General features: G+C 45.8%; 2 long non-coding RNA genes and 1 pseudogene across 2 annotated transcripts in view; 2 read left to right on the forward strand and 1 right to left on the reverse strand.

Moving 5' to 3' along the window:
* Window positions 1-16604: 16604 nt before the first annotated feature.
* Window positions 16605-16714, reverse strand: LOC116987114 (annotated as a pseudogene).
* A 10337-nt stretch (window positions 16715-27051) lies between these two features.
* On the forward strand, window positions 27052-54401 carry LOC116986593. The gene is made up of 4 exons (XR_004415521.1): window positions 27052-27063; window positions 44763-44799; window positions 46926-46927; window positions 54390-54401. It is a non-coding gene; the product is annotated as an uncharacterized LOC116986593 (long non-coding RNA).
* Window positions 54402-67684: 13283 nt separating this feature from the next.
* LOC116986594 overlaps window positions 67685-72089 on the forward strand; it is a 13922-nt gene continuing 9517 nt past the window's right edge. Inside the window, exons 1-2 of the long non-coding RNA XR_004415522.1 lie at window positions 67685-67723; window positions 68078-68079. This is a non-coding gene — a long non-coding RNA (uncharacterized LOC116986594). The remainder of the gene's footprint in view (window positions 67724-68077; window positions 68080-72089) is intronic.

Below are 72089 nucleotides of genomic sequence, written 5' to 3' on the forward strand. Positions count from 1 at the left end.
CCCGGCGTGACGGGGACCAGTTATGAGTTGGCCACCCGGAGACGGGTGGCGTTGTATATAGCATTGGTTTGTGTGTAAGTAGATGTAGTTAGCGTAATTAGATATAGGGTTTTGTATAGCTACAGGGGAGTACAGGGACAGACAGTACGGGATCGAAGGGATGTACTGTGGAAAAGTAGACCACAACAGACAAAACAAAACCCCAAATGCCATTTTAGGCGGATAGCTTTGTGGAGGCAAGGAGGTGTTTTGCTTTGTTTTCCAGATGGATAACCCCGCCGTATGGATGATGGCAATGATGTGCCTCCGGATGTGCGTGGCGCGTCGCGGGGACACGGAAGAGTCCATCGTATATGGGTGCTCAGGGGACAGAGCACCCCTCGTGTCTACTGGGCAAGGAAACCTGGTAGCGGATAGCCAGGCCGGATACTCCCATGAGGGGAGATGGCCTGGGTGGCTGGGGTCGAACTCGACCAGGTTCTCCAGCCACAGGAGCTTCGCCTACGGTGGAAGCATCCATACCCTGTGCCGAGATACAGATGGCTACCGACCGGGTTAGGGTGACTGAGGGCAGGCGGGTATGTTTAACCTGTAAGAGGGACGTTCCTTTGGGGAGATGGTGGTGGCTCAGGAAGCTGAGCTCGGACATGAGGGATCAATCCTCGGACTGGGAAAGACTGGACAATGATACCTACTGGACCATCACGGGGTCACCGGGAGGGATCACTGTATGTTGGGACAAATGGTGGGCCTATGACCAGGGGCATTATTTATGTCTATGGGGGGTCTGCCAAGGTGTGTCCGGTAGGGGCATCAATCACTTTCGTCAAGTGGTGGCAGAACCCCGGGAACGGGTTAGATTGGGACCGCAGTGGGCAGGCATGTGTGGCCCCCAGGGCTGGGATGACAGTAAAAGCCACCGAATTGCTGGTTCAGGTGAAGAAGCCCCTACACACAGCCCAACCGATCGACCCTCACAACTGTCCAACCACCACCAAAGGGCCGGAGAATGGGTTAGCACTTGTCCCAACCAAAAGGGTGCTGTACCAGGGAGTGCATTACGCTGTGGCCTCAGTAGTATTAAATTTGACTGAAGTGCGGTTACCCACATGGTGCCCCCGCGAGACGGAATTATTATATCAGGCCCTGCTAAAAGACATGTTCCAGAAATTCCACAACCTGGATTTTGGGGACATAGACATAGAAGAGATGTACCGCGGGGGAGGGGATTTCACTTTGGGGTCCGGTAGGCAAAGACGAGGGGTGGTTAACGACGGGTTTACAGCATTTAACACGGGGACGTCTATTATTAATAGCATGGACAACGTAGAACTGGCCTTGCAGATCAATCAGTTGAAGGGCCAGTTACGAAAGGTTCTGGGGGAGGAAAATGCGGTGGTAGGGTCGGGACTGCACGAAGAGGTGGCAATGACTCTACATCTAAAAGAAATCATAGCACAATTGGAGACACATGCAAAAACGATAAACGCTTTGATTAAAGAGGACCGGAATGCGTCCGATCAGGCTGCACAGAATGAGGTGTGTGGGCTGTATGGTGCGTGGTTGTTGGGGGAGGGGAGGAGCAACCTGGAAGACCTGAGGCAAGGTCGGGTCCCCTCCTGGATAAGCAACCAGCACCTAGCAGCGCTACACCCTTATAACAGCACTTTGAGTCCTTGTCAGCTTCGTGTGGCCTCCGAGGCCTACCCGGTACCGGTGGATTGCGGAAAATCCAATCACACCATAATGGGAGTGGTCGTAAGAATCCCGGTGATGGGAACCTCGGCACGACCAGCTCCTCTGTGCCGCGTGGAGAACGTGGGAGTTGTTTGTGGGGGGGTGCATATTCGCTACGGGAAGGTCCCGCCCTATGTCATAGTGAGGGAGCAAGCTGTGACAGGCATTGACCTTTTTGGTTGTCGGAGCCGGGGAGCACAGGTAATCCTGTGTCCCCAGCACATGGGCGCTGAGGCTAGGCCTCAGTGTGGGTTCAGGGCTGTTGGGGCACAGCCTATAAACTGCACCATGGAGGCGATGGCGGCAGACCATGTCCCTCCACAGGTGGCGTATATAGGCAGTGGGACGTACTGTGTCACCACAAGTGCCCAGCGGTATCAGCACGGATCACAGCTGTGGTGCCCGATACCGCACAGCAGCTTCTGCTTTAAACCCAGGGCAGAAGTCCATGTGGCACAGCAGCGAATATTACCCATCCCGGAACCTTCTTCGGTTCACCTCTCGGTACGAGAAAATGTAACTGACTTATTTAACTATGTGGCCCATTTTGGGTATGATATTCCCCCAGTGAATGAAATATTAAAAGAGTTGCTGGTGGCGGTCGAGTTGTCACACAAACACTTCTTCTCCCTGGAACAAAAGACTCTGGATATCGCCAGGGAGATCGAAGGGATCAAGTCTCCAAGTTGGTGGGACCTGGAGTCCTGGATCATAGTTCCAGCATGGGTCCGCATCGTGTCCCATGTTCTGATCATCTGCCTGATGATAATTGTGCTGTATTTGCTATGCATTAATAGCAAATTTGAAAGGCGGAGGCGGATGGCCAAATTACAACACCTGGTAAATCGAGCCGCCCGACGTCACCGTAACGACACCCCATCACTGTAAAATGTCTGTACTCTAGTGCAATAGTTTTTATACATAAATTGTAATCCCTGCATTTTCAGGGAATGGTCGTGAGGTTACTGTATGGTTTGTGGGATTGATGTAAAGTAAAAGGTGTATAGTGTAAGTTAATGTGCTTCGAGGGCCTAGTTTAGAGATTAAGGGGGCTTTCGGGGTACATAATTTCACCTTCTCACCAGGAGTGTTTACAGCTCTTGAGGCTGGAGGATTGCCCACTAACTTTGTCAATCGACACGGTCCATGCAAGCCTGGACGTATCGTAGGGGCATGTAAGTTATTGGGGCAAATCCTCCAAAATAATGGAAGAACTCGGATAAGGACATGGATATTTTAAAAGGACAGATTTGCTGGTTGCAACGGAAACCCCCCCCCAATCCACAGAAAGAATCAGTTTCAAGTTTCAAACCCGTCTGGCCTGTGGACTTGGACATCACACAACGGTGTGAACAGGAAAGGCTGAGACGGAGATAACGAGATTCTCTTGGATACACAAAGGAAGGAACCAAGCCTCAGCAGACGGTGGTAAACAGGCCAGCAGAAGCACAATCACCATTGGGGATGATAACGATCAGGCTGAGGGATCATGACATCAGCAAACCCCTTATCATCGGAAGCCTATTGTTCATGCCAGATCGAAACTGGGAAACATCAAAAGAACCCCTTCTATCCAGAGGACCACCTGGGGGTTTCAAAGGAGGCTCAGGTATAAAAGCCGAAGTCAAGCCAGAACTCTTTCTCTCTTCCTGCTCTTTCTGCTCTGCTGGACAGCCCGTGAGCCTGCATCGACCTAAGCTGTGAGTATTCAAAAGGGAACTGCAGATGCTGGAATATCGAAGGTACACAAAATTGCTGGAGGAACTCAGCGGGTGCAGCAGCATCTATGGAGCGAAGGAAATAGGCGACGTTTCGGGCCGAAACCCTTCTTCAGACTGAGGGGGGGTGGGGAAAGAAAGAAGGAAAAAGGGGAGGAGGAGGAGCCCGAGGGCGGGCGGATGGGAGGGTGGGAGGAGACAGTTAGAGGGTGAAGGAAGGGGAGGGGACAGCACAGGCTAACCAAATTGGGGGAATTCAATGTTGATGCCATAAGGGCGCAAGGACCCCAGACGGAATATGAGGTGCTGTTCCTCCAATTTCCGCTGTTGCTCACTCTGGCAATGGAGGAGACCCAGGACAGAGAGGTCGGATTGGGAATGGGAGGGGGAGTTGAAGTGCTGAGCCACCGGGAGGTCAGGTAGGTTAAGGCGGACTGAGCGGAGGTGTTCGGCGAAACGGTCGCCCAACCTACGCTTGGTCTCACCGATGTAAATTAGCTGACATCTAGAGCAGCGGATGCAGTAGATGAGGTTGGAGGAGATACAGGTGAACCTTTGTCGCACCTGGAACGACTGCTTGGGACCTTGAATGGAGTCGAGGGGGGAGGTGAAGGGACAGGTGTTGCATTTCTTGCGGTTGCAACGGAAAGTGCCCGGGGAGGGGGTGGTGCGGGAGGGAAGGGAAGAATTGACGAGGGAGTTGCGGAGGGAGCGGTCTTTGCGGAAGGCAGACATGGGGGGAGATGGGAAGATGTGGCGAGTGGTGGGGTCACGTTGGAGGTGGCGGAAATGGCGGAGGATTATGTGCTGTATTTGCCGGCTGGTGGGGTGAAAGGTGAGGACCAGGGGGACTCTGCCCTTGTTGCGTGTGCGGGGATGGGGAGAGAGAGCAGTGTTGCGGGGTATGGATGAGACCCTGGTGTGAGCCTCATCTATAGTGGCGGAGGGGAATCCCCGTTCCCTGAAGAACGAGGACATTTCCGATGCCCTGGTATGAAATGTCTCATCCTGGGAACAGATGCGGCGTAGGCGGAGGAATTGGGAGTAGGGGATGGAGTCTTTACAGGGGGCAGGGTGGGAAGACGTGTAGTCCAGATAGCCATGTGAGTCAGTGGGTTTATAATGTATGTCGGTCAGGAGTCTGTCCCCTGCGATGGAGATGGTGAGGTCAAGGAATGGTAGGGAAGTGTCGGAAATCGTCCAGGTGTATTGGAGTGCCGGATGGAAGTTGGTGGTGAAGTGGATGAAGTCAGTCAGTTGTGTGTGGGTGCAGGAGGTGGCACCAAAGCAGTCGTCAATGTAGCGGAGGTAGAGGTCGGGGATGGGGCCCTGGTACGCATCGAACAAGGATTGTTCAACGTACCCGACAAAGAGGCAGGCGTAGCTGGGGCCCATGCGTGTGCCCATAGCTACGCCTTGTGTTTGGAGGAAATGGGAGGAGTCAAATGTAAAGTTATTGAGGGTGAGGACCAACTCCGCTAAGCGGAGGAGAGTGTCAGTGGCTGGGTAAAGGTTGCTCCTCTGGTCGAGGAAGAACCGGAGGGCTTTGAGGCCATCCTGGTGGGGGATGGATGTGTAGAGTGACCGGACATCCATGGTGAAGATGAGGGGGTGAGGGCCCAGAGAGTGGAATGCCCGAAATAGGATAGGAGGTTGAGGGTAAATAAGGTAAAGGGGGAGTATGCTTGCAAGTAAAATTGTGTTAAAGTAAGTTTTGCGACGTGCCCGATAGTTTTCCGTCCATAGTCTTAGTTTAAAGCATAAGTTCAGCCACGTATTGTGTAATGTTGGTGAGATTCGATTTCTCATTGTTTAATAAAGCCTGTAAATTTTAGACTTGCTTTGAGTCCATCTTGGTTTCTGTTTTCTCTCATCGGCACACTCTGGTCAATTCAACCTTTTTATCATATCGCACCAAATTCCGAGGTCTAGAACCTAGGGGAATCCCTTTTGTGGAGTAAAGGGGAATGCAAAACCCCTACAGTATGAAGGGCAATGTTTTTTTACACAAAGAGAGATGAGTGACTGGAATGTGCTGCTGAGGTACTGTAGATGGTTGAAGCTGATAAGATGGTGGCATTTAAAATTTTGGACAGGGATATGGATATGCAAGGAGTGTAGAGATATGGTTTTGTGCAGGTAGATAAGAGATGGTCTTGGCATCATGTTCTCCATGGATATTGTGGGCCAAAGGGCCAGCTCTTGTACTGTACTGTTCTATGTTCTATATTCAGGTCCACATAGAGTGCTAACTTTTCATAGCCATCTTCATCACATCTTGCAACACCTTTAGTGAAGCTGATAATCTAGTTTCCAAAAGTCAGTACATTGCAAGAAGGGTTCCAACCCGAAACATCACCTATTCTTTTTCTACAAAGATGCTGCCTGGCCCGCTGAATTCCTCCAGAATTTTGTGTCTATCTTCTGTACAAGGCAGTGCATTGGTTGAGCATATGGATGTGAAAACTGAAGCCAATGAAATTTTGAACTCTCAGCAAAAAATAACAGAAATATTCTGTTGGTAGACACAAAATGCTGGAGTACCTCAGCGGGACAGGCAACATCTCTTGAGAGAAGGAATGGGCTTCTCTCCAGAGATGCTGCCTGTCCTGCTGAGTTACTCCAGCATTTTGTGTCTACCTTCGATTTAAACCAGCATCTGCAGTTCTTTCCTACACAAAAATATTCTGCTATTCTTCATTGCATTATTATTTCATTATTCTTTCAAAACTGCTTCTTGACATTTAGTTTACTTTTAGTTTAGAGATACAGCGCGATCTTCGGCACACTGAGTCTGCACCGACCAGCGATCCCCGCATATTAATACTATCTACACACACTGGGGACAATGTACATTTAAGGGGTTGTCCCACTGCGGCGACCTAATTCGCGAGTTCAGACGAGTTTTCCCTCGACTCATACTCGCAGCATGGTCGACACAAGGTCCTAGGAGGTCTTTGTAATCCCCCTGTCCCATTAGGAAACCTGAACGGAAACCTCTGGAGACTTTGCGCCCCACCCAAGGTTTCCGTGCGGTTCCCGGAGGTTGCAGGTGGTTGCCGGAGGTTGCAGGTAGTGGAAGCAGGTAGGGAGACTGACAAAAACCTCCGGGAACCTCCGGGAACCGCACGGAAACCTTGGGTGGTGTGCAAAGTCTCCAGAGGTTTCCGTTCAGGTTTCCTAAGTGGGACAGGGGCATAACTCTCCTTCATGCTCGAGAGTAGTCCCCCGCGTACTCGAGGCCTCAGCTAGGTCGCGGCGTATTTTTCAGCATGTTGAAAAATGCCCGCGAGTAAAAAAAAGGTTGCCATGGAAAAAAAAAATCGATATTTTCTTTATTCGTATATTTAGTCGAAGTAGGTCGTAGTAGCTCGGCATGTTATTCGTAGGTCATCGAGGGTAGTCGAAGGTAGTCAAAGGTAGTCATAGATAGTTTTCAACATTGTCGAAGGGAGGTCGGAGGGAGGTCGAAGGAGATCGAAGGAGGTCGTCTTCACTCTCCACTATTCGGTGTCCAATTTTCCCGAAGCTAGTCGTAGCTAGTCTTCGATATAGTCAAAGCAGATCTTCAACATGACATTTTTTCAAACTCTCCTAAACTCCTCTAAACTTGCCAATTAGGTTGCCGCAGTGGGACAGTCCCTTTATACAAAGCCGTATCTTTGTAGTGCGGAGGAAAGCGAAGATCTCTGAGAAAACCGATGCCGTTCATAGGGAGAACGTATAAACTACGTATAGACAAGCACCCGTAGTCAGGATCGAACCTGGGACCCAGGGCTTTGGCGCTGTGAGGCAGCAACTCTACCGCTGTGCCACCGTGCCGCCCAGTTCTTGCTGAATGTCAAGTAACTGAAGAATATCCCAAGTCAATCATAATACCTGTGCACCAGCTTTCCCATGTGTGCTCTCCTATCGTAGTCCTCCTGAGTCCACATGAACAGAAGGGCCTGTCCCACTTGGCCGTCATTCGCGCGCAATTTACACGACCTGCTAGCGTGTGGGTAGCATGTGTGTCTATATTCAAATGACGTCATGCGCTCCCGACGGCTGTGCAGACGCATGATGACGGGCGCAACCGTCACGCATCAGTCACTACCGGCCTGTCGCGTAAATGACGGCCAAGTGGGACAGGCCCAAGAGTGATCTCAGGAGGCTGCCACGGTCCCAGCCCTGACCCTAAAGGGCCTGTCCCACTTGGCCGTCCTTTACTCGACAGGCCGGTGGTGACTGACGCACGACGGTCGCGCGCGTCATCATGCATCCGCACAGCCGTCTGGAGCACGTGACGTCATTTGAACATAGACCCAAAATGCAGGAGTAACTCAGCGGGACCGGCAGCATCTCTGGAGAGAAGGAATGGATGATGTTTCAGGTCGAGACTCTTCTTCAGTCTGTAAAAGGGTCTCGACCCGAAACGTCACCCATTGCTTCTCTCCAGAGATGCTGCCGGTCCTGCTGAGTTACGCCAGCATTTTGTGTCTATCTCCAATTGTCTTGGCCCCGCTCTGGGAGTAGGAGTGGGGGCGGGTCTGGATCCGCAATGGCCGTGAGCCCCAGGCCGAGCTTGGCGATCGTTTGCCTGCTTCTGCTGCCGTTGGAGGTGAGATGTTGCGCCGCACCAGGATCTTGGGCCTGTCCCACTTTGGCCATCAGTTACGCGACAGGCCGGTGGCGGACGAAGATTTCATGCAGGACGAAGTCCACACTCCTCCACACCACTCCATGCGTCTGTCCCGCGCTACCCCCGCGCTACCCACATGCTACCCACACGCTACCCACACGCGTAAATGGCACGCGAACGACGGCCAAGCGGGACAGGCCCTTAAACAACTCACAAGTAATTCCCAAAACTGTGTCATGTTCATGTTTTTCTTAGCAGGGAGCCATTCTGAAAATATAACCTTTACCTCAAACTTCCTTTCTGTCACGCAGCATCCCAGTGTAGACTAAATGTGTTGGAAGGAACTGCAGATGCTGGTATATCTTTATATCACCATCTATATCTCTCGTTTCCCTTTCCCCTGAGTCTATAGTTGGGTCTCAACCTAAAACGTCACCTATTCCTTTTCTCCAGAGATGCTGTCTGACCCGCTAAGTTACTCCAGCTTTTTGTGTCTATCTCCCAGTGTAGACTGGTTGTTTAGTTCCTGGAGATTGAGACTTTCCTCCTCATTAACCTATAAGCCAAATGGTCCCTAACAACACTGGTCCTGGTCACGTGGGCTTTCATGGGCTCAGCCTAACAGAGATATTCCCTTCTTCCAGTCCATCTCTTCCCATCATCTCTGTAACATTGCTTTCTCACTTTCTTTAACCTGAAATGTTAAATTCTGTTTCACTCCCCTCAGATGCTGCCTGACCTCATAGAAATATAAAGTCATAGTCTTGCAGCATGGAAATAGGCCCTTCAGTCCAACTTCCCCACACCACCCAAGATGTCTCAGCTACACTAGTCTCACCTGCCTGCATTTGGCCCATATCCCTCCAAACCTGTCCTTTCCATGTACCTGTTTAAACATTGCGATAGTACGTGCCCCAGCTATCTCCTCCTTCAGCTCATTCCATACACTCACCACCCTTTGTGTGAAAAGGTTACCCATCAGGTTCCTCTTTGATCTGGTATGTTTTCGGTTCACATGCTTGATCAATGGTGTTTTATCATTAATGTCTTATTATTATTAATGTTTAGCGTTTTCTGAGTCATTCGTAACTGTCACTATGTCATGTTGTTACTTGTGGACGGAGCACCAAGGCAAATTCCTTGTATGTGAATACTTGGCCAATAAACCTACTTACTTACTTACTCTTAAATCCTTCCCCCTCACCTTAAACCTATATCCTCTGCTTCTCGATTATCCCTAATCTAGGACCTGCTGAGTGTTTTCAGCATTTTCTGTTGTCTATTTCACTTGGATCTAGATATGAATCTTGGAAGGAGAGTTACAAATTTCACATGGGAATTTGGAAATTCCTTTGAGATATTTTTTTGTTGCCTCAATCTTTCCTTTTCCAAGTACAGTTTGCTTAAAGAGTTATCTGTAGGAAGGAACTGCAGATGCTGGTTTAAACCAAAGATAGACACAAAAATCTGGAGAACTCAGCTGGACAGGCAGAATCTCTGGAGAGAAGGAGTGGGTGACGTTTTGGGTCGAGACCCTTCTTCAGACGGGTTGGTCTTGAGCCTGAACGTCACCCATTCCTTCTCTCCAGAGATGCTGCCTGTCCCGCTGAGTTAGACCAACCTCTTGTGTCTATCTTTCCTAAAGAGTTAATGGGTTCTTGACTACAACGACACATTCATTTTATACCACATTTTTTCTAGAAACATGATATAAATTGTCATTGAACTCTTGAAATCCAATTATCAATGACAAGCTGAATCCTTGTGCTTCAAATGGTTTTAAGCTTTGACAGCTTCGCACTTATCTGTGATTCAAAGCCTACACTTCAACTTCCCTTTCACAAAACGATGCTCTCCTTGCTGAATGTGAGTGTTGGCTCTTTTGCCTTCATTGTAGTGTTACACTAAAAAGAAATGTAATTATTGCAAACTTCTCTTTTTTTCTCTGTTTTATCTTGGCCAGTTGATCTAAGAAAGCAACTTGAATCCAGCTCAAGTAACAGGCTGCCAGAACACCAAGCACTCATCTCTTACACTGCCATCGCGATGGTCCAGCAAGCGTGGAAGCTCCCAGGCTCTACATATTTCACATGGGCATTTGGAAAATCCTTTGACTTCCTGAACAAAAAGTCACATTTCACCATTCCATATAGAAATATAGGAAAATAGAAGAGGGGGAAGTCCATTCAGCCCTTTTAATCTGTTCCATCAGCCATTACAATCAGAACAATCATTCTATTTCTGAGGATGTTGCCCGGATAAGAGGGGCTAAGCTATAGGGAGAGATTGAATAGGCTGGGACTCTATTCCTTGGATTGCAGGGAGATGAGGGGTGATCTTATAGAGGTGTATAAAATCATGAGAGGAATAGATCAGCTAGATGCACAGAATCTCTTGCCCAAAATAGGTGAATCAAGGACCAGAAGACATAGGTTTAAGGTGAAGGGGAAAAGATTTAATACGAATCTGAGAGGTAACTTTAACACACAAAGGGTGGTGGGTGTATGGAACAAGCTGCTAGAGGAGGTAGTTGAGGCTGGGACTATCCCAACGTTCAAGAAACAGTTAGACGGGTACATGGATAGGACAGGTTTGGAGGGATATGGACCAAACGCAGGCAGGTGGGACTAGTGTCGTTGGAAGATGTTGGTCGGTATGGGCAAGTTGGGCCAAAGGACCTGTTTCCACCCTGTATCACTCTATGTCTCTAACTGATCCTCCATATCTATTTCATACCCTTGAGCAGGTTTTAATCCACTGCGGAGGTTACACTGAGTGTGTGCAAGTGGAATGAGCATTTGCCAGCATTTGGCATTGCAATTCACACCGAGCTGAATCAGCTCAGCTGCTCTCCAATTTCTGACAGCACCACGAGCTTACACAATACACAGTTAGCTTTTGGAGAGCTGGATTTTCAGTAAAATCCTACTATTTAGGCTAGGGAAAGTGTTGCACTTCAAAATGAGAACTTTGGCTGTGGCATTTTAATTACCATCACCCTGGCGATGACTGGAGATCTGTCTGGGGAATCAAGAAAGATGGTTTATTTCCTTTGCTTCATTGAAATGATATAGCTGATTGCAGAGATTCCTTCTGCAAGATGGTAAACGTTCTCATTCTTTCACTTGTCTGTTCTCTCTTTCTTCAGCTAGGATGCTTTTAACTCACAGTAAAATAACATGAACTAAACTTGACTGAAAATGTATTTCTCTGCATTCTGTGGGGATCTAAGTGATTTGGTGCTGAACTTTTCAAAAGAGAGTGTGTTCAATCCAGAATGTCATGTTTGTACTAATGGGAAAGGCTCCTTCGGACCAGTGTAATGGATAAATGGTTTATACATCAACATAATATATAGCCAGACAGGCCTGACCTGACTCAAATAGGCTTAAAGCGGTAAACAATGAATCATCTTTAGAAAAAGATAAATGAAGACACTTTCTCTAACAAAGTATTTTGTTGCACTAATGGTCAAAAATAAAACATTTCTGTTCAACAACATACAGCAACCCAACAGAACGAAGATGGTACAACCAAAGTGGGAATTTGCAACAAGAAATGGATGTGTGTTTTTTTTTAAGATTGTAAAGTAAGGCCAAATTAAGGAATTTATGGCCCTAGTTTGCAGATGCTACAAAAATAGGTGGAGGAGCAGGTAGTGTAGAAAAAGCAGGGACTCTGCAGAAGGACTTGGGCAGGTTGGAGAGTATGCAGAGGTGGCAGATGGACTATTGCGCATCAAAGTGTGGAGTCATGCATTTTGGTAGTAGGAATAAAGGCGTAGACTATTTCCTAAATGGGGAGAGAATCCAGAAATCTAAGGTGTAAAGGGACTTGGGAGTGCTAGTGCAGGATTCCCCAAAAGTTAATTTTCAAGTTGAATCAGTAGTAAGGAAGGCAAACGCATTTATTTCCAAGAGGGCTAGAATACAAAAACAGGGATGTAATGCTGAGGCTCTTTAAGGCGCTGGTCAGGCCACATTTGGAGTATTGTGAGCAGTTTTGGGCCCCATATCTGAGGAAGGATGTGCTGGCTCTGGATAGGGTCCAGAGGAGGATTACAAGAATGATCCCAGGAATGAGTGGGTTAACATATGATGGCCATTTGACGGCAATGGGCCTGTACTTACTGGAGTTTAGAAGAATGAGGGGGAACTTCATTGAAACGTACAGAATAGTGAAAGGCTTAAATACAGTGGATGTGGAGAGGATGCTTCTACTTGCGGGAAAGTCTAGGACTAGAGGTCACAGCCTCCGAATTAAAGGGTGATCCTTTGGGAAGGAGTACGGGTGTCAGAGGTTATGTGGAGAAGGCAGGAGAATGGCGTTAGGAGGGAGAGATAGATCAGCCATGATTGAATGGCGGAGTGGACTTGATGGGCCAAATGGCCTCATTCTGCTCCCATCATTTATGATTTTATGAGATGAGGAGGAATTTCTTTAGTCACAGGAGGGTGAGAAAACCCATGCAGTCACGGGGAGAATGTACAAACTCTGTACAGACAACCACCCTTATTCAGGATCGAAACCGGGTCTCTGGTGCTGTAAGGCAGCAGCAACTCTACCGCCACCCAGATTAGCTACACATGAGGTGCAGTTTACACCACTCTCAAGCTACCTGTCTTTGGAACGTGAAAAGAAACCAGAGTACCCCAAGGAAACTCACGTTCTTCATTACCGGAAGAACATGCAACCTTCATCAAGGCAGACAGACAGCACTCAAGGTCAGGATAAAACCCAGGCCGCTGGAACTGTGAGGCAACAGTTTTATTAGCTGCACCACTGTTGCACCAATGGATGCTTTTATTTCCTTTTGGTGTAATATTTCCCGAATTCACGTCTATTAAATAAAATCACACAGAATTATGTCTCGGAGGAACAGATATCTTTTTCTTTTTGCAAAGGAAATGATGAATGAACAATTTTATGAGGTTTATTTAACTAAGCTCAGAGCCAAATCCTAATGTAATCTTGGTCTACAAAGCTGAGAGTCCTTGTGATTTCTTTCCAAATGCCTCTGGAGCTTTTACCGAATCTTGTGAGATTAAGAAAACACAATTATTACATTCCTGCTGTAAACCCAGACGGTAGATTAATGTTCTTGTACTGATCTGGTGAACAAATTAAAACCATTGTTTGAGGTTTCATGTCGGGATAATCCATTGTTCTGGAGTAAACTTTGATCCACTCTTTAAGCTGTACAGGAAAATAATGAAAGAGAATCAACCCAACAACATTTGGACAATATTTGTTGACGAAGGTCTGAACAATATTTATAGGAAGGAACGGCAGATGCTGGTTTAAACCGAAGATAGATGCGAAAAGCTGGAGTAACTCAGCGGGACAGGCAGCATCTCTGGAGAGAAGGAATGCGTGACGTTTCGGGTCGAGACAGTCTGAAGAAGGGTCTCGACCCAAAACGTCACCCATTCCTTCTCTCCAGAGATGCTGCCTGTCCCGCTGAGTTACTCCAGCGTTTTGTGTCTATCTTTGGTGTAAACCAGCATCTGCAGCTTCTTCTTACACATCCCAATTAGGACATTTTATAATCAAGACATTAAGAAGAATGACAACAGCAACAACAACGTAGGACCTTTCCCAGAGAATCAAGTTCCACAGCGCTTCACAGAAATATGTAAAGGCAATGTGTACCACTCAATTACACAAAGGGGCATTGGAGCAGCTGACCAAATGCTTGGTCAGGGATGTAAGTTTAATACAGTAACTTAGAGTGAGGTAGATTGGCTGAGCGGAGGAAACCTACTGCTTAGGATTGAGGCTGTTTAAGACTCAGCCACCAATGTCGAAGGAAGTACATTTTGGGGATTCTCAAGAATATTAAAGTGCAGATATCTCCAAGAGCTGTTGAGTTGTGGGGGAGGTAACTGAAGGCATGTGTTTGAAGATGAATCCAATGAGACATTTACAATGGAGGCTTTGTTGTATTGGGATAACAATATAGGTGAGCAATTATATGGGTGATGGAGCACAGAGTGGTGATGGGCATCAGATAAGCAACAGGATAATAGGAACAGGTGTGGGGGTAAAGAGTGACAGAAGGACAATGGCTAATGCAGGAGTGATAGATGGTAGAGGTACAATGGGTGATGGTGGGTGATAGTTGGCAGAAAGACGATGGTGACCAAATGACAATGAGTGCCAGATAGGCAATGAGTGACCTAAGGGTGATGGGTGGCAGAGGACGATGGGTGATGAGAGGGTGATGGGTGGCAGAAGGACAATAGGAGATGGAAAGACAATGGTGAACAATGGGTGAGAGTGTTATGATGGGCGACAGAGGATGACAGGTGATAAATGGGAAACACATTTGCGCTCCTCGCAAATGTGTGCAAGGAGCGCCATTAGATATTACAACAAAATCTTTCATCGTGGTAAAATATGTCAACATATTGGACAGACTGGAAATTAGATTTGTGGCTTAATTTTCAAGAGCCATGATCAGAGTTGCTTTCCCTGTAGCTGTTAACTCTGGGGCCTTACTCTTGTTGTGTTGTCATTGATTTCAAAAGAGAGGAAAGTTTCACTTGTTTACAGAGGGAATGGTTGTGCTCTCATCCGAACAGCACATTTCCCGTATTCCGTAAACGTCTGTGAAGAGGCCAGCATCTCACATTAATCAAAATAAAAGTAGCAATGTTACAACATTTTGAGATTTTAAAAATCAAGTCTGTAATTTATCCCATCAGATAAAGCATAAAAATAAGTTTAATTTGACCCTAATTCACTTTCATATCTTCAGTATTAAAAAAGTTATGGCCATTTTCATACTCAGAAATTAGCATCTTGTTCCCTATTGCTTTTCCATTGACAACACAAAAGCTGTGATCGAGGACAGTCAAAAGCCCATAACTTTCTTAAAAATTAAGAGAACTGAAATAAATTTTCAGTTATTATAGATTGAAACATTCTGAAACAAATATGAAACAATCTTACTTAGATGAAATTAAAGCATATAATTAGTTAGTTACCTAATTGTAGCTAATTACAAAATTCAATTACTAGATCTAAACACCTATCCATTTCTTAAGAATAGATTAACATTTTTAAATAGCCTAAGTGTCCAAATAACATTCACACAAGAATTCACAATATAACATAATTTTTAAATCTCATTGTCATGGGTTTATAGGCCAAATGGAAGGAATTTAATGTTTAATACCTGTATTTAATTGCCATTAAAATAGTAAGATTAAACGAGAACTTACCAGTTTGAAGTTTGATCTGTATTTTATGAGGAGTTACGATGAGGGATTACGTGAAGAACCCGCTCAGTGCGCAGGCGCGGCATACTTCCAAGCAGCGGTGTGGAATCACAGATAGACACAGTTATTTGAAGTAAACATAGTAAAGATAAGGAGACATCAATTTATTAGTTTGATCCATATAATGAGGGTGGGAGCGGAGGGCACGTAATCCCTCATCGTAACTCCTCATAAAATACAGATCAAACTTCAAACTGGTAAGTTCTCGTTTAATCTTACTATTTTACTTCGGAGTCACGTGAGTGACTACGTGAAGACTTCAAAGCTCTGTGATTTCAAACCGTGTAACAGTTCATACTTCACTCGCTGCCGAAGTCATTCGAGGGAGGAAGTATGTTATCGTAATCAACCATGAATCTGTTTGTAAAAACAATAATGGTGTTATTAACAACAACAAGACCAATTGCTCCCCCGGGCTTAAATTATATATTTTTTGCAGATTCTTTTTCTGCAAACGATACAGGTTCTGTCAGTGGTTTGTTATAAAAGTTTGGAACGTATACTCCCTAGACCACCCTGCAGTAGCCAGGATGTGGTCCATAGGCTCGTCCATCCTCTTAGTTACTGACGTGGAAGCTGTTCTGGTGGAATAAGATTTTATACACGTTAGTATTTACTCCAGCAACTCCCAGTACCTGCTTGAGCCACTAGAGATAGTTTAGCTCGTCACCCGACCATGAGGTTTCCTGTGGCTGACCCATAAGGCTTTTTCCTCTCCCTCGGTATTCCTTATTGTGTCGATCTCTAAGTGGGTCATGACACATAAAACGTGGTTCAGGTGGGTATGCCCGGAATTTCATGACTGGACCTGATGTTCCTGGTCTGTTCTGTTTGGCCAACCCTTGAATGGGCATGTGACACTATCTGGTATTATAACCATGTTGTCCCATCGCAGTAGATGGGAGAGCTGGCTCTTTGTGTTGATGTAAGGCCACCAGCATGTCCATCTTCAGGGTAGGCTGTTCCAGGGTGAGTGACCTGGCTGGTGATCATCCCCTAAGGTATGTCAGGATTTCACTGACATCCCAATTTGGGTGTACCTGTTTCTGGGGAATGGATTGATATACCTCTCCTGTATCTGATCACCAGTGAGCGGTACCCAAGTTGAGTAGGCTAACAGAACATGGCCTTCATTGTGGTGAAGACCTGCCAGGAGCTCCAGTACAGTTTTTTTTTTTTTTTTTTTTTTTTTTTCGGCCCGAAACGTCGCCTATTTCCTTCGCTCCATAGATGCTGCTGCACCCGCTGAGTTCCTCCAGCAATTTTGTGTACCTTCGATATTCCAGCATCTGCAGTTCCCTTTTGAACAAGAACAGATACTACACTTGATCTTAGCCAAAAGGCTGAGAAGCGATGCAGCTAAAGCTGTATCCAAGGATAGTTTGTCGTTAATATATAGACATGCCATGACGGAATGTTTCTAAGTGTCAGGGGTAGTTGATTCTGGATAACTTTGACTTAAATGCCGCAACGCTCATCATGGTTACTCCATCCAGGTAATTGCGGTATATCCGAAACTTATATGAGAAGGTACTGAATAGTGTGCATCTTCAAGGTCGATGTCTACCATAAAGTATCCTTGGATCCATGGTAGTAGTTACAAATCCCATGAATGGGTATACCTGGTGAAATACTCAAGTGGTTTATCAACGATGGTGCGACATTCACCATCGTGGGAGGGTAGACCACTTGGGGTGCTTGCTGAATTGGTGGCAAGATATTAATTCTATTCCCCTTGTATTTATTTTTTGGTATATAACTACCAAGAGTGATAGCTTCCTAACCAGGCGTGATTCATCCACCCCTTGTTAGTACAACCCTTAACCTTTATGTGATGGTAGGAACCATACTTATCTGTCTTCATTGTTGTTTTCTTCGGTTTCTGGTTCCTTGTTCTTGTAGGGACGATGTTTGTTGGGGGGTGGCACATTTTCCCCTGGGGCCTGCTCTGGGCCGTGGCCTAAAATGCTACAGGTTTGGCATGCAGGCCCCGAGCTTTCACCAGTACCATGAGGTAGACGCCCCTGGTGGACACGTAGAGGTACTGCTGTCTGGTTTAGTGTGGTGCTCATTCCAGACTCTGCCCTCTTGTGCCGAATAGTTTGAACACTTCGTCCAGTTTTTTAGGACTGGTTTGGTAAGTGCCAGGTAGCAGGATCTGTGCTTATGAGGTCGGCGTTCTCATAGTCCTGTTAATTTCATAGATTGAGGGCAGGTTTGTGAGTTCATTTCAGAAGTTATGAGGTATACCGTTGAACAGTAGGGTCAGGTGTTTTGCCATACTACCCTGCCCTTCTGGAATGAGCAGGTGGACATGATAGCCGACGTCAGGGTACCAAATGCATTTAAAAAATATTTAGGTTAAACGCGCTGCTCAATGTATCCCCCAATAATGGCGGGCACTTTGAGTAAATGCAATTTAGGGGAGGCGTGATAAAACCAACGCCTCATGGCTACCTGTCTTGGAGAGGTTTTTTGGAAAAGACAGGTAGTAAGCTGGCCATCAGTTGAGACTGAAAAGCCATCTTGCTAGTGGTGGAGCCACATAGCGGCCACACCCAGCAGCTCTTCCTGATCCTGTACCTCAAGCATACTCCCGATATTGTTCAGCCAGTGACCCCTCTTCATGACCAGCCCAGCCACTGGTCACCCCAAAGCTAACCACACTAAGGAGGAAGCGATGGGCAGTGCCTAGGCACTGTGGAGGGTATGCCTGAACCCTCCAGCGAGACTGCCCCTCACGTAGCGTGTCTCGTAGGAGCTCCTGCTCCAGGAGCCGCTCCAGCGGCTCAGGCGGCTGTCTCTCTCCCTGCGGGTGGAGAGACGTCCCCTCCGACAAGTCGGAAGCCACCGGCCGGATGCCTCTTCGGATGGCTGAACATCCAGCCCGCAGTTCAGGCACTAGCGGGACTGGCTTCGGCGCGGTGTGGGGATAGCGGAACGCCCGGTTAAATGTTCCTACCGCCTTCTTCTGGAGCTTTTGTGCCTTGTAGTAGCGAGAGCGCCCCTCAAGCAGCGCGTCTCGCAGGCACCTGCTCCGAGAGCCGCTCCAGCGGCTCAGGCGGCTCTCTCTCCCCCCGTGCGGGTGGAGAGACGTCCCGTCCCAAATCGGGAACACCTGCCGGATGCCTCTTCGGGTGGCTATACATCCAGCCCGCTAGCGGGCTGGGCTCGGCACGGTGTCGGGGAATAGAGGAACACCGGGTCGCTCCTACCGCCTGTTGCTGCCCCCCTTCCCCCCGACGGGAAACGTTCCTCCTCGAACGGGGGACAGTTTTGTTCCAGAGCCTTTTTCTCTGCCTGTAAAACACAAGCAGAAAAAGGGGCTCCCCTGTAAAAGAAACCCGACCTCAGGATACTCACCTGACGGTCCGTTTCATCTGTTGCGGGAGTGCCTAGCTCCCGCTGCCGCTGTTGCACTGCTGGCGTAATGCCGCGCCTGCGCACTGAGCGGGTTCTTCACGTAGTCACTCACGTGACTCCGAAGTAAAATCAGCTTGCGAGTGGGTTTTTCTGGAACGCGATCAATTGGAATGTTGCGGCTGCGGTGGATTTAAACCCGTATCGGCAGCAAAAACACTGCAGGTTCGTTCGGGGGAAAAAAATCACCGTTTCGCAACTTAAAATGTGAATTAAATGCATCTTAAGAAACACTTTTATACATAAAATTAAACTACTTTCTTTTACCAGTCCCCTACGTAAAATCCGGCCCGTTGTCGGCGTTGATGGCTTCAGAAGCTAATTTTAAAATCACTCCAGCGATTAACTTGTCGGGCGAATTCTTCAGCAAAAACTTGCACTCCAACAAAATATAATCCAGGACCAGGTCGGAGAAAACCACGTTTTAACCCCGCCCCCCCCTCAAAAGCGCCAAAATCATGCACACGACCAGTGGCAGAATTGCAGCGCCGCTGAAGGTAAGTATTGTAACTTACCTAATAAAAGAGCTAATAACTATTGTTTTTTTCAATTACGTAATAATGACTCAAGAGCTGTAGATTTACACAAAGGGCCAATTATCAATAATGACTGCATGGGACAGATGTATGGAAAGAGAGGGAGAGAGCTTCATCAAAGAAAGTAAATACTGTACAAATAGCAAGAGCAGATATCCACGCATACTTGGATCGTGTATGTAAAACACTTGCAAGTTTTATGGGAAACATTTGACAGCAAAATATTCTTAAAGGAATTATTCTTTAATTGAGATATGAGCTCTTTACATTATCTTGTTATCTTTACCAAAAAGTGAATTGAATAGATTATTGTAGTCAAGCTTAGACTTAGATGAAGCATCATGAAAGCTCCATTGGCAAATGAAAAATACCTTTTCATTTAAGAAGGTAAAAACAGAAGCAGGAATAGATCTATAGCATCCTGTGCCTGCTGCATCGTTCAATACAATCATGGCTGATCTTTACCTCGGTGTCATTTTCCTGCATAGGCCCCATAATCCTTAGATCCTCTAATATCCAAACTCTGTCTGTCTCTGCTTAAAATGTATAGCAACTGAGCCTTTACAGCTGTCTTGGATAGAGAATTCCAAAGATTCATTACCCGTTGGGACCGTAGATGCTGCCTCACCCACTGAGTTTCTCCAGCATTTTTGTCCAACGTTGGGTTATGGAGGTCGTTTTGTTGTTATCCTGAATGGCTGCTCCTTTATTTTGGTACGATAAATATGTTCTCCTACTCCCTGTGTGTAGAACGATAAACAGTACAGCACAGGAACAGGTCCTTTGGCCTACAATGTCTGTGCCAAACATAATGCCAACATAAACTAATCTCATCTGCCTGCATATGATCCTTATCCCTTCATTCTCTGCATATTCATTTGCCTAGCCAAAAGCATCTTAAACGCCACTATCATATCTGCTTCCACCACTTTGTCAACTTCTGCTTTTAGCTAATAATCTCGGCAGCACTCTGATAAAGATATTTATAAAAATCCTCATCATTAACATTTAGATCATTTACACAACGGTAAAATTCTGTTTCTCTGAGATTGTTGATGCATTAATTTATATTTAAATTTTTGTCAGAAGTACATTTTATTTTTTGTGCAAATTTAACTAATTTATTCAAATTTCCATTCTCTGAAATCTGAAATCATTCTGAGAACTTGTCTTTAGCCAACGTGATGAACACAATGCTGAAACTTGAAAAGCACAAGGGATAAAACTGGATTATCCTTTGTTCATCTTAAATAGAATGTCCCTGACAGATCTTTGGTTTCGGTTTCAGATCAGACTTGGTCCAATTTCAGTCACTGGAATTTGAATTATTTATTTTTCCAACCAGTTTCTGAGAAATGCTTGTCCTCTTCAGAAATAATCAATTCAGCTGGGGATTAATTGTTGAAGTTTTAATTATTTACCCAGCACATTCATGTGAGATTATCCAAAATAAAATGATCCCAGCTGCACTCCTTTGGAATAAGTAATTATTTTCCAGAATGAATAGTGCAAGTAATGATTCTCACACAATTGAGTATCTTGTTTTCACAGGATTGGGGCATGCTTGGTTAGGCCGGCAGTTATTTCCCTTCCCTAAAACCCCTGTGAAGAGGCTGGAATGCCACTTTCCTCAACTTCTTCCATCCTGTTGGTTGAAGACATTCCCCACAATACATTTGGTGGAGCATTCAAAGATATAAACTCATCAGTGATGATGAAGCTGTGATATATTTTCAACTCGGGATGTGTGTGACTTGGAGGTGAGCTTACAAATGGTACCTCTCTCATACAACCATGCCCTTGTCTATTGTCCATTTTTAGTTTAGTTTAGAGATACAGCGCGGAAACAGGCCCTTCAGCCCACCGAGTCCGCACTGACCAGCGATCCCAGCACATTAACATTATCCTGCACTAGAGACAATTTTTACATTTACACCAAGCCAATTAACCTACAAACCTGTTTCAAGTGAGAGTTAGATTTTGCTCTTAGGGCTAAGGGAATCAAGTCATATGGGGAAAAAGCCGGAACGGGGCACTGATTTTGGAAGATCAGCCATGATCATATTGAATGGCGGCGCTGCCTTGAAGGGGCCGTATGGCCTAATCCTGCACCTATTTTCTATGTTTTTATGTTTCTATGTCTTTGGAGTGTTGGAGGAAACCGAAGTTCTCGGAGAAAACCCACGCAGGTCACGGGGAGAACGTACAAACTCCGTACAGACAAACACCCATAGTCAGGATTGATCCCGGGCCTCTGGCGCTATAAGCGCTGTAAGGCAGCAACTCTACCGCTGTGCCACCATGCCACCCTTAAAAATAAAATTCATCAATTTGGGAGGTTGCATTGAAGAAACCTTGGAGAGCTGCTGTGTGCATTTTGTGGTCACTATATGCAGCAACTGGTTGTAGAGGAAAAAATCAATTTTAATTGTTGGATGTGGTGCCAATAGAGTGGACTATTTAGTCTTGGGTTAAATGCTATTGCAAGTGGAGAATATTCCATCATATTGTGTAGGAAGGAACTGCAGATGCTGGTTTAAACCAAAGATAGGCACAAAAAGCTGGAGTAAATCAGCGGGGCAGGCAGCATCTCTAGAGAAAAGGAATAGGTGACGTTTCGAGACTCTTCTTCAGACGATCACCATTGTTGGCTTGTGTTGTGTAAATGATGAAATTATATGCACAAGGAGGGAAGTCACGAATCACAGAGCACCCTAACCCTGGTGTGCTTTTAGACTTGATCTGATGTGCTTTTAGAATTGATTGGTCCAATTAAGTTTCTGGCTTAATGCTGAGCCCAGGGATATCATTAGTGAGCAATAGTTGTTGATGATAATGCCACTAAATGCCAGGGCAAGTTAGCCCTACTCTTATTAAAGATCGTTACTCTTTTGTGCTTTTGCGGGACCCGTGGTGGTCACCATTATCAGTACATGCCTGATTGTTGTCAGGTGAAGCTGCCTACTTCATTATCTGAGGAGTTGTGAATAGAACCTAACATTGTAATGATTAGCAAACATTCCCACAGACCTTATCATGGACAGGAGGTGATCACTGAATATCGTATGGCTCAGCGCTCTTCCTTAGTTGAATGATCTCAAGTAATAACCATTGTGAGTGAGGGAGTCATAGAGTGATACAGTGCAGAAACGGGCCCTTTAGCCTTAATAGTTCATGCTGACCATGATGCCCATCTATGCTGATCACATTTGCTCAGATTTACTCATATCCTTCCAAACTTTTTCTATTCATGTACCTGTCCAAATGTTTATGCTCGAGTGTGAGTGTGAGTTTGAGTTCATTTTATTGTCACGTGTACTCTCTCCTTCGTCTTGCTGACATTGAGAGATGGTCTGAAGATGGTCTCGACCCGAAATCTCACCTATTCCTTTTCTCCAGAGATGCTGTCTGACCCACTGAGTTACTCCAGCTTTTTGTGTCTATCTTGGACAGAAAGTTTGGTGACTCCACACCAAGTCACGAGGTTCTCAATCTCCTTCCTATACTCCGTCTCATCATTATTTGACATCCGACCCAGGTGTCGTCTGCGAATTTGTAAATTGAATTCGATTTGTACATGCCTGCACAGTCGTGGGTGTACATGAGTAAAGAAGGGGGCTGAGAATGCATCCTTGCGAACTCCAGTGTTGAGGATTATCGTAGAGGATGATTTGGCCCCTATCCTCACTGTTTGGGGTCTATTGGTCAGGAAGAAGAGGATCCAGTGGCAGAGATGAGTGCTGACACCAAGTCCCGTGAGTTTGGTGATGAGCTTGGATGGGACAATGGTGTTGAAGGCAGAGCTGTAGTCAATGAATATGAGTCTGACGTAGGCATCTCCCTTATCCAGGTGTTCCAGGGCCAAGTTTAGGGCCAGGGACATGACATAATCTGTGAACCTGTTGTGGCGGTAGGCAAACTGCAGTGGGTCAAGGCTACTTGGTAGAAGGTTGTTCTAGTATCTGCCTCATTTACATCCACTGGCAGCTCATTCCATAGACGTATTGCCCTCTGTGTGAAAAAGGCTGCCTCGCATTCCTATTAAATCTTTCCCTGCTCACCTTAAACCTCAGCCCTCTAGTTCTTGATTCCCTGACCCTGGGAAAAAACCTGAGTGCATTCACCCTATACTTGCTCGTTATGATTGTAAGATCACCCCATAATCGCCTAGGCTTCAAATAATATGTCCCCAGCGAATGTAGTGTTTTTCCATTGATTTCCATTGGCATCAGGCTTACTAGAGCCAGATGCCTTGATCCTAATGACAATCATATGCTGCCTTGATGTCAACAGCAGTCTCCTTTCACCTCACTCTCAATGGCCATTCAGTTCTTGTGGCCCATATTTAAAATTAGTTTTTAATATCAGTGTATAACTCATGAACTGAGCGAACTTGGCAGAATCTGAATCCTGTATCAGTGAGCAGGTTACTAGTAAGTGCCACTAGCTTGAATAGTCCATGACACTTTCTACCACATAGCTGCAAGTTGAGAATAGACAGAGAGAGTAATAATTGTTTGGATTAGATTTGTCCATTGAATTCCATCTCTTCTGTTACTGCTGCTCTTGCCAGTGGAAGCCAGTTATTTCCATATACATTATCAAAGCCTTCATTATCATCGATACGTCTATTAAATTGAATTATAGTTCAACGGTATAGTAGTTCAATAATTACTTTATCTAAATACAGGAAATGCTTGGATTGCGTACAGTTCAGTTAACCCACACTGTACATAAACACAATCATACGTAAGTAATAAAAGGGTGCAACAATTGTAGTGTTATTAAATAGCAGATTTCTTCTGAAGCAGCATACAATGACTCTCCTCGATTCCGACCGCTTCTTATATTCTCAAGTGTAGTATGGATCTTAGAGAAATAAGGCATTAATTAAACCAGGAACCAGGACCATAGTAGGGAAAAGGCAACACTGATTTTAAACCTCCTGTCATTAACGTTTCATGTTAATGTCTCATTTCATTGAAATTAGTGAAATTTGGAAATTTGGCACCAAATTGGGAGGTGGGTGACTTAAACCACAGAGCAGGGAGGAGTAAAATTGAGGTAAAGAACACACATGACCATCAGTTTGTTTGCTCAAATATTTGCTAAGGCTACTTCCCCAAAATTGGAAAAAAAGAAAGTTTCCGAAGATTTTTGCTGTCTTGTAATTGCTTCGTGAGCAGTTGGCTACATGTTGTTATTTTTTAATGTACACATGCAATAGCTATACATTTTAATTATAAACTTAACATTTTATAATGTTAATTTTGTTTTAAATAAACAAAATTAAAACAATTAAATATTTTTTAATTAAAAATTCTTATTTTTTTAAATTAAAAAAGTATATATTTTAAAAATTCTTACTGTTTTAAATTATAAAAATTAAATGTTATATTTTAGTTGATTTAATTATAAAATTATAAAATTTAACAGGATTTAATAGCTATAAATGTAGCCATCAGTGGGATCAGAGTGAGAAAGGAGATAGGCTTTAAAGTTTAAGGCGCTAAGTCAAGTTTATTTGTCACATATGCATACGAGATGTGCAGTGAAATGAAAAGTGGCAATGCTTGCGGATTGTGCAAACCCCCCCCCCCCAAAAAAACCCTACAAAACAGAATAGAACAGAATCAGTATTTACATATTTGTGAGAAAAAACAGCAATATACATGGGAGGAGATGGGAATGCAACTGAAGTAAATTGGATGTTTAAGGTAGGTGGCAGATTGGTTGAGACTATTTGGCTGGCAAAATGGCCGCCTTCGATGCTGTGACATCTTTGTGATTCGGTCAGTCAGTCGGCGGTGGTGAAGCCTCGTGGCGGAGGCGATGCCTCGCGGGTCGACCCACGGTCAACGATCGATGAGAGCGTGGAGGACCACTATGAGGAAGGAGGGGAAGGACTGGAGGACCCGGCGTGGGGTGACTGCTGTGAGGGAGGTGGAAGAGCAATGGACAATTGGGGAGGGTGGGGGAACAAAGGACAATTGGGGAGGGTGGGGGAACAAAGGACAATGGGGGCCCAATGTGGGGGAACTGTTGTGGGTGGGGAGGGAAAAACAAAAGGAGGAGCCGGCGAGCTTTGTAACTTTGTCAGCACCGTACGTGGCTGTTATTTGTATACATTGGGGATGCAGCAAAGAATTTCACCGTGCCTAGTCACATGTGACAATAAAGTATTCGATTCCAATTTACTGGAAGATAGAGTGGGCATACCTTGAAAGAAATGTTGGGAGTTGGGATGAGAGATCTGGAGTTCTCTTTGCCATTACTGTAACTGTGTTACTGTCATTAATGATCCCTATGAAGGCAACCCCTATGCCTTCTAAGGACATCCTGGGTTAGATTCGCTTGCAGTGTTAGAGTGCAGTTACAGGGCATCAGATTGTAGCACCCTGTTGGTCAACTCCGATAGTAACCCGAGCTGACTATTTCTATCTAATCTATCCATGACCAGAATAAAATGTCACACTCGTTTCATTTAGAAAACCATTCAGACAGAAACAAAACACTTTTTGTTCAATCTTTCACAAGTCATGGGTTGAATTTTGTTTTGGCTTAGAACCAGAATTGAACAAAAAGGTTGAGGATTGGTCAAAATGGTACACATCATATTCCCAAATGACAGAGAACACCTGTTAGAAGATATCCTTACCAAGATATTTGCCAAAAGATAACATTTGTCAGAAAATATTAAGTTTGCCAATTGCCATGAAAGCCTTCAGAGAGAGGTGACTTTTCACAGCCTATTAAAGCTCTTCTTCTTTCATGTGGCGTGCACAGCCTAAAGTTGTTGGACAACTTGTTCTATTTGATCTTCCGTTTGTGCACGTCGAGTTGATTGCATTAGTCGAAACAGGGCGGGCCGCGTGAAGGTTGCAATCTTCCACCCCCCTATCAAAGCTCAAAGCTAGGGAAATCTGTTGAAGTTTCGTGTTTCACCAATTATATAATTTAGAGCTGTTTTCTTAAAAAATAGTACATAAGTAAGTTGCCAGGCTGTTGGATTGAAGCAGGATCCACAAACCAGGGCAGAGAACGTGGGTATAGCTTCTTGTTTTATTTTCTGTTGGGATGTGAGTGTCACAAGCAAGGCCCACGTTTATTGCCCACCCCCTAATTGTCTTTGGGAAGGTGAGCCACCTCTTTGAACTGCTGCAATATTTCTGGTGAACAGATTCCAGGAGGTTCCTGGCAGTGTGGATGAAATGGTGATATATTTCCAAGTGGTACATCCAGGACAGCATAGTGGCGCGGCGGTGGAGTTGCTGCCTTACAGCGCCAGAGACCCAGGTTTGTTCCAGACTACAGGTGCTGTCTGCATGGAGTTTGTACATTCTCCCTGTGACTGCATGAGTTTCCTCCGATTTCCTTCCACGTTCCAAAGACATGCAGGTTTATAGGTTAATTGGCTTCTGAAAAATGTAAATTTCCCCAAGTGTACGGTGTGATCGTTGGTCAGCATGGACTGGGTGGGCCGAAGGGCCTGCTTCCACACTGCATCTCCAAAGTCCAAAGTCTAAAGTGCTCTCAAGTTTCTATTGCCCTTGTCCTTTTCAGTGGGAGAGGTTTGGTAGCTGATTAATTGCAATGCATTTTGAGGTGGTATACATTGCACCTACTTTGCACTGTTGGCATAGGAAATAAGTGTTGAGGGTAGGGGATGGAGTTCCATTCAAGAGGAATTGCTTTGGCCTTGAGCTTCTTGAATGTTGTTGGTGCTACACTCAGCTACGTAGAGGGGAGTCTTCCATTACACTCCTAAGTTATGCTTCTTTAACAGTGGAAAGATTATCGAAAGGAGATATACAGATACCATCCATGTGATGATATCCTTGGACTAGGATAAATTAAACATTACCATCTTTCTTTATGCAGGTTATGATTGACCATTGAACTGTTGTAGTCTGAATGCCTCTTGACATCACTTTCACTAAACCCCCATCCATGCAGCCTTGATGTCAAGACTAGTCATTCTCAACTTCTCTCATCTCTAGAATTCAGGTCATTGGTTAGCGTTTGAAGCAAGATTTGTGATGTTGTCTGGAATTGCGTGGTCCTCCCAGAACTCCTGACATTGGTGAGCAGTTTGTAGGTGTCCAATAGTTCTGTCATTGCTAGACTCCTTCACCTGGCTGATGATTGAGAGCAGTTATTGGATTAGATTTATATTATGTTTTGTAGATTGGACTTTAATGAGCAATGTTGTACATTTTTTGGGTAAGTGCCATGTTGTTACTCATTGGAATAGATTGGCTAGCTGCTTGGCTTGTTCTCGAGCACAAATCAACAGAGCTGGGATGTTGCCAGTGCTCGCAGCCACTTCTTGTGCAGTAAATCAAATTAGTTTAGGATTCGCTTCTGCTGTGCTGGAGATCTTGGCCAAATGCTGGATGGATCATCCAGTCGACACTTCTGGTTGAAAGGAGTTGCGGAGTGCCATCGTTGCGAATGAAGGTGCCGTTGGAATCTCTTCTACCCATTATCTTTTTAATTGTCCACCACCATTCATAATTAGATATCGGAGAACAGCAGGGCTTTGACCTCATCTACAGGATGAGGGATTGAGTAGCCAAGTCAATTGTATGCTGCTTTTGTTCTTTGGTACATAGGCTGTTGGTACATAGACCTGAGTAAGAGAACAGAGACTTTATTGTGGACAGAGCTCTGGAAGAAGTGTCAAGACCATATGGTCTGTGAGTACCTACTCCCCGAGTGAGCCTGACAGCTCCTGCATTATAGCTTCATCAAGATGCCACCCCTATTAGGTTGTGCCTGTTTCTTCTTCTGGCATAGCCTTTTGAACTCTTTGTCGAACCAGAATTGATCCTCGCACCTGCATTGAGTGGTTTGGTTTTAAATACTGTGATGAAATATCTCCCTGCTGGTGTTCCTCGTGGCTGGCTGACAATGCCTCATCAATGTTCAGTGCTATCCAATGTCAATGTGGAAACTTTAGTATTTTCCAGAGAGTTAATGGAATAATAACAGCAATTATAAACTTACCGATGTTTACAGATAACTGCAAAAAGACTTGCAACTGAAATTAAAGTCAAATGTTCCGTTAGGGTGAACCCTCCAATGGATTTAACCCCTCTACCCTGACCATATTTCCAATCTCAATGGTGCAGACTACAGGAAGATGTGACCTTGGGAATCCGATCGGAATGGGAGTTAAGGATTGTTACAGGGGACCCTTTAAGAGTTTGCTACAGAGGAGAAGGCGACCATGTGGCGAAGATGCTTTGTGGCTATGACGCCAATGTATTCTGATGAAGTTGGATGCAAGAGGTGCATTTTGTTTGAACGTTGTTGTCCCCCTTTTGAGTATCAGATGTCAAAATAAGGTTTGACGTTATTAATCTGTTAGCATTCTATCAGGATATGCAGTAGGAGGTAAGGTGGACTTCACTCAAATAATGTGCATCTACCTGTCCATGAATAGATTGTTGCTGGAAGAGGTGGTACAGCCAGAAAACAGGCCCTTCAGCCCACTTGCCCATGCAGACCAAGATGCAATATCTAAGCTAATCCTATTTACCTTTGTCCTATATTCCTCTAGATCTTACCTGCTGATGTACCTGTCTAAATAACTTTTAAATGTTGTTATTGCACATGTCACATCTCATTCCATTCAACCATATTTCCTCTATCCTCTATCTCTCTATTTCTTGATTCCCCTACCCTGGAAAAAAGACCGTGTGTATTCATCCTATCTAAAATGATTCATTATTTTATATACCTCCATAAGATTGCTCCTCAGTCTATGCTCCAAGGAATAAAGTCCTAGTCTGCCCAACCTCTCCCTTTAGTCCTGACAACGCCCTCTTAAATCTTCTCTATAATTGTTCCTGCTTAGTGACATCTTTCCTGTAGAAGGGTGATGAAACTAAACATAATACTCCTAGTGTGGCCACACCAATGTAAACTGTAACATAACGTCACTCTTTGGGAAAATGGGACTAGGGGAACAAGACATGGCAATCCTAGATCCAATGTGAGGAGCAAAAAAAACTGAAATAGGTATTTATGGCCACAGAAGGCTGTGGAGGCCAAGACAATAGATATGTTTAAGGCTGAGATAGATCGATTCGTACAGGTTATGCGGAGAAGTCAGGAGAATGAAGTTAGAAGGGAGAAATATATATTGAATGGTGGAGTAGACTTGATGGAACAAATGGCCTAATTCTGCTCCTATCACTTATGATTTATAAGATTTGTTGACGCTGGTTGTTTATTTCAGTTTTGATTAAAAAGTGATGAATGGATAATCAAATTTTTTTAATAAAATGGCCTAGAACTTAATTTGCATTGTTTTTGTCCTTTAAAGGGAAATTACTTGGTTTACTAAAATTGTTTTACAAAGTGCGATAAAATAAATCACAATATTTATTAGAGCTAATTGTGAAGCAGTATTACAGCCACAAAATCATACTGCTGGAGGAACTCAGGGAAGTTATTGTGGGAATAATTGGACAGATGACGTTTTGGGTCAGGATCCTTCTTTAGATTGATGGAGTGGCAATTTCTTGGTGCCTAGTGTGGGGTTCCCTAGTGTGCAGGGCCGGTGCTAGGAATTGCGGGGCCCAATTAGAAAACTGATGGCGGGGCCCCTACTCTAGAAAAGTAAAAATTTATGTATGTTTATATTTCGTGTAGTTTTGGGAATTTTAAGGCAAACTGGTTGATGATTGGATGCAACCCCCCTAGAGACAGCGTTTGATTGGCCGCCAAATAAATTTGTCAAATCTGTAACAAAAATCGCTGGTCGGTGCGAACTCAGTGGACTATCTGGTTGTATCTCCAAACTAATCTGGTTGTATCTCCAAACTAATCTGGTTGTATCTCCAAACTGATCTGGTTGTATCAACCAGACTATCTGGTGGTATCTCCAAACTAAACAGTATAACATGCAGGTACATTCATTTAAAATTAAATTCAGTGATTATTTCACATGATTTCTCACTGTGTAAAGCTCAATATCTGACCAATTTCTGTTTAACACGTTTGGTCTGCCGTGAGCATTTTTCATTGCATCTCGTTGCATCTCCCCTTTTCCTAATCGGCCACAATTCAGATAATAATCTACTTTCCTGTTTTTGCCACCAAAGTGGATAACCTCACATTTATCCACATTATACTGCATCTCCCATGCATTTGCCCACTCACCCAGCCTATCCAAGTCACCTTGCAGCCTCCTAGTTTAGAGGGGTTTAAACGGTTTAGAGATGTTTAGAGGGCTTCAGATGGGTTCAGGTGTGTTTACAATTGTTTAGAGGGGAATAGAGGGAAATAGGGGGGCTAGAGGGGGTTTAGACGTGTTCAGAGGGTCCCAGAGGGGTTTAGAGACGTTATAAGCCCCCCGTGAGAAATTGTAATTCTCTGAAATTGAAGATAGACATAAAGCTGGAGTAACTCAGCAGGACAGGCAGCGCAGCGACTCTGGAGAGAAGACCCTTCTTCAGACCGCACTGAACTCGTGTCGATGAGAGTACTTGTGATTGTCTGAAGAAGGGTCTCGACCAGAAACACAACCCTCTCCCCAGAGCCGCTGCCCGTCCCGCTGAGCCACCTTCAACTTCAGAGCCAAACAAAAAACACAGAGTGCTGGAGGAACTCAGCGGGCCAGGCGAATGCTTCACCCGCAGGGTTTCTCCAGCATTTTTGTCTACTGCAAAACGTCAACGATTCCGGGAATGCTGAGGGGACAGGGTGATAGAGAGGGAGTGGGAGAGCTAGAGAGAGACAATATGGGGAGCGGGAGAGAGGGCGCGAGAGAAAGAGGGAGGGAGGGAGGGAGTGAGCAAAAGACAGAGAGACACAACCAAAGATCCGCTATAAGATCTTTGGACACAACGTGGGTCGGTAGGTGAATGACTAACCTGCACACCAGGAAGAAGCCCCTTCTCGCGGTCCGGGGCCCTCACTCATGATGGTGAGTTAAATGAAATTCTCAACGTGTCATCGATCTACATTCCTCAGTAAATGTAATTGTGTTTTAAACAAGTATTAATGACGCCGCGTGAATTTTATTCAAAGGAACACGGCGTCATTAATACTTGTTCAAAACACTATAACATTTACTGAGGAATGTGGATAGATGCAGATTCATGACATTGCATAACAAGGTGTTAAGTACTTACCGTTAAGAAGTGCTAACAGCACTAGTTAACAAATCGTTTGTGTATGATGGCCATGCAGCGGTTGTTATACATGTTCGTTTAAAAAAAATCCGGATGGCGAATTTAAAAAAATCTTTATTTAACAAAGAGAATTCGTATTTCCGTACGAAATACTGAACATTAGTGCGGGGCCCAGCTAAGGCGCGGGGCCCAATTTGGAGCAATCGGTCAAATCGGCTTAACGCCGGCCCTGCTAGTGTGATGCCACAGTATTGCAGAAACACTACTAGGCACATCTCTCCTCACACCAACACCTAGACATGCAGCTGACAGTTCATCATCCTGCTCCTTGAGCCAACACCAGCACCTGTCCACCCCTGGACACTGATGTTTACTTCTCCGTCAATCTCCCAGTGATTTCTGAGAGTTTCCCGGTTTACTGATTTCAGTTTAGTTTAGATATATAACTGAGTTTAGTTTAGTTTAGATATACAACGTGGAAACAGGTCCTTTGGCTCACGGAGTCTGCACCGACCAGCCTTCCCCGCTCACTAGCGCTGCCCTGCACACACTACGGACAATTTTAATTTATACCAAGCCAATTTTCCTACAAACCTGTACGTCTTTGGAGTGTAGGAGGACACCAGATATCCCGGAAAAAAACCATGCGGTCACGGGGAGAATGTACAAACTCCGTACAGGCAAGCATCCGTAGTTGGGGTTAAACCCGGGCGTCTGGCGCTGTAATCTCCTCTGCTGCGTCACTGATGGGAATCTCCAGAGGCTTGTTGATCATGACATTGCCCTGGATGGGAGATCATCAAATCAAGGGGACCACAAGGACACCAACATTTTATTCTGAAAGTAAAGGAAACGGTATTGATATATAATGGGGAAGATAATTTCCTTTTGATGGATGGGAAATACCTTCCAGTGGAGCACTGCTGGCTCTAGCCAGGTTCTCTGGTGGGAGTTTGACTTGAAGGTCTCTGTAGGGCCAAGAGTACAGTCAAATGGTTGTGGTTATTCTGATGGCTCATGTGGGTCAACGGAGAACGAAACTTGGTTTTGTGGAGTTGTGTGTCAATAGAAACATAGAAACATAGAAAATAGGTGTATGAGTAGGCCATTCGGCCCTTCGAGCCAGCACCACCATTCAATATGATCATGGCTGATCATCCAAAATCTGTACCATGTTCCTGCTTTTTCCCATATCCCTTGATTCCTTTCACCCTAAGAATTAAATCCAAAGTTAATGACCTGCTTAATTCAGTGGTGATTAGCAAACTGAGATTTTCTGTATAACAGACAAGTGGGATAGAGAGATGCTGTGGCAGCAACGTTGACACGAGAATGGATGCAACCCTTTGCTCACAGATCATCCATGGACAGAAGTGTTTAGATAAATAACATTATAAGTCGTGCTTTAATGCAACAAAGTAATGATGATACAAGGAGGGTTGGTCTTCAATTTGACCAGTCGAAGCAGAGTAAGCTGGGAGTGTGGTGGTTAGTGTACAGTAGCTTGACTTTGGATTAAGGTTTATTGTGATTTGTTTTTTTTAAATCATTTTGAAACCTTCAGCATAAATCTGCGAGTTAACAGGAACTTTATTCAGACCAACATGAATGAAAACCAAGGACAAGTCAGGTAGAACTGAGATAAGGAAACATCCTCACTGAGAAGGAGGTGAACCTGTGGAATTCTTTGCCACAGAGGGTTGTGGAGGTCAAATCCCTGCACATATTTAAGAAGGAGATAAATAGAATTCTAGGCACACAATGTAGAGCGATATGGAGAGAGAACAGGAATATGATATTGAGTTTTAGGATCAACCAAGATTGCATTTAATGGTGGAAGTTATGAATGGTCTTGTTCCTATTTTTGTGCTTCTAAAACCTTGGAGATGAATTTTATTCTTGATGTCATTTGGTCAAACTCTCAAGAAGAAACTGGGATAGAGAACAAGAAAAGTTCACAAGCTTGAACGCCCTCTGGGCGGCACAGCGGAGGTGCTGCCTTACTGTGCTTGCAGCGTCAAAGACCCGGGTTAGATCCCGACCACGGGTACGGGCTGTACAGAGTTTGTACTTTCTGCCCGTGACCACGTGGGTTTTCTCCGAGATCTTCGGTTTCCTCCCACATTCCAAAGACGTACAGGTTTGTAGGTTAATTGGCTTGGTATAAGTGTAAAATTGTCCTGAGTGTGTGTAGGATAGTGTTAATGTGCGGTTATCGCTGGTCGGCGCGGACTTGGTAGTCCGAAGGGCCTGTATCTCTAAACTAACCTAAATTAAATGTGCATGTGATGTTCATGACTGGTGTAACACATTGGGGGATGTGCACAACCTTGATTGTTGGACCTAGAGACATCGAGTCAAGGGCTTGTCCCACTTAGGTGATTTTTCCGGCGATTACAGGCGACTAGGCTGTCGCCACATGGTGTGTCGCCTGTATGATCATGAGTAGTCTCCTCAGTCATCCAAAGAGTCGTAGTGTTTTTCTGGTCGCCGCTGGATTTTGAAACGTTCAAAAAGTTTTGGCGACAGTGGGCTTGACGCCAATGAGCGTAGCTTGACTTCTCCTAACGTAAGTGCTGTCGTAGGTTGTCGCCAGGTGACGTAGGTTGTCGCCAGTGCTGACTTTGGAGAATTCCATTGGCGAATACCTACGTCAACCTACGTCAATCTGCGACAGGTACCGGTGACTGAATTGTCTTCCGTTGTCGTAGCTTGTCGCGGGTGGACGTAGGTTGACTTTGGTTGTCATAGGTTGTCGCCTGTGTGGTTGTAGGTTGTCGTAGGTATGGTCATAGGTGGACGTCCTAATGGGTCGCCGGTTGTCGGGAGCTTGCCGTAGCTTGACGTCGACTAGGTGGTAGGTTGTTGTAGCTTGACGTAGACATTATCGTAGACATTGTCGTAGGGGGGACCAGTGGCCGTTTTTTCGGCGACCTGCTATGACTATTACAATCGCCGGCAGTGGCCAGAAAAATTGCCTAAGTGGGACAGGCCCTTCATACAGCACAGAAACAGGCTCTTCATGCCAAGCTAGATGCCCAAGCTAAGCTAGTCCCATTTGCCTGCATTTGCTCCATATCTCTCTAAATCGTTCCTATCCATGTACATATCCAAGTGTCTTTTAATTATTGTTATTGTACCTGCATCAACTACCTCCTCTGGCAGCTCATTCCATATACACACAACCCTTTGTGTGAAAACATTGGCCCTCAAGCTCCGATTAAATCTTTCCCCTCTCACCTTAAACCCATGTCCTCTGGTAATTGACTGCCCTACCCTGAATAAAAGTCTCTGTGCATTCCCTATCAATTCCCCTCATGATTTTATACATTGCTGTCCAACATGACTACTGTTTTCCTGTAACACATTTCTAGGCCATTAATTTGATTTTTGGATGCTTCCTTAAGAAATAATTACTAGCTCAATTTATTCTAGTTCCTTGGTCTGGGACAAGGTCATAAAAGTCATTACGGACATTGGACGGTTTATATGGAACTGTTATTCTGCAATGCTGAGAAACTCTATCCTGCACTCTGGTATTTTTTCTTTTCTCTATCTGTTGTACTTGTGTGTAGCTTGATTGTGTTCGTGTATAGTATTATATGTTTTGATTGGAAAACACACAAACAAAAGCTTTTCACTCAATCTCCATACCTGTGACAAAAATACACCAATACCAACGACAAGCAAAATAATATATTCACCTACAGCTGTTGGGCAACATGGACCTTTGATCTTTGTGTGTAACCCTGGTAATTTGGAAGTTTACACCTCTACGTTTATGAGTCCAGAACCAGGAGCCACAGTTTAAGAATAGGGGGTAAGCCATTTAGGCCAGAGATGGGGGAAATCGTTTTCACCCAGAGAGTTGTGATTCTGTGGAATTCTCTGCCGCAGAAGGCAGTGGAGGCCAATTCACTGGATGTTTTCAAGAGAGAGTTAGATTTAACTATTTGGGCATCAAGGGATCAAGGGATTATGGGGAGAAAGTGGGAACGGGCATTGATTTTGGATGATCAGACGTGATCATATTGAATGGTGGTGCTGCCTCAAAGGGCCAAATGGCCTCTACTCCTCCACCTATTGTCTATGTTTCTATGTTTCTTTCTAATCATTTGCCTAATCATTTCTAATCATTTGTCACTCAGGCCTGAAGGGCTGGCAGCTCAGTCACTCAGGCCAGGAGGGCTGGCAGCACAGTCACTCAAGCCTGGTTGGCTGGCAGCTCAGTCACTCAGGCCTGGTGGGCTGGCAGCTCAGTCACTCAGGGCTGGTGGGCTGGCAGCTCAGTCACTCAGGGCTGGTGGGCTGGCAGATCAGTCATTCAGGGCTGGTGGGCTGGCAGCTCAGGCACTCAGGACTGGTGGGCTGGCAGATCAGTTACTCAGGGCTGGCTCAGAAACTGCCAGAAATTCTGCCCAAAACAGGTGAGAGATTCTGTGAGAGAGGGGGAGAGGGTGGATAATCAATTTTAGCCATTTTTCATATTTTTCTGCAGATCACAGCAATGAATGAGAAAAAAAGTCTATCCTGGCCTGGATCTCACAGGGAGCAAATGAAGGGAGGGAGAAAAATACTGGGGTGAGGTTTAATACTTACAGGAGGAATACTTACTGATGGGCCGAGGGACTCCTCATGGGCTAGTACAGGCCTGATGAGCTGAAGGGAAATGCTTATATTTTCTGTAAAAAAAAGACTGAAATCTCAGTGAAAGGCAATTTTTCTGGACTTTTCCTGGCCTGGCACGGGCTTTTTGGGCCAAAAGGCTCCTCCTGGGCTACTACGGGCATTTTGGGCAAAAGGGACTGGTTTCTGGACTAATAGAGGACTTGTGGTTTCAGGTAGGCCAAACAACTCACTTCCTTTCCATTTCAAGCACAAGGCAGGCCAACAACTCATTTCAATTTTAATTTCATTTCCATTTCAAGCCCAGGGCAGGCCAACAACTCATTTTAATTTCCATTTCCATTTCCATATCAAGCACAGGGCAGGCCAACAACTAATTTCAATTTAATTTCCATATGCATTTCAAGCACAGGGCAGGCCAACAACTCATTTCAATTTAATTTCCAGTTCCGTTTCCATTTCAAGCACAGGGCAGGCCAACACCTCATTTGAATTTCCATTTCAATTTGAAGCACAGGGCAGGCCAACACCTCATTTCAATTTCAATTTCCTTTCCATATCAAGCACAGGGCAGGCCAACACCTCATTTTAATTTCAATTGCCTTTCCATTTCAAGCACAGTGCAGGCCCACACCTCATTTCAATTTCAATTTCCTTTCCATTTCAAGCACAGGGCAGGCCAACAACTCATTTCAATGTCAATGTCCTTTCCATTTCAAGCACAGGGCAGGCCAACAACTCATTTCAATTTCAATTCCATTTCAAGCACAGGGCAGGCCAACAACTCTTTTCAATTTCCTTTCCATTTCAAGCACAGGGCAGGCCAACAACTCATTTCAATTTCATTTACATTTCAAGCAGGCAAACAACTAATTTCATTTTTATTTCCATTTCAAGCACAGGGCAGGCCAACAACTCATTTCATTTTCATTTCAAACTCAGGGCAGGCTAAACATTCATTTCAAGCACAGTTCAGTTCCCTCACAGCGTAGACTCACAGTTCTGGACAACTCTCACTCATGGTCTTCCAGAGTGACTGACTCATGTCAGGCATCCGGGGCTTTATTCCCCTGGGCCCCCAGAAGGGGCGTGACTTTCATCATGGTGACTGACAGACGAGAAGACCAATCAGTTGATCTCACGATTTTTTAAACATTCATAACTTTTTTATTATTTCACCAATCGGAAAAAACCTTGGGGCGGTTGGAGGAGATGAGGACGGTGAGTAAGGTGGCAAAAAATCATAGCGATATAGGGTAGCGTTATTTCTAAAATGTATTTACAACGTAGACAGGAAGTGGTCAAGATGAGACTTTTAGTAATAGTATAGATATATACATACACGCACAATGGACACAAAATGCTGGGGTATATCCGTGCGACAGGCAGCATCTCTGGAGAGAAGGAATGGGTGACATTTCAAATCAAGACCCTTCTTCAGACCCTTCTCTCCAGAGATGCTGCCTGTCCCGCTGAGTTACTCCAGCATTTTGTGTCTATCTTCGATTTAAACCAGCATCTGCAGTTCGTTCTTACATTCACGCACACATACGTACACATAAAAAACAAACAAACAATAATAGTGCGATAATAACAATAATTGTCTATGTAGTTCTGAGCTTATTTAGAGGATGTAGTGTTCAACAGTCTAATGGCTGTAGGGCAGAAGCTGTTCCTGAAGCTGGGCATTACGGTGTTCAGGCTCCTGTACCTTCTTCCCGATAGCAGTGGTGACATGAGTGTGTGGCCAAGGTGGTTTGGATCTCTAATGTTGCTAGTTGATGCTGATGCTGATACTGCTGATGCTGATGCTGGCTCAGGAGAGGCCTTACAGTGTACTAATCGATATTCAAATAACATCACCAAAACAAGTATTTATTCCTAAATCACACTGTGTCCAACCTTTATGCACACTGATTGCCATGTTTCCTACATCGCAGGAGCAACGGCACATAAAAATAAAGCATTCCATAGCTTTGCAGATTCCTGAAAGGCACTGCAGATATCCAAGTCATTTCTTTCTCTCAGCGTCCACCTGCCACATTTAGATGAAAGACAAATTGCGAACAGCTTCCTGCTGCAAATGCTGTTAATATTATCTTAGAGACCAACTTTCCCAGTTAATTCCTCCTCCTGCCACCCTCTGGTTTTAATCAGCAGCAGTACTTAATCTCTCTGGGTTTGTCGGAAGCTCAAGGAAGTTTCTTGCTGGTTTTGGAGAGAGGGGTAAGAGTTATGCTTTGGTCCATTTATCAACATTTCAATTTATGATTTAATTTTAAGCAGTGCCACTCATTTGAGGAATAGCTCATTGCACAAGCATTGATTATATAACCAGTTGTAAATTCTCTTCACTCAGGAGGTAAAATATTGGCTCTTTAATGCATGCATGTTGTTTAATATTTACATACCAGGGAGGGCAAAAACTGCTTGAAAGTCATTAGTCCAGTTCTGACTATTATTAAGGGTAAATAATAAGGGATACAAGATACGTGCAGTTGATAATGCATGTGTTTGGCCAGAGACAAGATGGTGAAATGTTGCAGAATAGGTAGAACCCACTGTATTATTGATGGAAAGGTAGAGCATGGAAACAGGTCCTTCTGCCCACCGAGTCCCCAGTGACCGGTGGGCAGAAGTTCACACTCGTTAACCACTTTCACATCCACTACCAACACACTTGGGGCAATTTACAGAGGCTAATTCACCGACAAACCTGCATGTCTTTAGGATAAAACTGTAAGTGCAAATCTCAGATTATAACTTGAGAATTTACATCTATATAATTAAAGGTCTCATCTTGACCACTTACTGCCTGCGCTGTATACTGATTTTAGAAAGAACGCTACCCTGTATCGCTGCCATCTTACTCACAATCTTCACCCGCTGAGCCAGCCCCAAGGATTTTTCCCATCGATGAAAAATAAAAAAAGTTATGAGTGTTTAAAATACCTTGAGATCAGCTGATTGGTCCTCTTGTCTGTGAATCACCACAATAGATGTGACGCCCCTTCTGGGGGGGGGGGGGGGGCAGGACTATAAAACCCCCGATGCCTGGATGTGAGTCAGTCACTCTGCAAGATCGCGAGGGAGAGGCCAGGACTGTCAGTCTAAGCTGTGAATCAACTGAACTGTGAGTCTGCAATGTACTTGCAATAATGATTTGTCAGCCGTTAATGACAATGCCATGAGTTGTTTGGCCTGCTGCCCTGCCTGTGCTTGAACGTGCAATGCTTAATTAGAAATGAAATGACAATGCCATAATAATAATAATAATAAATTTTATTTATGGGCGCCTTTCAAGAGTCTCAAGGACACCTTACAAAAATTGAGCATGTAGAGGAAAAACATGTAAGGGGAATGAAATGAATAGTAGAGACATGACTAGTACACAAAGTAAAGACAGAATTCAATACAAAACACAGTATGAGGCAATTAATGCACAGATGAAAAGGGACGGGGACGTGGGGCTAAGGATAGGCAGAGATGAAGAGATGGGTCTTGAGGCGGGACTGGAAGATGGTGAGGGACACGGAATTGCGGATCAGTTGGGGGAGGGAGTTCCAGAGCCTGGGAGCTGCCCTGGAGAAGGCTCTGTCCCCAAAACTGCGGAGGTTGGACTTGTGGATGGAGAGGAGACCGGCTGATGTGGATCTTAGGGACCGTGAGGGTTGGTAGGGGGAGAGGAGGTCAGTGAGATATGGGGGGGCCAGATGGTGGAGGGCTTTGTAGGTGAGGACCAGGATTTTGTAGGTGATCCGGTGGGAGATGGGAAGCCAGTGAAGTTTTTCGAGGACTGGAGTGATGTGATGCCAGGATTTGGTGTGGGTGATGAGTCGGGCGGCTGCGTTCTGGACCAGTTGGAGTCGGTTGATGTAGGTGGAGCTGATGCCAAGGAGAAGTGAGTTGCAATAGTCCAGTCGGGAGGAGATGAAGGCATGGATGAGTCTTTCAGCAGCGGGCGGTGTGAGAGAGGGTCTGAGTTTGGCGATGTTGCGGAGATGAAAGAAGGAGGTTTTAATGACATGGCGGATGTGAGGCTCAAGGGAGAGGGTGGAATCAAAGATCACGCCAAGGTTGCGGGCCTGGGGAGATGGGGAGACAGTGGTGCCGTCGATGGTGAGAGTGGGGTTATTGATTTTGCTGAGTGTGGCTTTGGAGCCTATGAGGAGGAATTCTGTCTTATCGCTGTTGAGTTTGAGGAAATGTTGTTGCATCCAGGTTTTTATAGCTGACAAACAGGAGTTGATATGGGAGAGGGGGGGGGGGGTTGTGGGGGGATTTGGTGCCAAGGTAAATCTGGGTGTCATCAGCGTAACAGTGGAAGTCCAGATTGAAGTGTCGGAGTATCTGACCAAGGGGGAGGATGTAGATGATGAAGAGGAGGGGGCCGAGTACGGAGCCTTGGGGAACGCCTTGAGTGACTGCGGCTGTAGCAGAGGTGTGGTTGTGGAGAGAGATGAAGTGGGATCTGTTGGAAAGGTAGGAACGGAGCCAGCTGAGTGCAGAGCCTTCAATGCCGAGGTCTTTGAGTCTGGTGAGCAGGATGTTATGGTTCACTGTATCGAAGGCTGCGCTCAGGTCGAGGAGGATGAGGATGTTGAATGCCATGAGTTGTTTGGCCTGCTGCCCTGCCTGTGCTTGAAACTCCAATGCTTTCTTAGGGCCGACTGTGTTTGGAAGGAATATATGCTATATTAGGTCCGACTGTGTTGGACGGAATAAATGCTTTATTAGGTCCGACTGTGTTTGCAAGGAATAAATGCTTTATTAGGTCCGACTGTGTTTGGACGGAATAAATGCTTTATTAGGTCCGACTGTGTTTGGAAGGAATAAATGCTTTATTAGGTCCTATTGTGTTTGGAAGGAATAAATGCTTTATTAGGTCCGACTGTGTTTAGTCCAAAAGTCCCGCTCATTTCGTGAGTTCCGCTTAGTGGACAGGTCACGCTGATTGCGTAATTTCCGGTGAGTGCAGAAGTCGCGCTGATTGCGGAAGTGCCGCTGACTGCGGAAGCCCCACAGTGGAGAGGCCGCGCTTAAACGTGTGAGTTGATTCAAGAAAGTTTACTGTCATATATATGGTGTATGAGTCAGTGTGTGAGTGAGTGTGTGTGAGTGTGTATGTGAGTGTGAGTGTGAGTGTGTATGTGTGTGAGTGTGTGTGAGTGTGTGTGTATGTGTGTGTATGTGAGTGTGTGCGAGTGTGTGTGTGAGTGTGTATGTGTGTGTGTGTGTGAGTGTGTGAGTGTACGTGTGTCTGTGTGTGTGAGTGTTTGTGTATGTGAGTCTGTGTGAGTGTGTCTGTGTGTGTGTGAGAGTCTGCATGAGTTTGATTTGATTTGATTTAATTTATTGTCATTGTCTTCACTTAAGAGACACCAAAATTATTTTTCCCTTGGTTATACAAATAATTAAAAAAACACAAAAACACTGAACACAGTAGCCCACAACACAAACATCCCCACAGCGGCATCAAAGTTCCCCACTGTGAGGGAAGGAAACAAAGTCCAGTCAACCTCCTCACCGATGTTCCCCAATGTTCACCCGTGGTTGGGGCATCCCGAGCACCCCGCAGTGGCCGCTACGGGCGGCTCAATGTTCAGGCCCTCTCGCCGGGAATGGTGGAACCCCGATGTCGAATGGGAGAACATCCTCAGTGGCCTGGACCGCTGAATTGGCATCCACGGCTCCCGATGTCCACAGGCCGTGCTGGGTGGTGATTCGTGCTGGCGACCCCCCGCAAAGGGTCCCAGGACTCCGCGATGTTGAGGTCAGCGCCGCCCGCATTGAAAGCTCCACACCCACAGCTCCGCGATGTTGGAGCAGCGGCCCAACACTCCGGAGCTCCAAGCGGCGATCCCAGTTAAGGCCTCGCCCACTCAGCAATGTTTCCAGCGCCTTGTTGCCGCTGCTGAAACTCTGGTCCGGTCTGGTAGGAAAGGCCACGCCAACCCAGTTAGTAGGCCGCGAGGAGGGGGGCGAGGACGCGACTCAGATAACAGTCCCATCCTCGTCAGGAAGTGACTGAAGGACGGTTCCCCCTTAACATACCCTCTTCCCCCACATAAGATGCTGAAAAAAACAAAAAAAACAAAAAAAAAAACATACTTTAAACATACCAAAAAACACACAAGACAACCAGACTGTGGGGGGAGGCAGCTAGAAACAGCGCCACTGGATGTGTGTGAGTGTGAGTGTGAGTGTATGTGTGTGTGTGTGTGTGAGAGAGTGAGTGTGTGTGTGTGTGTGAGTGTATGTGTGTGTGTGTGAGAGAGTATGTGTGAGTCCGTGTGTGTGTATGTGAGTGTGTGTGTGTGTGTGTGTGTGTGTGTGTGGGTGTGTGTGTGAGGGTGTGTGTGTGAGGTGTAGGATGTGTGTGTGTGTGTGTGTATGTGTGTGTGAGTGAGTGTCTGTGAGTGTGTGAGTGTGTATGTGTGTGTGTGTATGTGTGTGAGTCTGTTTGTGTGTGTGTGTGAGCCTGTGTGTGTATAATGGAATTGGTGGAGAGGTGGAATATTGCGTTGGGGGACCAGCCCTCCCGTGTGAAGCTGGGACCCAACGGGTCCCACTTAGTCTAGTAGTTTTCTAAATGTGACCTAATTGATGGTTTGTACAGTTTTTACTTAAGCTCCTTGTTCCTGTATGCTGTAACTTGGCTAACAGAAATGGTAGCGCAATGGTAGAGTTGCTGCCTTACAGCGCCAGAGACCCGGATTCGATCCTGACTACAGGTGCTGTCTGTACAGAGTTTGTACGTTTTCCCCATGGATCTTGGGTTATCTCCGAGATCTTCGGTTTCCTCCCACACTCCAAAGACGTACATGTTTGTAGATTAATTGGCTTGATATAAAATGTAAATTGTCCCTACTGTGTGCAGGATGGTGTTAATATGCAGGGATCGCTGGTCAGTGCGGACCGAAGGCCCTATTTCCATGCTGTATCTCTAAATTAAATTAAACTAATTAAATGTCCCATATACCTTCTTAAAAATACTAACAACATTGATGCACGGAGGGATCTTGAGGTCCGAGTCCACCAGCTCCCTGAAAGTGGCTACATCAGTAGATAGATGGTAAGAAAGGGATATTCTGTCAGGAATTCATGTTGTACTTTATAGGATGTTGGTTAGGCTGCATATGGAATAATGTGTGCAGTTCTGGTCACCCCATTACAGAAAGGATGTGGAGGTTTTGGAGAGGGTGCAGAGGAGGTTTACCAAGATGGCAGACTGCAGGAGTGGGGCGCCGTTGTGTATGGCTGCTCCGCCTGAAGTCCGTCCTTTCACCCTTTTTCATTTTTATTTTTAGTCCTGTTACTACAAAATGTTTGTTGGAGGTCTTCTTTTATGTGGTGGGTGGGGGGAGGGGAAGGGGGAAACTTTATTTCCTGGTCCCTACCTGGTCGGAGAGGCGGTTTCCCTCCGAGCTGCTTCTTCGCCCCTTCCTCGCGGCCTACCATCGGACTGGAGCGGCGTTTCCTGTCGGGATCGGCCGGGACTACAGCTTCGGCGGCGGTGCAGCGCTGGGACACCAACACGGAGCGGGTGATGCCTTACCGGGTCACCGTGCGGTAAGCTCCGGAGTACTGTGACCGCCGCCCAACATCCGAGGAGCTGTGGCTGCGGAGCGTCCAGTCGCAGGCGGCGCTGGATTTAAACACCGCGGAGCCTGGGATTCGAGATCACCAGAGTCGGAGCTCCAACCAGCGCGGTCTGAAGACTTTGGGTGCCGCGGTCTCCGGGGAGGAAGCGGCCGCTCCAGACATTTCCAAGCCACCGAGGAGTGTTCACCCGATGCCGGCATTCCAGCTTTCTGGCAAGAGGGCCTGAAAACATCTGACTGGCTGCGGAGGCCACAAATAGGCCCCGACCTCGGGTGATCACAGAGGGAGAGGACTGAACTTTCTGATGCCTTTCCCCACAGTGGAAATTTTTTATTCTGTTGTGGTGGGACGTTTGTGTTGAATTATACAATATGTTGTGTCATTTTTCTTAATTTTAATTTTTCTATGGATGTACGGAAGCTTAATTATTTTTTTTCTATGTAAAGCACTTTGGTCTCAAGGCGAGTTGATTTAAACGTGCTATATAAATAGATTTACTACTACTACTACTACTACTACCATAACTCTGCCTGGATTAGAGGGTGCAAGCTCTCAGTATTTGGATTGTTTGCTCTGGAGTGACAGATGCTGAAGGGAGACGTATAGAAGTGCATAGAATTATGAGAGGTATCGATTGTGTAGACAGAGCGGCAAGGTTTTAAGGAGATGTGCAAATAAATCTATTTTACACAGAGTATGGTGAGTGCCTGGAACGCACGCCTGTATCCAACTATCACCTGCCAGGCTTTGCCTTGCCCCCACCTCTTTTCCAGCTTTCACCCTCCGCTACAATGCATCTGAGGAAGGTCAGAACCTGAAATTTTGCCCGTTCATTCCCTCCCCTCCACAGTTGCTGCCTGACCCGTTGAGTCACTCCAGTTTCCAGCATCTGCAATTCCTTGTGTCTCCATTCAGCAATAAGGAAAGGTTGGCCAAACTCAGATTGTTTTGTCTGGGCTATAAGAGGTTAAGCTGAGACTTGATAGAGGCTCATAGTGTAGAGAGTCCAAATCTTTTTTCCATGGGTAAAAATGTCAAGGACTACAGGGCATAGCTTCAAAGCAATGGAGAAAGTTTAAAGCAGATGTTTGGGGCAAGTATTTTTAAGTGGAGTGGAGCTTGGAATGCTCTGCCAAGGTTGATGAAGAAAGCAGATATGATCATTGTGTTTAAGATGCGTTTAGATAAGCACATGAGGGATGTTGATTACATGCAGGCAGAGGAGATTCGTTTAACTTGGCATCATGTTCATCGTAGACAATGTGGGCTGAAGGACCTGTTTATGTGCTGTACTGTTGTATAGGAAGGAACTGCAGATGCTGGCTTAAACTGAAGATAGACACAAAAAAAGATGAAGTAACTCAGCAGGTAAAGGGCCTGTCACACTTTCATGACCTAATTTATGACCTTTTTTACTCGTGGACATTTTTCATCATGCTAGACCCGACCTACTTGATGCCACGAGTACCTATGACTAGCATCATGGACAGCCATGACCTACCTACGACCTCCTACGATCTCCCACGACCTCGTGACGACCATGCTGCGATTATGAGTCAAGGGCAAACTCTGTCGAGTTTGCCCTTGATTCACACTCGCAGCATGGTCATCACGAGGTCGTAGGAGGTCGTGGGTAGGTCGTAGCAAGTCGTGAATTAGGTCGTGAAAGTGGGACAGGCCCTTAAGACAGCATCTCTGGAGAAAAGGAATAGGTGACATTTCGTGTCGAGACCCGAAATAAAGGATCTGAAGAAGGTTCTAGACCCGAAGTACGGGTGTCCCGAAGTACATATGCCAAGTAGTATATGCCAGGTACAATGGGGGTCTGGAATTCTGCCCAACAGTGCTATAAAGTACCTGAATTCTGTACCTAAGCAGCAATGCACACGAATAAAGGTAAAGCCAAAGGGTTTTAAACAGAAAAACACAGTAGAGATTATGGTGTAAAATATGATGCTACAGTCAGCCATGATTTTGGTAAGGGGTGAAGATAGACACAAAATGCTGGAGCAACTCAGCGGTCCAGGCAGCATCTCTGGAGAGAGGGAATGGTTGACGTTTTGATACGAGACCCTTCTTCAGACTGATTAATTGTTAAAGGGTGAAGCAGGCTTGAGGGGCTGGGTAACACCCTCCTGATCTTAATATGTATTTTATTAAAACGTAGCAGAAGGGATAAAGAATATGACAATATGTGCAACAAAATGTATTAAACTGCTGACATAGACTGCTGCCTAGATACTTGTCTGAGCCTGTACACTGTCCCTGGCCTATATGCAAATGATCACGTCTCTGTTTTGCTGCAATTTATATGCAAATGCCATATTTTTTTTACAGTTAACAGCAGATTAGTGTTCTGTGCAATCAAACAGAAGTCACAACATGTTTATTCAACAGAGCATTGTAACATTTTTATTCCTTCAAAATCGTGAAAGGTTATGATCATGGATTGTTTTCGCTGGTTGACAGAACGAGGGAAGCTGAAGAAACTGAGGTGCATTAAAAATAATCAGAGAATAAAATAGTAAGATTAAACGAGAATTTACCAGTTTGAGGTTTGATCTGTATTTTATGAGGAGTTACGATGAGGGATTACGTGAAGAACCCGCTCAGTGCGCAGGCGCGGCATACTTCCAAGCAGCGGTGTGGAATCACAGATAGACACAGTTATTTGAAGTAAACATAGTAAAGATAAGGAGACATCAATTTATTAGTTTGATCCATATAATGAGTGTGGGAGCGGAGGGCACGTAATCCCTCATCGTAACTCCTCATAAAATACAGATCAAACCTCAAACTGGTAAGTTCTGGTTTAATCTTACTATTTTACTTCGGAGTCACGTGAGTGACTACGTGAAGATTTCAAAGCTCTGTGATTTCAAACCGTGTAACAGTTTCATTTCACTCACTGCCGAGGTTCTTGAGGGAGGAAGTGTTATCGTAATGAACCAATGAGTCTATTTGTAGAAAAACACAATGGTATTTTTTAAACAATAACAACAAAGAATTAAGTTGCTCCCCTGGGCTTAAATTAAATATTTGCAGTTCGTAAATCTTTACTGCAAATAAACCAGGTTTTGCCAACGGCTTATTATAAAATTTCTGAACGGTCTTTTCCCCCCCACCATCCTGCTGTAGCCAGGATGTGGTCTATAGGCATGTCCATTCTTTAGCCGTCGACATGGATGCTGTCCTGGTGGAATAAAATTTGTACATGTTAGTGTTTATCCCAGCAGTTTCTAGCACCTGCTTGAGCCATCTCGCAATGGTTTGGCTCGTCACCCGACCATAAGGTTTTTGTGACTGACCCACAAGGCTTTTCATCTCCCTCGTATATTTTGGTTGTGTCTATGTAGGATAGTAGGTGAGTCATGGCACATAACCGTGGTTCTGGTGGGTAAGCCACGACTGGATTAGGTGTTCCTGGTCTGCTCTGTTTGATCAGTCGCTGGATAACGACAGATCTGGTCTGGAGCTGTGATCATGTTGTCCAGTCGCAATAGGTGTAGTGACTGGACCCTCTGAGCGGATACAAGTGCCATCAACATGAGCGTCTTTAGTGTAGCTTGCTCGAGGCCGGGGGATCTGGCTGGTGGCCATTCCCTGAGATATGTCAGGACCACACTGATATCCCAAATATGGGTATACCTGGGCTTAGGGCTTGATATTGTAAATGCCCTTCATCAGTTTTACCACCAGTGGATGGGATCCCATCGCCTGTTGTCCTGGCGCTGGTTGTTGATGGCACTGTAGCTGATCCCTACATCGTGGTGTAGATAGGCCAGGAACTCCAGTATGTTGGTGGCTGTAGCTGTTGCGTATGTCGTCCCTGTTTCCTGGCAGTACTTCTCCCTTTTTTGATGCTGGTTAAGTACTGCCTCTGGTGGATGTTCGAAGGGATGCCGACATGGTGATGGTTTGTTTGGACAATCCCAGTTCCAGGTAAGGTCTGTTCAAACTTGCAACCCAGGCGTTTAATTTTCTCGTGGCATGGGTGTTTAGCTTACCTGGTAGGTAAGTAGCTGATAGCCAAATATGTCTTTCGACACACCATTGCCAAATCATGTTGACCAATTTGTCGCATGACAATGATTTTATGCCACCCATATGGTTAATATAAGCCATCACCGTAGTATTTATCAATTTGTAACCGAACATGCAAGTGCTGCATATTAGATACATATGCTTTTAAACCATAAAAGGCGCCCAACATCTCTAGATAGTTAATGCCCAGTGTAAGTAGTAATGATGACTCTAGGTTAGTCCATCTACCACCTGTGCTGGATATGGAGTTAGTCGCTCTCCAGCCTTGAGCACTGGCATCTGTTTTAGTAACTAAAGTAGGGTTAGTGATAAAGATAGGGCTGAAACTATGCCAAACATTTTCTGCCCACCACTGTAGCTCTGATATTGCTTCAGTGGGTAAGTTCATGACACGATCATAGTGACCTGTATGTCGTTTTATTGCCTGTACCTTTGCTCTCTGTAAATTTTTTGATAGTGCAAAGGTCCGAATTGAGTAGCCGGAAATGCTGCTACCATTTTCCCAATTACTCTTGCTACTTGTCGAATATCCTTTGGAATTCAGTTGTTTGGCAGTAACATATGTCTCCATTTTGAAATGTATATACTTAACAAATTTGTTTAGTGATGTTAAGTCAATGATGATGCGACAGCCACCATCTTTTTTGGTTTTAGTGAATATATTCGATACAAATTCCAAAGGTTCATGTTTGGTCTTTTCGATGACCCCCTTTGTGATAAGTCTCACCAGTTCAGCTTGTCCCTCACGTTTCTCTTTGACGGAGGGAGAAATACCCTTTGGGGCCATTGTTGAACTGGCGGCGTTTTTTCTGACATGAATTTTATTTTATATCCACTATGCTTCAAACCGGTGCAATCTACCTCCTGTTAGTATTAAGCCTCCACCTCCCAAAAGGTGATAGGAACCAGACCCACCTACCTCCATGGTTACGGGTATTTCCTCTGATTCCCTTTGGTCGGCTTGCGAGGTGTCTGATGTGGCGTGTTTGTTGGGGGTTGGCGCATTTTCCATGGGGTTCGCTCTGGGCCCTGGTCTAAAAAAGACTTACGGTGAAAGTAAGCGGACCCCGAGCTTTCACCAGTGTTGAATGGTGGATGTTTACTGGTGGATGCGGTGGGGTGCTGCCACTTGGTGGTGTGTGTTTTCAGTTTGCTCATTTTATACCCTGCCTTCCCGAAGAGCAGCCTGTCTGGCTTATCGGCTGGTGTTTTACACAGCCCGGCAAATCAAGGACTGATGGCAGGTTTGATGATTTCTTTCCGCAGATTATTAATTTCAAACTGCGTGTTACACAACAACGCGAGTGTATCCTGTTGATTGGTGGTCATCTCGGTGTTGTTTATAGAACGAGCAAACGAAGTGATGCCTGCTGTCAATAGTCGGAGTATCCGCTGCAGCTTTAGCTTGTGGTGCCGGATGGTTGCCCCAATGTGTCCCCAGATTTGGCTGTTCACCGCTGGTACTTTTTAGAGGTTCACAGTTCTCCGGCGCCGTATAGTATCTAAAGCTTCATTAATCACCTGCCCCTGCAGAGCTCTGTTGGAAAGGTGATTGATACTTGCCGCTAGTTTGGCCTCTAGCGGTTCCCCTGCACGGGGTTTTGACACGTAGCGGCCCACTGCACCAAGCAGCTGTTCCTGCTCCTGCACCCCCTGCATACTCCCGAAATCTTCAGCCATAACCCCTTGTTCTGGACCAGCCCAGTCCTGGTCCCCAAAGCTATCCTCTGGAAAGGAGGATGCAATGGACAGTGCAGGAGGCACTGTAGAGGGAGTGCCTGACTTCCCTCTGCAAGAGCTCCCCTCCCGGGGTGCACCTTGCTGGAGCACCTGCTCCAAGAGCTGCTCCATGCGGCTCAGGCGGCTGTCCCTCCCCCTCCTGGGTGGAGAGACGTCCCCGTCCGACTAGTCGGATGCCACCGGCCGGTTGCTCTTCCGTTTGGCTTTGCCTCCAGCCCGCTGTTCAGACATTAGCGGAGCTGGACTCGGCTCGGTGTCGGGGATAGCGGAGCGCCCGGATAGCGCTCCTACCGCCTGTTGCTGCCCCCCTTTCTCCTCTTGCGGAGTTGGACGGGGGCAGATTTCGAAGTCTTGTTTTTTCTTTTCGCGAGAGCGCTCTTTCTGCGCATCTCGCTGGAGCTGCTCCAATAGCTGTTGGATGCAGCTCAGGCGGCTGTCTCTCCTCCATTTTAGGTAGAGACATGTCCCCGTCCGACGAATCGGACGCCACCGGCCGGATGCCTGTTCGGATGGCTAGATATCCAGCCCGCAGTTCAGGCACTAGCGGGACTGGGCTCGGTGCCGTGATGGGAATAGCGGAGCGCCCGGTTCCTACCGCCTTCTTCTGGAGCTTTTGCCTTGTAGATGCGAGAGCGCCCCTCAAGCAGCGCGTCTCGCAGGCACCTGCTCGGTGAACCGCTCCAGCGGCTCAGGCGGCTCTCTCTCCCCCCGTGCGGGTGGAGACACGTCCCGTCCCAATCGGGAACACCTGCCGTTGCCTCTCGAGTGGCTATGCATCCAGCCCGCTGCTCAGGTACTAGCGGGCTGGCCTCGGCACGGTGTCGGGGAATTACGGAACACCGGGTCGCTCCTACCGCCTGTTGCTGCCTCCATCTACCTCCATGAACGGGGGACAGTTTTGTTCCAGAGCCTTTTTCTCTGCCTGTAAAAAACACAAGCAGAAAAAAGGCTCACCTGTAAAAGAAACCCCGACCTCAGGATACTCACCTGACGGTCCGGTTCATCCTGTAACGGGACAGCCTAACTCCCGTTGCGGCCGCTGTTGCACTGCTGGCGTAATGCCGCGCCTGCGCACTGAGCGGGTTCTTCACGTAGTCACTCACGTGACTCCGAAGTAAAATTAACCGTGAGGTTAGAAAAGAATAAACCAAGTTGCTGCAGCACATCAAGAAAATCGTTTTTATCAAAATCAACCCATCAGCAGTATGCCCCTCTGTGAATTCTTAACGCCTTTGAAGACTCTGGGAATGTTATGTGTTTCATCTCCTGAATATTTTTTTGCAGATGCTGTCATTTCTAAACAATCACCCACATTTGCCAATGTACATAAGCGATAACTTACTGCTGTAATTTGTGTTTAAACAGACCACAATTTACCAGTTTTCCGTCTTTCAAAGCTTCTCAGAAGCCTAAATCATCTTCTGTTGACAAAGGGCCAGGTCTTTATATTGAAATAGAGTCGCAGTCTTGCAGCAAGGAAACAGGCTTTTTGTGGAAACCTTCACCCACCCAGTTAGGTCAATCCTGCATTAATCCCAATTTTTTCTTCCCACATCCCAACAACTCCCCCTAGATTTTACCACTCACATATACACTGGTGCAATTTACAATGGTCTGTTAACTTGCCAACCTACATGTTTTTGGCATGTGGGAGGAAACCAGAGCAAACCCATGTGGTCCCAGGGAAAATGTGCAAACTCCCGCAGATGGTGGCGGAGGTCAGGATTGAAGTACATTAGATCCCTGGCACTGAGGCAGTGCCTCTAGTTTGGACACCACTGTGCTGTCCAAATAATTTGGAAATGAAAACTATCTCCATTAGTAACAGTGCATAAGGCACATAATTCTACACTAAATTACGAAGCTGGTTACTAACTTATAACGTCGGATGTAATGGCGTGATTTGATTTCTCTCAAATTTCTATTGAAACGTCACTGACTGTTCCCGTCTTTATGGTTGATCCCTAACCTGGTTTCCTTTATTTTCCGTTGCTGCTTTCGGAATTCAGAATTTTCAGAAACAATTTTCCTTGTGTTTAGAAACATGCTGTCAGGGGTGGTGATGGAAGCAGATACGATAGTGGCGGAAGAAATTAGTGAAACTTGGAATCATGTTTGGCACTGACTTTGTGGGCTGAAGGGCCTGTTCCTGTGCTACACAGTTATATGCTTTATATTCTCTGCATTATATAGCTCTGCATTCAATACGGTCATCCCCACCAAGCTCACCACCAAACTCCACCAGCTAGGCCTCAGCTCGCCGATATGCGATTGGATCCTGAACTTTCTGACGGAGCGACCGCAGGCAGTGAGACTGGGCCCGCACCTGTCCTCCACTATCACCCTGAGCACCGGCACACCACAGGGCTGTGTACTAAGCCCCATGCTCTACTCCCTCTTCACTCACGACTGTGTTCCTGCATTCGACACCAACACCATCGTGAAGTTTGCAGACGACACAACAGTGATTGGGCTGATCACCAACGGTGATGAAACAAAATACAGGGCGGAGGTGCAGAACCTGGCGGACTGGTGCGCACGTAACAACTTGTCACTAAACACCTCCAAGACCAAGGAGCTGATTATTGACTTCAGGAGGTCCCATAATGGAGAATACGCCCCAATCTCCATTTACGGGGAAAGTGTGGAGAGAGTGTCCAGCTTTAAGTTTCTGGGCACTCACATTTCAGAGGACCTCACATGGTCCACCAACACCACTGCGCTGGTCAAGAAGGCACAGCAACGACTGTTCTTCCTGAGGACATTAAAAAAGACAGGTTTGCCCCAACAGCTGCTGACAACGTTCTACCGCTGCACCACAGAGAGCATATTAACGTGTGGCATCTCTGTGTGGTATCTCAGCTGCACGGAGGCGGAGAGGAGAGCTCTTCAGCGCGTCGCCCACAGAGCGCAGAGGATCATTGGGACACAGCTACCAGCCTTGGAGGGCATCTACCACACACGGTGCCTCAGGAAGGCCGTCAGCATCCATAAAGACTCCTCACACCCTTGTAATGGACTGTTCGAACTACTTCCCTCCGGCAGACGTTACAAGGCCTTCTACGCCCGAACCTCCCGACTCAGAAACAGCTTTATTCCCAGAGCTATAGCGGCTTTGAACCGGCCCTGCTGAGTGCCCCCCATCCCCCCTGGACTGTCTCCCTCGGATGGTCACGACACACAGCTTATTTATTTATTTTACTCTTCTTTTACATCGGTTGGAAGCTGCATACTAAATCTCGTTGCACTGATGTGCAATGACAATAAAAGATATTATTATGATTATTATGATGATTATGATGATTATTATTATTATTATTATTATTATTATTATTATTATTATTATTATTATTATTATTATTATTATTATTATTATTATTATTATTATTATTATTATTATTCTATCTGACTTTTAGACCTGCAGTTTTCTGTATGATCGCTAACACATGTGGAAAACATCCTACACTGGGATTTTGTAGTGTAAGTTTGTGTAACGTTATGAGAAGAGGGAATTGCTCTTTAGGTTGGAATTCTGTCTGATGGTGGACATATATTTCAGTACATCATTCCTGCTGGGAAAGACATATGATTAAGCAGAACACCAACATTGTGTTTATAGACACAAAATGCTGGAGTAACTCAGTGGGACAGCAGCATCACTGGAGAGAAGGAATGGTGATGTTTCAGACTCCCCTGACTCTCAGTCTGAAGAAGGGTCTCGACCCGAAATGTCACTCCAGCATCTGCAGTTCCTTCCTACACCAACATTGTGTTTATTCTGAATATTAAAGTAAATCTACCCAAGGATACCTTGTCAAATGGAAAATGTGAGTTATTTTTTCCACAATAAATCTTGGAATAGTCAGGCACAAAGATTAACCTTTTGAAACTTAAAAGAGTATCTTGGATTGTAAATGCCTCAAGAAAACGTCAATCTCTTGCCATTTTTATTTTTGATGTGATGTTAGAATTATTTATTGGCTTCAGAAAATTGAATATTTTTAAATATGACCCTTTTTTCCCTGCTCTCTGCAAACAATGTACTCAACAGTCTGAGGGTATACCTTTCTCCATGGGTGATCTGGTTGACTTCATGGAGTATGCAAATTAAAAGTTACATTATGTCCTTGAAATACTAGCTGAATAGCCATTAATAAACACCAGTACCTTTGAAAGAAGTTGACATAAAATGCTGGAGTAACTCAGTGGATAGAAGGAATGGGCGGCGTTTCAGGTCGAGACAGTTTACATTCCAGAGTCTGTACTCGGGTTTTCAAATGGAAATCAATAAACAAACTACCTAATGAATGGTAGCAGGCCAACCAGTGTAGTAACCACACACAACTGTTTACAAATACAGAATATACAAGTACGAAAATGTAATATTGACATTTTATGATAATTTGATAGACTTGCATGTATTACAAGAATTCAGCCTAAGATAAGTTGAGGGGTTTATCTCAGTTAGTGGGTTAATAATGGCAGTTAGAGGGTGAAACCTCTATGATAAGTAACAGGACCGAGGGACATGCGCAGGCTGATTTCATATCACAGGTGACTTGCAGCAGAAATTGCCAGTTCTGTGCAGCCAGAGAGGGTGTGTTGCCTGAAGCTATTAGAGAGACACAAAAAGCTGGAATAACTCAGCGGGTCAGACAGCATCTCTGGAGAAAAGTGAATAGGTGACGTTTCGGGTCGAGACCCTTCTTCAGCCTGAAGCTTAGTGCTTGTTTGCTTTGTGGGAAATTAGAAAAAGGGAGTAAATTAGTGAAAAAGCTGGTGTGAAGAAAGGAACAACAGGGTCCAGTGTCCAGTGCTGCCACCTCCTTCTCTGCAGCATTCTCCTGCTTTCCTGTTGCTCTGAGTGAGCTGTGAATACATGGGAGTCATGGAGCATCAGCTCAGAGGTGCAGCAGTTGGTGCTGTTGTCTCGCATCTCCTGGGACTCAGGAATGATCTGTCTCTGTGGAGTTTGCACGTTCTTCGCATGACCCACAAATTAACCTTGGGTAGCCCTGGTGTCCTTCCATTCCAAAGATGTGCATTAATTGGCTACTCTAACTTACTCTTGATGCAGGTAAGTGTGAAAATTGTGGGTCTGTATAAGAGAGAATTAACTGCATGGGTACAAGGCAAGAGAGTAGAGGCGACATGGAACTAATGGGATTGCGCTTCTAGAAGAAGACATGGACCCAATGGACAGAATGGCCTCCTCCTGTACTGTTATAAATCCTGGTTATGTCATCAAAACAAGGGATGGATCTTTTCTCCTGCAGGATGTTTGGGGAGCTGTTGGGAGGTCAGATAAACATGCTGAATCATTTCCAAAAGCCACCTGCTTGAAAGCGGCAATCTTGCCATAGCCACTCATTCTTCTCCCCTCTCCCATCAGGCAAAAGGTATAGAAGTGTGAAAACGCATACCACCAGTTTCTTCCCAGCTGTTATCAGGCAACTGAATCATCCTACCACAACCAGAGAGCAGTGCTGAACTACTATCTACCTCTTTGATGATCCTCAGATTATCCTTCATCTGACTTTATCTTGCACTATATGTTATTCCCTTATCACTGTAAATGGCTCACCTGATTGACTCATAAAATCGATTGTAATCATGTATTGTCTTTCTGCTGACTGGTTAACATGCGACAAAGGTTTTTCATTGTACCTCAGTACAATATTACACTAAACAAACTAAACTATCATAATTCCAGCAGTACACTCGACTGCATGTCCAGGACCCAGCAACAGTGCCAACAACCTGCACTTGTGCATGGAAATCTGCCTTCTGCACCAGTGCAAGGTCTGAGCTGAAATAAGTCCAATGACTTCACCCATTTCAGCAGAGGGGAATATGTACGTGGGTTAGAAACATTTCAGTCACTTTACAACTTCTTGATTTAATGTAGTTACTTGAATGTATTTAATTGTAAACTTAAATGTATTGATGCTTGAAATGATTTCTGGTATATTTTCTTGACAATTCATTTCTCTTTCATTTAAATTGTGTTTTTTAACTGATTGAACATCATTCAAAGTTTGTTTGAGAATTAATCTGTGTTAATAATGTGAATGTCACAGTCATTCAACTGTTTTAAGAATCTTGACAGCCAGTAAATTAGAAGTGTAGAGTGACACAAAGTGCTGGAGTAACTCGGGGGGACAGGCGGCACCTCTGGAGAGAAGGAATGGGTTGAGACTCTTCTTTAGTCTGAAGAAGGGTCTCGACCCAAAACGTCACCCATTCCTTTTCTCCAGAAACGCTGCCTGTCCCGCTGAGTTACTCCAGCACTTAGTGTCTATAAACACAATGTTGGTGTTCTGCTTAATCATAAATCTTTCCCAGCAGGAATGATGTACTGAAATATATGCCCATAATATCCCCCATAATTTGATATATCTCAATCATGTATCATCCTCTGCTCCAGGGAAAACAGACCTAACTTCTCCTGTCTCGCATCATAACTGAAACAAACGTTCCACCTCGGGTAATAATGATTCCAAAGTGTTCTTGGCTAAATCTGCCAGAGATCAATAAAGAATGGAAAGAGATGAGATGCAAACAGCCCTACTTGAGTTTTAGTGAGGTTGACCAAAAATCTTTCATTTTCAAATTTGCACGCATCGATATCTTGGAAAACGCAGATCTAATCTATTTGTTTAAAATACACAGAAGCATGAATCTAATTTCCATCTTGTTCCATTTTTGAATTGCCTTGGGTAGTTTATTTTTTAGATTAAAAGTGCTATATAAATACAAGTTATTATCAGGCAATGAAATGTTTCAGAAATAAGCTTTACGCAAAGAAATTCCAACTTGTTTACTGCCTCAAAATGCTTTAAGATTAAGGTGAATGTTAAAACAATTGTATGGAAGACTGAAAACATGGGTATGGGATTCGATTTAGAAACTTTTGAAGGTGACCAGAAATAAAGCAAGGCAGTAGCTCTAACCTAATAGTAGGTTTTAGGAAGAGAATTCTAGGACCAATCAATTTGAAAACTATGATTGTTTGTCTGGCAAGAAAGGTTTGGCTTCAAACGTGTATTGCAAGGAGACAAGAAAAGAAACAGCCATGGACATCAAGTGCAACAAATTAAAATTAGTTTTGGTTTCCGATTAACTGATGCATTAAATCCGAAGATAGACACAAAATGCTGGAGGAACTCAGTAATCCCTGGAGAGAAGGAGAAGGAATGGGTGGTGTTTCGGGGCGAGACCCTTCTTTCGACTTTTGTTCAACAATTCATCTGATCACTTTTTTCCAACTCAAAACTAAGCTTCGAATCCCAAGTTATTTTTTCCTATCAAACCCGTCCACCTCTAACTCCGCAGCTTTAAGTATCTGCATCTTCAATAAATCTTTATCTATTCACTTGTCTCTGTAATACTTGCTGTTCAATGCAACCACTAATATGCACATTGTGGTGAGAGATAGGCCTGCCATAGTGGCGACAGTGTTAGTATGAATGCACCAATATCAGAAATATAAGCCAGAAATACATAGAACAGTAGTTCAAGTTCAAGTTCAAGTTCAAGTTCAAGTGAGTTTATTGTCATGTGTCCCTGTATAGGACAATGAAATTCTTGCTTTGCTTAAACACACAGAAAATAGTAGGCATTTACTACAAAACAGATAAATGTGACCATATACCATGATATAAATATATACACACATGAATAAATAAACTGGTAGTGCAAATAACAGAAAGTGGTTGCTAATAATCAGAGTTTTGTCCGAGCCAGGTTTAATAGCCTGATGGCTGAGGGGAAGTAGCTATTCCTGAACCTGGTTGTTGCAGTCTTCAGGCTCCTGTACCTTCTACCTGAAGGTAGCAGGGAGATGAGTGTGTGGCCAGGATGGTGTGGGTCTTTGATGATACTGCCAGCCTTTTTGAGGCAGCGACTGCGATAAATCCCCTCGATGGAAGGAAGGTCAGAGCCGATGATGGACTGGGCAGTGTTTACTACTTTTTGTAGTCTTTTCCTCTCCAGGGCGCTCAAATTGGCGAACCAAGCCACGATGCAACTGGTCAGCATGCTCTCGACTGTGCACCTGTAGAAGTTAGAGAGAGTCTTCCTTGACAATCCGACTCTCCGTAATCTTCTCAGGAAGTAGAGGCGCTGATGAGCTTTTTTGATAATTGCGTTAGTGTTCTCGGACCAGGAAAGATCTTCAGAGATGTGCACCCCCAGGAATTTGAAGTTCTTGACCCTTTCAACCATCGACCCGTTGATATAAATGGGGCTGTGGGTCCCCCTCCTACTCCTTCCAAAGTCCACAATCAGTTCCTTGGTTTTGCTGGTGTTCAGGGCCAGGTTATTGCGCTGGCACCATATGGACAGTTGCTCGATCTCTCTTCTGTACTCTGACTCATCCCCATCAGTGATACGCCCCACAATAGTGGTGTCGTCAGCGAACTTGATGATGGAGTTCGCACTGTGGTTCGCTACGCAGTCATGGGTATAGAGTGAGTACAGCAGGGGGCTGAGCACGCAGCCTTGAGGTGCTCCCGTGCTGATTGTTATTGAGGCTGACACATTTCCACCAATACGAACAGACTGTGGTCTGTGGATGAGGAAGTCGAGGATCCAGTTGCAGAGGGATGCGCAGAGACCCAGTTCTGCGAGTTTGGTAACCAGTTTGGAGGGGATGATTGTGTTAAATGCCGAGCTGTAATCAATGAATAACAGCCTGACATATGAGTTTTTGTTGTCCAAGTGGTCCAGTGCGGAGTGGAGGGCCAGCGAGATCGCATCCACCGTTGATCTGTTGTGGCGGTACGCGAACTGCAGTGGGTCCAGGTTTTTGTCGATGTAGGAGTTGATTTGCTCCATGATCAACCTCTCAAAGCACTTCATCACCACCGGCGTTAGTGCCACTGGTCGATAGTCATTGAGGCACGTCACCTTACTCTTCTTGGGCACCGGTATAATTGATGCCCTTTTAAAGCAGGTGGGGACCTCAGACCTCAGAAGTGAGAGGTTGAAAATGTCCGTAAAAACTCCCGCCAGTTGGTCCGCACAGGTTTTTAGAACACGGCCGGGTATACCATCAGGTCCAGGTGCTTTTCGGGGGTTCACCCCTCTGAAGGATTTCCTGACATCGGCCTCTGTGACTGAGACTGAAATGCCATCACAGCGAATGGGGGATCGGGAAGGCACATCAGTATTCTCCCTGTCAAAGCGTGCGTAAAACACATTGAGGTCGTCAGGGAGTGATGCTACACCGGCATTCGAGCTGCCTCCTGGTTTTGCCTTGTAGGAGGTGATTGCATTCAGACCCTGCCACAGCTGCCGAACATCTGTCTCGTCCTCCAGTTTGGAGCAGAAGTCCCTTTTGGCCTTTTTGATGGCCTTACCAAGGTCGTATCTGGTCTTCATGTAGGCCACTGTATCGTTGGATGTGAATGCCCTGTGTCTGGACTTCAGGAGAGTGCGGATCTCAAAGTTCATCCAAGGTTTCTGATTGGGAAACACTCGGAAGGTTTTTGTAGGGATGCAGTCCTCACATTTTCTTTATGAAGTCTGTAACGACTGTGGCATATTCGTTCAAGTCCGTTGCCGAGTCCTTGAACATTGCCCAGTCTACAGACTCCAAATAGTCCTGGAGTTGTTCTTCTGCCCCCCCCCCCCCGACCAGCTCTGTGCTGTCCTCACTTCTGGGGGTGCGCTCTTTAATTGCTGCCTGTAGGCAGGAAGAAGCAGCACCGCGGTATGGTCGGAGTTACCGAAGTGAGGGTGAGGGATAGAACGATAGGCATTCTTGATGGTGGTGTAGCAGTGGTCGAGGGTGTTAGGTCCTCTGGTGCAGCAGGAGACATGTTGGTGGAAGTTGGGGAGTGATTTCTTGAGGTTCGCCTTATTGAAGTCCCCAGCAATGGTGGTAAATGCCTCGGGGTAAGACGTCTGGTGTTTGTTGACCACGGCGTGCAGCTCCTCCAGTGCCAGACGGACGTCTGCCTGGGGTGGGATGTAGACCGCGGTCAGGATAACGGAGGTGAATTCTCTCGGGAGGTAGAAGGGACGGCACTTCACCGCCAGATGTTCGAGGTGTGGAGAGCAGGAGTTGGACAGGACTGCCACGTCGGAACACCACGCAGAGTTGACCATGAGGCAGACGCCCCCTCCTCTCCCTTTCCCAGATGCCAGGGTATGGTCCATGCGGTGGATGGAGAACCCTTCAGGCTGGACCGCTGAGTCTGGGGAGCTGGGGGTGAGCCATGTCTCTGTGAAACAGAACACAGAGCATTCCCTCAGTTCAGATGTAAACCAGCATACAAAGCTGATTAAATGACAATACTGACAAAATAAAGTTCCAGCTAACGCCCTCCCCTTACTTGCCTTCAGCACCAGTGCTACTTGAATGGATCATTAATTTCTTCCAGGTTTGTTGCTAATTGATTTGTGCTGACTCCTGTTCTGATTCAACAATTGCTTGTTGCAACATGGCTCTTTGTAAAGTGCCAACCTCACCTGAGTGGTGTTTGATATACCAAAGGCAATCCCTTTCCAAACAATTTGTTGGAAAGGGATGGAGAAAGCTGTAAGGGCATGAGAGGTAATGACATTTAATACAGAGGATCGTGAGGTGTTCCATTTTTGGAAGACTAACATGGGGAGAATCTACACAGTGAATGGTAGGGTCAGGGGAATGTTGTAGAGCAGAGGGATCTAGTAGTGCAGGTACATTGTTTGTTGAAAGCAGCAGCACAGGTAGATGGGGAGTCAAAAAGGCTTTTGGCACAATGGCCTTTATCAGGCAGAGTATTGAGTACAGAAGTTTGGAGAACATATTGCAGTTATGTAAAATGTTGGTGAAGCTGCATTTAGAGTATCGTGTTCAGTTCTGGGCACCATGTTATAGGAAAGATGTTGTCAAAAGGGTACAGAAAAGATTTACGAGGATGTTGCCAGGACTTGAGGGCCTGAGCTATAGGGAGAGATTGAGTAGGCGAGGACTCTATTCCTTGGAGCGCAGGTGAATGAGGGGTGATCTTATAGAGGTTTTCAAAATCATGAGAAGAATAGATCAGGTAGATGAAGTCTTTTGCCTAGAGTAGGGGAATCGAGAACCAGAGGACATAGGTTTAAGGTGAGGGGGGGGGGAAGATTTATTAGGAAGCGAGGGGTAACTTTTTCATACAATGGGTGGTGGGTGTATGGAACGAGCTGCCGAAGGAGGTAGTTGAGGCAGGGACTATCACAACATTTAAGGAACATTTAGACAGAATATGGGGCAAACACAGGCAGGTGGGATTAGTGTAGATGGGACATGTTGGTCGGTGTGGACAAGTTGCACCGAAGGGCCTGTTTCCACTCTGTATGACTCTGACTCTATGACTCCTTACTGAATCAAACCTCTTATCCTGGTGCACAAGGAACAAATATCTTTCCTGAACTCCGGTGATTTACGTTTTCGTTTTCTCACAAAAATATGTGCAAAGCCCCAAAGAATCCAAAAATGACATAGCTAGTGGATTTGAAGACCTCTACAGGAATGAAACTTAACGCATCAAGGTACTTGAAGGTATTTGCTACATCCCTTTTTCAAACATGGCTGAATGCATTTGTCTTTTTTTTAACCAGAAATAACAGGGAGAGCAGCTGTGAGGGTGGGGCTGATTTATGACTCCAGCAAAGTGGATATGATCCTTTCCTCCGATGCTGTCTGTGTGGAGTTTGCTGCTCCAGTTTCCCCTCAAACATGTGCTAGTTGGTAGGTTGATTGGTCAGTGTAAATTACCCCCTTGTGTAGAAAGATGGGAAATTGACGGGAATGTGAAAGAGAATAAGTTACAGGGAAGTCCATGGGAGAATAGACTTGATGGTATTCTTCTGGTGGCCAGAATGAACTCAATGGGCCAAATAAGCCTCTATATCGATAATCTATCATGAAATATGAGCTTTTGGAAAATTGTATAGTGTTGCAGCTCAATAACGGTGTGTGAATGGCAGCAGTCCAAGCTGGTAGGTAGCCAGCCACGGCAAGGACCCTGGCAGAATGCAGTGGTAGAATTACAAATAGACCATTCGGAGGCCCAGTCTGCTGCCATTGATTCTGGAATGAATGAATGGATTAAGGTTTCAAAGTAGTCCAGATAAATGAGTATCGAGAGAGCAGCCCATCTTTTCCATGGCACGAAGACATGACATTAAGATAACATATGGGTTCACAGTGAATGGTAGGGCTCTGGGGAGTTATATAAAGCAGAAGGATATAGGAGTGCAGGTATATAGTTCCTTGAAAATGGCATTGCAGGTAGATAAGGTGGCCAAGAAACCTTTCGGCACATTGGGATCTTCAGTTAGGGTATTGAGTATAGAAGTTGGGATATTATAATACAGTTGTACAAGACATTGGTGAGGCCACATTGTAGATGGGGCATTTTGATCGGCTTGGAAAAATTGGCCAAAGGTCCTGTTTCCTTCCTCTATGATTCTATGATATAACGTTTGGAAGTGGTTTAATTCATGATGTTCCAAGAGGTTCCTCTGCCTGTACATTTCATTGTATGGACATTTGACATTTTCCATTGTTTTTCCCTTCAAAATCCTCAAGTCCATTGCAGGCGAGCTTGTCTGTGCCTTTATGGCCTTCTGCAGCGTTGATGCCTGTTCTTACTTATTGCTCAGTCCTGGTCGCACTTCCTATTGCTCAATGGTACACTATGCGCAGACAACAATCCAGGGCCAGTAACTAGCGCTGATTGTCTCTGTATATTAGCATCTCTACATCAATACTGTCTTTGAAATTTGGCTGTGTTGAAAACCGTACTGTCTGTCTATCCAGTCTATGTCCCTCATTTTTTTAATAAACCTCAATAATTCACTCCTCAGCTTCTCCCATTCCAATGAGAATAAGCCCAGGAGCGTCACGGCGGCGCAGCGGCACGGCGGTGGAGTTGCCGCCTTACAGCGCCAGAGACTTGTAAGCTCAATCCTGGCCGCGGGTTCTTGTCTATATGGAGTTTGTACGTTCTCCTCGTGACCTGCGTGGGTTTTCTCCAATAACTTTGGTTTCCTCCCACAAAGACGTACAGGTTTGTAAGTTCATTGGCTTGGTATAAAATGTAAACATTTTCCCTAGTATAGGATGCTGTTAATGTGTGGGGATTGCTGGCAGATCCGGTGGGCTGAAGGGCCTGTTTATGTAGCATATCTAAACTAAACGATCCAGTCTCTAACAACAGGCCTCCATGCCAGGCAATCTTCTGCTGAATCCCTTCTGCACCCTCTCTACTGCTGCCATGTCCTTCCTGTAGTGGTGAGTGGACGTTGCGTGAATTGGGTGACTTCAACATTACTTGATATACCCTTCCTGTGGGGGAAAAAGTGGAAAGTAACTATATATGTTAATTAAAATCCCGTGCCGTAGGTGGGTCGCCAGGAGGTCCTAGTGGGTCACCAGGAGGTTGAAGTTTCTCAAAGGTTCTCGTAGGTTGTAGCCGGTGCTGACCGGTGAATTTTATTGGCTCATTGGGGATAAAAAACGTAAGCAGTAGTTTTCAGAACCAAGGATAACAATGTTAATGTCCGCCGAGTTGGGTATCTCTGGCTTCTTAAAAGTTGTTTCCACTCCTTCTCCCCCTCTACCCCCCTCTTCTAAAGGGCTTACCGTACACTGTGCTTTAGCCGTCTTAATTACAGCGCTAACCTTCCTGCTCATGTGTCTGTATCCCATTGGCTTTGCACCGTGTGAATTTCACACAGACAGCACTCCCCTCGCTTGCCCTGTCCCCGCCTGCATAACGGGTTGGTGAAGGAAGCAATGTGTGTGTTCTACTCTGACAGTCGCCGTACCAGTTGCTGGTTTTTCAGGCGACTGCCGGCAACTTGATAGTCGCCTGAAAAATCGCCTAAGTGGGTCAGGCCCATTAGTGTTTCAGGTCAAACACACTTCGTCCAGTTCAAACTGCAATTTCTGTGTTTTTTCATACACTACGTAGTCTGTCTGTCTGTTATCCAGGCACTAGTTGTATCAGGATCTGCATTGATGGTCCAGTAACTGCCATCTAGTTCATTTGTGGTCAATTTCCATCTCTGGGAAAGGCTGCGAGTGCAAATGTTGCAAATCTTTGAGTGCAACATTCCTCCTGATCGTTTCTATGGAAACAAGTTAAAAATATCCAGAGACCCAACAAGAGACGTTAAAGATAATGTTCCTCCTTCAATCTCACTTGAGAGTTTCCAAATAATGAAAGGTTTGAGAGATTAAGCAATAAAGAGCGAGTCAAAGTCATCAGTAACATGATGTATTTAAAAAAGGAATTATTTTTCTGAAAGAGATATTATATTTGTTTCAAGAGAAACAAAGAATCATTTTTGTAAGGAAAAGGATTGAAAAATCTACTGGAAAAGGACAGGCATTAGAGTGATCACGTTCGTATGGTCAAATGACGGCATGTTAGTCCATGCAATTTCCCCTTGAGTGGTAGAATAATAGGTCGAGGATCATGATGATTTTATAGGTGAAAATGGGCACAAACGCGTTCACTAGGCATTGGAAAATGCATCAGATGTCCATTCCCATATCAGGCTAAAGATTCTTGACATATACAGTCAAAGGACCTCTTCCCAATTCTAAACTCCAGTTCTAAAATTGCTCAACTCCGAAATTCGCTAGTGACAAATCCATAGATAATGCAATAAATAAAGTGTTGGAAGAACTCAGTAGTTTGAGCAGCACCTGTGGAGGCAAAGAGATGGTCAACATTTCAGCCCTGCATCAGAGTGTAGAGGGAGGAATGGCTGTATTTAAAAGGAGGGGGAGCAGTGGGAGGTTGGTAAATGATATGTGGAACCATTGTGATGGGGGGGGGGGTGGGGGGTTAATGCGTGTACAGAGCTAGGTGAGGTATAGGGTGAGGGAGGGGGTGTGGTAGGTGGAAACATAGCTCAGTTTGACCTGCTAAGTTATAAGGTCATAAGGAATAGGAATAGAATTAGGCCATTCGGCCCATCACGTCTACTACGCCATTCAATCCTGGCTGATCTAGCTCTCCCTCCGAACCCCATTCTCCTGCCTTATCCGCATAACCGCTGATGTCTTTACTAATCATAGGATCTTCCAGCAGTTTATTTCTTTGGTTCGGCTGCCAATGTCTGATGTCTCCTGTGTCCTTTGGATATCAAAACTTTAGTTTAGTTTAAGTTTAGTTTAGTGATACAGCGCGGAAACAGGCCCTTCGGCCCACCGAGTCCGCAACGACCAGCGATCCCCCAACATTAATGCTACCCTACACACACTAGGGACAATTTACACTTCTACCGAGCCAATAAACCTACAAACCAGTAAGTCTTTGAAGTGTGGGAGGAACGAAGATCTTGGAGAAAACCCTCACGGTCACGGGGAGAACGTACAAACTCCACACAGACAGCACCCATAGTCGGGATCAAATCCGGGTCTCCGGTGCTGCAAGTGCTGTAAGGTTGCAGCTTTACTGCTGTGCCACCCCTAAAGGCCACCCCATGCCATGTTTGAAGTGAATGAAATTCATCTGCATAATGCTGTTTTAATTTCCGGCAATATGGAACTGAAAAATTAGTTTTCTGTCTGGAGTGAAATACACCAACTCCCACGTATGGTTCTCTTATTATCACCCAGTAATTTCATACGCATTCCTTTTGGAGGGTTGCCGGGTAGCTTGGCTGCATTGCCCTGGGATCATCTCCTGAGAAACCTGCTCTTCCCAGAGTAGCAGCAAACTGGATTGCCTCCTAGCTATTCAATGACTTCCATTGTGTAGGCACAACCTGCTCCTCCCTCACACCCCTTGCAACCCCCACCTCCATCTTGTACAATGCTGCTTTGATGCCCTGAACTGCGGTTCCCCTGACCGTGCGATCTTTGGAATCCAAGGCATTTATAAATAGGTATCTCGTACAGTATCATGTATTATTGAGCCTCTATATCTAGCCAAAGTCTTTCATTTATTAAAATCACGCTCTTCTCCTCCACCCCTGGTCATGGTACAAATCTGGTTTGGTGCAACTAATGTTTTGAAAGAAGGAAGGAGGGTGGAAGCAAAGTTAGATTATAGTTTAACCAGGAGATAAACTTGCTGGTCATCAATCACAAGAGACAGATCAAGAGTTTTTATTGTCATATGTCCCAGATAGGACAATGAAATTCTTACTTGCTGCAGTACAACAGAATATGTAAACATAGTACATTACGGGGGTAAAAAAGTTCAGTGTGTATATATACACATGCACACATACTCAATAAATAAACAAATATAGTGCAATAACAATAGTCTGTTGTAGTTCAGAGCTTATTTGTTGTCGTATTTAATAGCCTGATGGCTGTACGGAAGAAGCTGTAATCATGTAACCAGTCGGTGCAACGTAGTAGAAGAATGGATGGTTTTTAGAACGTGGAAAAAAGGAACGAGGGGCACCTCATTAGGATATCATCAAGATATGATAAAGGTATGGATGACGTTTTTAACAGCAACTGAGTGGACGACCTTATGTTTTGTCAAAGAGTGCAATATGATTTAAAACCAAAATAACAGTCACGCCACTTGTTGAATGGGAATCAGAGAATTAGTTCAAAGCAACTGCTAGTTCAAAGCAACTGCATAGTCAGCCAGCACAGAGGCACAGCAGTAGAGTTGCTGCCTTCAATGGAGTTTAACACTGGTTAGTACGAGGTATTGCATTTTGGAAAGTCAAACCAAGGTAGGACCTACACAGTGAATGGGGATTGTTGTAGAGCAGAGGGATCTAGGAGTGCAGGTCCATACTTCCTTGACAGTGGTGTCACAGGTAGATAGGGTGGTCAAGAAGGGTTTTAGCAGATTGGCTTTAATCAATTAGAGTATTATGTATAGCGGTTGGGAGGTCATGTTACAGTTATATAAGACATTAGTGAGGCCACATTTAGAGTACAGTTTTGGTCACCCTGTTTTAGGAAAGATGTTGTCACGCTGGAATAGGAATAGGAATACCTTATTATCACATGTGAGATTTTTTGCTTGCATACACAATGTATACAAATAGCAACCACCTACGGCACTGACAACGTTACAAAGCACGCCGGCTCCTTCTTTCACCCTCCCCACCTCCCCCTCCCCAACAGTTCCCCCACGCTGGGTCCCCATTGTCCATTGTTCTCCCCCCACCTCCCTCATGGCGGTCCCCCCAAGCCGGGTCCTCCATTGTTCTTGCCCTCCACCCTCATGGTGGTGCTCCACGCTCTCATCGACTGTCGACCCGCGAGGCATCGCCGCCGCCGCGAAGCTTCTGCCGCTGAGGCCTCACAGCTGTCAACGCCCCACTTCACTCCTCCGTGGTGCCGACCCAGCCACGGGTTCCGTCGGCCGCTTCACCCGACCCGGGCTTCTACGCGGCGATCCGGGAAGCATCGAGACAGCGGCTCCTCGATAAAGGCCTCCAGCCGCATTCCCAGTCCCCAGCCGTGGGGCCCGTAGGGAAGCCCTAAAGGGTGCAGAGAAGATTTACAAGGATGTTGCCAGGACTCGAGGGCCCGAGCGAGAGGGAAAGGTTGAGCCGGCTGGGACTTTATTCTTAGGAGTGCAGGAGGATGTGAGGTGATCTTATATAGACGTATAAGATCATGAGTGAAATAAATAAGGTAAATGCGCACTCTTACCCAGAGTAGGAGAAGCACGTACTAGGGGAAACGTGTTTACGGTGAAGGGAGAAAGATTTAATAGGAAACTGAGGTAAATGTTTTAACATGAATGGTGGTAGGTATATTAAAGAAGTTCACACAGGAGGTAGTTGAGGCAGGTACTATTACAATGTTTAAAAAAATATTTGGATGGGTACATGAATAGAATAGATTTAGAATATGGGTAAAGTGCAGGCAGGTGGGACTAGTGTAAATGGTCGCTGTTGACAAGTTGGGATGAGGGCCCTATTTCCACGCAGTGTGATGCCATGACTCTAAAGCACTGGAGACCTGGGTTCGAACCTGACTATGGGTGTTTGTCTGCAGGGAGTTTGTACGTTCACACTGTAACTGTATAGGTTTTCTCTGGTTGCTCTGGTTTCTTCCCATTTTCCAAGGACGAGCAATTTTGTAGATAAATTGGCTTCTGTAAATTATCCCCAGTGTGCAGGATAGAACTAATATACAGGGCATCTCAAGTTGGCATGGACTTACTGCGCCAAAGGGCCTGTTTCCATGTTGTATCTCTAAACTAATCTGAAATGCTACCTTAATTTTCAATTTCAAATTAAATTCTGACAAAGATGCAGTTGTATAAAATACACTGTATAAGTAAGCGTCTCTCTCCACACTTTTCTCTGCAAGACAAATTATTTTCATGAAGAAATTCCAGTGAGGAATAAACTGCTTACTAATCAATATGATTGAGGCATGCCTTCACATTTCTTTCCAGTTGTTTATTCAATTAACAAAATATCTGTGAATGTACATCAGCCCTTCTGCAAGCAAGGTTTCTCTTCCTGTCACAGTTGAAGTCCTTCCCAATCCTTCAAGAGCTGCAGTTCCTTTCACATGCATTTTTAAACAAGCCAATACAGTGAGCGATGGAATCAATAGCATTTGTTCTCACGGCAGAACTTTAAAAGCAATTTAAGTACATTGACAAATAAAAACCAGGAGACGTGGATTAGAGGGAATTTAAATAGTGGTTTACTTTTTTGCACAGTCGCAATAATTATTTTAACTCACTTTGATATTTGCTGAAAGCATTGAGAGGTTTTCTAGCAGCACTATAAACAATGCCCTCAAGACTGCATTGTCAAGGTCAGTCAGCCAAACCTCTACATGATTCTTGGTCAAAGAATCTCAGGACTCCAACGATATATTGGTTCCAAGTATATCAAAATATTTTATAATTTGACATTTAAAGTTTGACCCCTCGAATTTGATTTAAATGAAATTTGGGATCCCATTGTGACGTCAATCGCTGCTGATGGGCAGGGCAAGTGGAAAAGTGATTTTTGTAAAAGTAATTTTTGTAAAGTTTAAAATGTGAATAACTTGTAAAATATACCATCATTCTGAACAAAACTTGTTTCATTTACAGCACAGGACAATGGCGAGTAAGGTGGACTATTATAGACCTATCATGTACTGTTTTGGCGGGATTTCAGACACACGCACACACGCACACGGATAGATAGATAGATAGATAGATAGATAGATAGATAGATAGATAGATAGATAGATAGATAGATAGATAGATAGATAGATAGATAGATAGATTAGACCAAGTGGGACCCAACGTGGGAGGGAGGGAGGGGTTAAAGATGGAGGGAGCGGTGGTAGAGAGGGAGGGGTTAGAGAGGGAGGGGGGTAGAGAGGGAGGGGGGTGGAGAGGCGGTAGAGTGGGGGGTGGGAGGGTAGAGAGGGAGAGGGTGAGGGAGGTGTTTAGAGAGGGAGGGGGTAGAGAGGGAGGGGGGGGGATAGAGTGGGTGGGAGTGAGGGTAGATAGAGAGTGGGCATCTCCCTCCTCCACTCCCTCATCTCCCTCTACCACCCCACTCCCCACCCCATCTCCTTCCTTTCCATGCCCCAGGACCAACCCAGGTCGTAGAGCAGAGCCGGGGAATGGAACTCGGCCTGGTTCTTGTACTCGGCCAAGCACTAACCTGGTTCCAGCGGCGGCTTTTTTTTCGGCCAGGGTTCAGCTCTCACTCCAGCTCGAGCACCAGGCTCTGCTCCTGCCAGGGCCCACGGCTCCACCCTCACCACCAGATGTCAGGCGCAGGCAGCGGCCACCTCGTGAGTGTCCCGTCCTGCCTTGCGAGTGCAATGTGACGACACTCAGGTATTTTTTAATGAAATGGGTGTTTTCTGGCTTTTTTAAAAACTTTAAATGATTAAAAAGTGCGGAAATATAGGTGGGAATGCGACGGGAAGATGTGAGTAGAATGTGTGAAAATGGGAAGGCTGTGGTCTACCGTTTGGAAGAAAATAGGAAAATATGAATTGGCACACACACAGACACACGGACACACACACGGACACACACACGGAAACACACAGACACACACACGGACACACGGACACACACAGACACACACACGGACACACAGACACACGGACACACGGACACACAGACACACAGACACACACACGGACACACGGACACACACAGACACACACACGGATACACGGACACACAGACACACAGACACACACACAGACACACGGACACACACAGACACACACACGGACACACGGACACACAGACACACAGACACACACACGGACACACACAGACACACACACGGACACACACAGACACACACACGGACACACACAGACACACAGACACACACACGGACACACACAGACACACACACGGACACACACACACACGGACACACGGACACACGGACACACAGACACACAGACACACAGACACACACACGGACACACACGTACACACACACGGACACACACAGACACACACACGGACACACGGACACACGGACACACAGACACACGGACACACACGGACACACACACGGACACACGGACACACACACGGACACACACACGGACACACGGACACACGGACACACGGACACACCCCCACATGGACACACCCCCACACGGACACACGGACACACAGGCACACAGACACACGGACACACGGACACACGGACACACACGGACACACAGACGCACGGACACACGGACACACGGACACACGGACACACGGACACACGGACACACCCCCACACGGACACACACACGGACACACACACGGACACACACACGGACAGACACACGGACACACGGACACACCCCCACATGGACACACGGACACACAGACACACGGACACACGGACACACGGACACACGGACACACACAGACACACGGACACACGGACACACGGACACACGGACACACACAGACACACGGACACACGGACACACGGACACACAGACACACAGACACACGGACACACACAGACACACGGACACACGGACACACACAGACACACACGGACACACGGACACACGGACACACACGGACACACGGACACACGGACACACACAGACACACGGACACACGGACACACGGACACACGGACACACACAGACACACACGGACACACCCCCACACGGACACACGGACACACACAGACACACACGGACACACCCCCACACGGACACACGGACACACGGACACACAGACACACGGACACACGGACACACGGACACACAGACACACGGACACACGGACACACACAGACACACGGACACACGGACACACGGACACACGGACACACGGACACACGGACACACACGGACACACGGACACACAGACACACAGACACACAGACACACACACGGACACACGGACACACACAGACACACACACGGACACACGGACACACAGACACACAGACACACGGACACACAGACACACAGACACACACACGGACACACACAGACACACACACGGACACACACACGGACACACACAGACACACACACGGACACACACAGACACACGGACACACAGACACACACACGGACACACACAGACACACACACGGACACACACAGACACACACACGGACACACGGACACACGGACACACAGACACACAGACACACACACGGACACACACACGGACACACGGACACACGGACACACGGACACACGTACACACACACGGACACACACAGACACACACACGGACACACGGACACACGGACACACAGACACACAGACACACAGACACACACACGGACACACACGGACACACACACGGACACACGGACACACACACGGACACACGGACACACCCCCACACGGACACACCCCCACACGGACACACGGACACACAGGCACACAGACACACGGACACACGGACACACACAGACACACGGACACACAGACACACGGACACACGGACACACGGACACACGGACACACGGACACACACAGACACACACGGACACACGGACACACACAGACACACACGGACACACCCCCACACGGACACACGGACACACGGACACACAGACACACGGACACACGGACACACACAGACACACGGACACACGGACACACGGACACACACAGACACACACGGACACACCCCCACACGGACACACGGACACACGGACACACACAGACACACACGGACACACCCCCACACGGACACACGGACACACGGACACACAGACACACGGACACACGGACACACACAGACACACGGACACACGGACACACACGGACACACACGGACACACGGACACACGGACACACACAGACACACGGACACACAGACACACGGACACACACGGACACACGGACACACACAGACACACACAGACACACACGGACACACCCCCACACGGACACACGGACACACGGACACACGGACACACGGACACACGGACACACGGACACACGGACACACGGACACACACGGACACACACGGACACACACGGACACACACGGACACACGGACACACACGGACACACGGACACACGGACACACGGACACACACGGACACACACGGACACACACGGACACACACAGACACACGGACACACGGACACACGGACACACGGACACACCCCCACACGGACACACGGACACACACACGGACACACACAGACACACACACGGACACACGGACA

Source organism: Amblyraja radiata, chromosome 24, assembly GCF_010909765.2.
Source record: "Amblyraja radiata isolate CabotCenter1 chromosome 24, sAmbRad1.1.pri, whole genome shotgun sequence".
NCBI classification, from domain to species: Eukaryota; Metazoa; Chordata; class Chondrichthyes; order Rajiformes; family Rajidae; genus Amblyraja; species Amblyraja radiata.